This window comes from Rhea pennata, chromosome 1 (genome assembly GCF_028389875.1).
Source record: "Rhea pennata isolate bPtePen1 chromosome 1, bPtePen1.pri, whole genome shotgun sequence".
Lineage (NCBI taxonomy): Eukaryota > Metazoa > Chordata > Aves > Rheiformes > Rheidae > Rhea > Rhea pennata.
In genome coordinates, this window is record NC_084663.1 from 215,590,294 (window position 1) to 215,658,016 (window position 67,723).

Sequence of the window (67,723 nt, forward strand, 5' to 3'; positions counted from 1 at the left end):
CCTGCAGCTCCCGGCTCTTCCGCACGGGCTTTTTCCGCAGCTTGGAGGCTCTTAAAAAAAAAAACAAAACCTTTGCAAGCTGCTTAATTTGCAACGGCCTCAGCCCAAAAGGGAGCCGGGGCATCGCGGCCCCGTGCGCGCGGCCGCCCGGGCCGGCGCCTCCTCACTGCCGTTCTCCTGTTTGGAAAGACATGCAAAGCGGGGTCCGGAGCGGGGCGGGAAGCGGGGCGAGACGGGCACGGCATGCGCTGCGGGGCGGGCGGCCATGCGAGCGCCGGCGGGCGAGAGGCGGGTGACGCGTGCACGTTCCCATGCAGACCCCGGCCCGGCGGGGGGTTCTCTTACTTTGTGTCAAGTTCTATCAGATTTGTATCTATGGGAGCTTCGTTCTCTGGAACTGAACACAGGCAAGGGGGGCGCGGGGTTAGCCCCCGACGGGCGCGGAGCTGCCGTACCCGGGCACCGCTCCGCCGCCTCCCCGCCACCCGCGCCGGCGGCACTCACCGTCCCGGTGCGCCGGCTCCTCCTTGGGCTTGGGGTGCATGAGCGTGAAGGGGAGCTCCACCGCCACGTCGCTGCAAGGCGGAGCGGGGCAGCGCTCGGGGGCTGCAGCAGCTCGAGGCTCCCGCAGCGGGCGCCCCGAGCGGAGCCTTCGGAGACGGCACCGGCCCCGGCCCCGCGGCGCTGCCTGCCGACGACGGGTCGACCCGCGCTGCAAGCGCCGGAGCTGTTTCCGGCGGGACGCGGCCTTACCTGGAGGCGAGGTCTCCCAGCAGGCTGCCGGCGGGTGGAGGAGACCAGAAATTAGTCCTCGCTCCCGCCCTGGACATGGCCCCAACCCCGGCCCATCCGGCCCTGGCGACCGTGGCCACCCCATACGCGTGTCCGGAGCGGCCGGCGGAGGGATGCCGAGCCGCCCTGGTGCCGCGGCACTCACCCTCCTCGTGACACCACCAGCTTCACCTTCACTTTGTAGGAGACGATGATGCCCAGGATCTCCTTGTTGGCGCCGTCTCTTAACCTGGGGGAAGAGGTGGCCGGGGCGGGGGGAGGATGAGCATGGAGCCGGCCGCACGTGCCCATTGCAGCCTCTCCGGCCACCCTGGGATGCACCAGGTCTCCTCCTCCTCCTCCTCCCCAGGCATCACCCCGGGCACCAAGTGCAGCGCCGCAGGAAGCCGGTGGCTCGCTTGGACACCTCGGCTAGCGCAAAGTGCCTCGTTCTTGCCCCCAAAACCGCGTGGGGGCAAGTGGAGGACGGGGTCTCACAGCGTGCTGGAGGCCAGGTTGGTGTCCTCGTGCTTGAGCTTGCCGTCGAGCGCCAGCCCGCGCTTCTCCCGGTTGTTGGCGAGGAAGGGTGTCAGCGTGTAGACCTTGCAGAACGTTGAGCTCGGGGCCACCACGTCGCTGGGGATGGTGGCACCCATCAGCCAGCGCCCAAAACCACCTCCCCTGGGGCCACCACAACGCCCCTTCCTTCCCCCAGCTCCGGGGCCTGCGGGAGCCAGTGGGCACCTGGCCCCCAGGACACCAGGGCCACCAAAGCCCAACCAGCCTCTTCCCTCCGGAGCGTGGCTCTGGGCCACCCGCTGGCTGGAAAAGCAGGCAAACCTCGGCGCTTTGGGCTCAGGTGCCCTGAGGCCACCACTCACTCGGCGTCCTCCGCAGCCACGGGGCACTTGTACTGGGCCGTGTTGAAGAGGCAGATGTCGGCGTACTGGCGCACTGGGGTGGGAGAGGGGAGAAGCCAGGTGAGCGCCGGGTGGCAGCTCCCGTGGGCACTGGGACCGAGGGCAAAGCCCACCTGAGATTTTGATCTTCTTCACCATCTTGTTGGTGTTGTTGGTGACGTGGACGTTCACGCTGATGGGCTCCCCGTGGTAGTAGATCTGCGGCGGAGAGCCAAGCTAGTGAGATGTCCCTCCCCACCTTTGGCCGTACCGCACCAGGAGCCGCACGGGGCTGTGCTACCTCCTTGTCCAGGGACGCCTCGAGGTGCAGCGGCTTGTCCGACATGAGGAACTGCCGGGTGGTCTCGGCCATGGGCTGGGGGCCGGGCCGCTCCGGGGCGTACTGCACCTTGCGGATCACCAGGCGCACCGAGTTCCTGCAGGGCATTGCCACAAGAGAACCCAGGCGTCCGGGCGCCGAGGCCACCTCCGGCCACCCCTTTTCTCGGCCCGTCTCAACCCTCTTTCCGTATGGGTCATTGAGTCAGAAGAACGACCTTCCCCTGCCAAAGACACTCGCCCAGGGCTGGGAGGGAGGGCAGCCCTGTGGGACGTGCAGCAGACCTGGCTGCACACGCGTCGGGCTGCACGTCCCCACAAGATGCCAAGGTTGGTTTCCCCGCCTAGAGCCACAGTGAGCATCTCCATCCCAGCCACATCTCAGAGAACACCACCTTCCCAGCCCCAGCCCAGAGGACATCACCTTCCCAGCCCCATCCTCAAGGACACCACCTTCCCAGCCCCAGCCCAGAGGACATCACCTTCCCAGCCCCATCCTCGAGGACACCACCTTCCCAGCCCCAGCCCAGAGGACATCACCTTCCCAGCCCCATCCTCAAGGACACCACCTTCCCAGCCCCAGCCCGGAGGACATCACCTTCCCAGCCCCATCCTCGAGGACATCACCTTCCCAGCCCCAGCCTGGAGGACGTCACCTTCCCAGCCCCATCCTGGAGAACACCACTTTCCCAGCCCCAGCCCGGAGGTCATCACCTTCCCAGCTCCATCCTCGAGGACACCACCTTCCCAGCCCCATCCCGGAGAACACTACTTTCCCAGCCCCAGCCCGGAGGTCATCACCTTCCCAGCCCCAGCCTGGAGGACACCTCCATCCCAGCCCCATCCTGGAGGACACCTCCATCCCAGCCCCATCCTGGAGGATACCACCTTCCCAGCCCCAGCCTGGGGGACACCTCCATCCCAGCCTGCCTACTGGGGGGTACTAAATCCAGGCGCCCCTTCCCCACTGCAGGTCCCTGCGTCTGCCAGGCCCGCGTACCCGAAGGCTGCTGCTCCTGTGTGTCCCCCCCCTGCTCCAGCCGGGCATCACCCTCCCTGCTCACCTCTTGTGGATTTTCTCCTCCAGGTTCTCGGCGCAGAACGCTTTGACCTCATAGTCCACACCGCAGGCCTGGAAACCAGGAGGGGGCAGAAAACGAGGTGGATAAATCCCTTCGCACCTCAGCACGCGGCTAGAACGGAGCCGGCGTGTGCCAAGAGCCTCTCCGGAGGGAACCCCGCTGCCGCTGCGCGGCCGGGGGGCGCAGGCAGCCGTACGGCACGTGCCCCAGGCCCAGAGCACCCGTGCCCAGAGGACGCTGGCGAGCAGCCCCGTGGCCGAGATGGCCTCGGGGACGATTCCCTGCCCCGCGTGTCCCCGCTTTCCAGGAGCGCGATCTTCCCGGCTGATGCTTCGAGGCTCCAGGGCCATCCAAGAGTGCAATTCCTTAATTTTTTTTTGGAAGGGCAACACAGCAAAATGCCTTCTGCTAGTCTGGAGCGGGGTGAGGAGCAGCAGCGGGGAGACCACCACCCATCCTCCCGCCCCCGGGGCCACGGGACAGCGCAGGGGGCAGGTGGGGCCGCGGAGCGCCGTACCTTCCCCGTGTCCTCCGGGCCCGGCTGCAGCGTCACGGAGCAGGGCAGGTTGGGAGGGATCTGGAAGGGAAAGCGCCGGCTCAGCCCGGCGCGGCGGGGCTGGACCGCGATTCCCGCGGCGCCGTGAGCCCCGACGGCGCCCGGGAGGGAGCAGAGCAGCTCCGCACCCCTTTAGTTGCATTTTACCCTTGGTTATTTTTAATTTTTTTTTTTTTGGCCTGGTAGAAACCAAAGCCCAAATCGCCCAAGATCCCCGCTCAGTCTCCAAAGCCCCCCCCCGCCAAGCCCCGCGGGTTATAAACCCCGCTAATCCCGTCGGTAATCCGGCGGCTCGGGCAGCATCACGGCTCTCCGGCGCCCGCCGTGCCTCGGTTTCCCCGCGGCAAGAGCCCACCTCGAAGGTGAAGGGGTAGGCGTGCTCGCCCAGCTTCTTGATGAGCCGCTCCTGCAGCCGCGTCAGCGGCTTCTTCTCCTCGGGCGCCGGCGGGAAGGCCTGCGCGTTGGCCACGAAGAGGTCCTTGCGGAAGGTGAGCCCCAGCACGTCCAGGTCCTCGCGGCCGTAGCGGAAAGCGCAGGTCAGCGTCACGAAGACTGGCGAGGGCGGCAAGAGGGGAGAGGGGCTCGGGGGGGCCGCCGGCGGCGAGCCCCCCCCCCCCGCCGCCGCCCCCGCCAGCCCCCCGGCATCGCCGCTACCTTTCCTCTCCTTCAGGTACTCGGGGTCCACCAGCACGACGCCGTCTGCAAGGGAGCAGGGGCCGCGTCGGCGCCCGCCGGCCGAGCGACGACCGCGCTCCTCGCCAGCGCCTCGTCCCGACCCGTGCCGTCCCGTCCCGCCGGCGGCGGCTCCACTCACCCACGGGGTCCACCACGTCGATGTGGTCCACGAAGTCCCGCTTGCCCAGGTAGACGGTGAGCTGCGGCGAGAGGAGAGCCGGGGCGGGCGCTCGGCACCCTCCTCCCCTCCTTCCCTCCATCCCCTCCTCCCTCCCCAAACCCCTTCCCGTCTCCCCGGCCCGGCCCGGCTCACCTTCCCGTTGGGACTCGCTTTCTTAAACACCCTGCAAAAGAGGAGAGCGGCGGCGCTGAGCGGGCTGCTCGGGGCCGCGCGAGCCTCCGCCGGAGCCGCCTTTTCCCACTCAGCCGCCCCCGCCGGGAAGCTTTTCCTATAAATCTCCGCGTGCAATTGGTGTCGCCTTACAGCTGTCGGCCGGGGAAAGCGGCTGCATTCGGCTAATGGCCCCGCGCCTGCAGCCCCGCCGCGGCTCCGCGTCGGCACGCTCCCGCGGGAGCGGCGCTGCCGTTGCCAGCCCGGACGGCGGCCGCGGCACGGGGCTGCCGGAGCGCCCCGGGACGGACGCGGCGCCTCGCGCGCAGGGTTAGACGCCAGCCCAGAGCTCCAGAGTCCCTTCTGCACCGCCTGGGGTGCAGCCGTGGGGATGTCTCCCGGGGCGGGGGGGGGGCCTCCTGCACACGCCCCCCACGAGAACGACGGGATGCTCTGGGGCTGCCTGGCACCGCTGCTGTGCAAGGTGCCGTGCAAGGTGCCTGCAAAGGCCCTGCGGCTCTAGGTGCTGTGCACAGTGCTGTGCAAGGTGCCTGCAAAGGCCCTGCCGCTCTAGGTGCTGTGCAAGGTGCCGTGCAAGGTGTCTGCAAAGGCCCTGCGGCTCTAGGTGCTGTGCACGGTGCCGTGCAAGGTGCCTGCAAAGGCCCTGCGGCTCTAGGTGCTGTGCACAGTGCTGTGCAAGGTGCCTGCAAAGGCCCTGCCGCTCTAGGTGCTGTGCAAGGTGCCGTGCAAGGTGTCTGCAAAGGCCCTGCGGCTCTAGGTGCTGTGCACGGTGCCGTGCAAGGTGCCTGCAAAGGCCCTGCGGCTCTAGGTGCTGTGCACGGTGCCGTGCAAGGTGCCTGCAAAGGCCCTGCGGCTCTAGGTGCTGCTCTGGGTGCCGTGCAAGGGGTCTGCAAAGGCCCTGCGGCTCTAGGTGCTGTGCAAGGTGCCGTGCAAGGTGCCTGCAAAGGCCCTGCGGCTCTAGGTGCTGTGCACAGTGCCGTGCAAGGTGTCTGCAAAGGCCCTGCGGCTCTAGGTGCTGTGCAAGGTGCCGTGCAAGGTGTCTGCAAAGGCCCTGTGGCTCTAGGTGCTGTGCAAGGTGCCGTGCAAGGTGTCTGCAAAGGCCCTGTGGCTCTAGGTGCTGTGCAAGGTGCCGTGCAAGGTGTCTGCAAAGGCCCTGTGGCTCTAGGTGCTGTGCACAGTGCCGTGCAAGGTGCCTGCAAAGGCCCTGCGGCTCTAGGTGCTGTGCAAGGTGCCGTGCAAGGTGTCTGCAAAGGCCCTGCGGCTCTAGGTGCTGTGCAAGGTGCCGTGCAAGGTGCCTGCAAAGGCCCTGCGGCTCTAGGTGCTGTGCACGGTGCCGTGCAAGGTGTCTGCAAAGGCCCTGCGGCTCTAGGTGCTGCTCTGGGTGCCGTGCAAGGTGTCTGCAAAGGCCCTGCGGCTCTAGGTGCTGTGCAAGGTGCCTGCAAAGGCCCTGCGGCTCTAGGTGCTGTGCAAGGTGCCGTGCAAGGTGTCTGCAAAGGCCCTGCGGCTCTAGGTGCTGCTCTGGGTGCCGTGCAAGGTGCCTGCAAAGGCCCTGCGGCTCTAGGTGCTCCTCTGGGTGCCGTGCAAGGTGCCTGCAAAGGCCCTGCAGCTCTAGGTGCTGCTTTGGGTGCCATGCAGGGTGCCTGCAAAGGCCCTGCAGCTCTAGGTGCTCCTCTGGGTGCCATGCAAGGGGTCTGCAAAGGCCCTGCGGCACTAGGTGCTGTGCAAGGTGCCATGCAAGGTGCCTGCAAAGGCCCTGCGGCTCTAGGTGCTGCTTTGGGTGCCGTGCAAGGGGTCTGCAAAGGCCCTGCGGCTCTAGGTGCTGCTCTGGGTGCCATACAAGCTGTCTGCAAATGCCCTGCGGCTCTAGATGCCGTGCAAGGTGTCTGCAAAGGCCCTGCGGCTCTCGGTGCTGTGCAAGGTGCCGTGCAAGGTGTCTGCAAAGGCCCTGCGGCTCTAGGTGCTGCTCTGGGTGCCGTGCAAGGTGCCTGCAAAGGCCCTGCGGCTCTAGGTGCTGTGCACAGTGCCGTGCAAGGTGCCTGCAAAGGCCCTGCGGCTCTAGGTGCTGCTCTGGGTGCCGTGCAAGGTGCCTGCAAAGGCCCTGCGGCTCTAGGTGCGGCTCTAGATGCCGTGCAAGGTGTCTGCAAAGGCCCTGCGGCTCTCGGTGCTGTGCAAGGTGCCGTGCAAGGTGTCTGCAAAGGCCCTGCGGCTCTAGGTGCTGCTCTGGGTGCCGTGCAAGGTGCCTGCAAAGGCCCTGCGGCTCTAGATGCCGTGCAAGGTGTCTGCAAAGGCCCTGCGGCTCTAGGTGCTGCTCTGGGTGCCGTGCAAGGTGCCTGCAAAGGCCCTGCGGCTCTCGGTGCTGTGCAAGGTGCCGTGCAAGGTGCCTGCAAAGGCCCTGCTGCTCTGGGCAAGTTGCCCTGCAAGGTGCTGCCCAAAGACCCAGTATGGGGAGCTTTCTGCCTCTCAGGGCACACAGACATGGCCTGAGTCTCCCCAGACCATGCAGCGGGCCTTGACAGAGCTGGGGCAGCGCACGGACCCCCTGAGCGCCAGCGCAAAGCCTTCCGACCAAAGTGGGAGCCCTTCTGCGCGGTGCAGCAGGACCCCCCCCAGCCGGTGCCAGCAGCGATGCCTGGGGCCGGGAGCCCATGGGAACCGCCGCGGCGGCGGGTGACCTGTTCGTGGAGGCTCTATCGACCTTATTTGCTGCTTCCCGGGGAAAACAAAGCCCTGCTATTTCAGCTAAGCTCCACCGTTTAGCAACCAAATACCAGGCTAAGCTGTAATAAGGACATAACCATGGTAATGGGAGCCAGGGCCAGCCGGCAGCACCGTCGTGTGTGGCTCCCCTCCAGGAAATTTGTTTCTCCCTCTTTCCCCTCCTTGGGGACAGCCGAGTGGGGGGTGCGCTTGGAAAGGGTCGGCACGGAGGGGTTTCCCTCCGCGGGAAGCCGACGGCTGGGCAGAGGGGTGAAATGCAAACTTCAAAGTTTGTGCTTGGTGCAGGCACAGAAAGCGGGGTTTGGCGAGGAAACGCCACCTCCTTCCTCTGCTTCCTGCTCCCCTCGAAAGCCGGAAAGCGATAAAATTGGTTGAAACCAGAACAACCCCCTTGGCGCAGCCTGGAAGCGGCTCCTTCCTTAGGCAGCAAGGAGACGGGACCGAGGCGCAGCCCGTCCTGCGCCCCGCAGCTCCGCGAGCTCCCGGGAGAGGCGCCGAGAGCAGCCGGTTCCCGCGCTCCAGCCCAGTTCCTGCGGTCTGGCCCGGTCCCCCCGGCTCCATGCCCTCATTGCCCACACCAACCCTTTAATAAATCCCGGGAAAAGCGGGAGCCGCGGTACACGCCGCCCGAGCAGTGAGCAGGAAAATAAAATCCACTTGGAGCAGCAAGAAGCAACACAGAAGCAAATCGACAAGGGACCACGAGGGCAGGAACGTAACGCATGCCGGGAGCACCGGGTTTTATGGAAAACTGCTTTTTTTTGGGGGGGGGGGGGAAGAAGGAATTCCCCTTCCCTGCGGCGAGACGCTGCCGAAAACGCAGCTGTCGCTGTGAATGAGGAGCGAGCCGGGCGGGTATTTGCAGGGGGGTCGTTGACCTTCGAAGGCCGATGGGGGTTTTAGGGCCACAGGCGGCCGCGCTGGTGCACGGCAGCGATACCCCAGCGATGACATCAATTCCCTTCGGAGCCGGCGCGGAGGCGCGCGCTCCGCCGGCCCTCGGGGCTGCCGCTCGATCTAATTAGCTCCACAGGCCGACAAGGGACCCGGGGTGGGACGTGGGAGCGCCGCCAGGTCAGGCGCACGCCGGCATCGCCGCCCTCCCGTTTCCTCCCGCTCGGCATTTCCCGTGCCCTGCCGAGCCCGGAGGAAACCTGCGGGAAAAGCTGCCCCTTTGGCCCAGCCACCCCCGTCCGAAAACGCTTCCTCGCCGACGTCGCCCTGAAACAGCTCTCGCCGGCCCTGGGATTCCTTGGCAAGGAAGCGAGTCGGCTCTTGGATCCGGGATGTCTGGATCCTGCTGTTATCCCGAGAGTTTGTTCTGCAAACAAAGGCCAGGAAGCCCGAGTCTCCCATCCCGGGCCGGCTTCCAGCGCCCGGGCGCTCCGCAGGCGCGTCCCGGCGAGCTCGGCCCCGCGCCTCGAGCCCGCGGCACCGCTCCGCGTTCGGCCGAGGGGGATCGCGGGAACGCAGGGCTGGGAAAGGCAGCGGACGCTGGCGGGATGCTCCGGCCCCGCACAGTTCGGAGCTGCCGACGGTGGTGGGTGCCGCGGACCCGCAGCTCCCGTCTCGCCTCCGGGGCGAATCCTGACGCCCGCGGCCCCGGCACGCTCCGTTTTGCACGGAGCTGGTCGGCTGCGGATGCAAAACGCCAGGGCCCTGCTCCCCGGCCTGGCCCAAAAGCCACCGTTTCCCCATGAAAATCAAGGCGGCCCCATCCAGGGGCTGCTGCGGGGGGCTCGGGTCCCGCGACCCCGCGGGGAGACCGAAGGAAGCGGAAGAAACATGTTTTTTTCCGGGTGCTCCCGGAGCCCGGAGGTGTCAGGGGGGCTCTGCGGAGCCCCAAGTGAACCCGGGCCCGGGGGGCGCCGAGCCGGGCGGGCGAAGCGGAGCAGCACCTAGCCTGGCACGCCGTCCCCAGGGCCGCTCCGAATCGAACCACGAGCGTTTCAACGACCTGCAAAGCTCGGGGGGATGGAGGGGGGAACTGGACCAGCTCGGACCCCCACAGCCCGCCCGAGCAGCAGGGGGAGGCTCGGTCCCGCCCCCCTCCCCCCGCGCCCTCCGCTGCCTTAAGTGCCCGTAAATAATTAACGGCGTCGAGGCCACCCGGGAGCATCCGAGGGAAAAGGAGCCGCGGGAACCGTCCGGGCTGACTAATCACGGCCGAGCCGGGGGCAGCGGCCCCCGCGTCGCCGGAGCCCAGCAAGGGGGGGGGCGGCGGGAGCGGAGCCCCCCGGACCCCCGCCCCGGGCGCAGCGAGCCCCGCCGGGCTGCTGAGATCCCGCAGCCGGGCAGCGCCGACGGGGGGGGGGCGGAGGAGGGGGGGGTGCACCCGATCGTGCTCGGCGCAGGGCCCGGCCGAGCCGAGCCGAGCCGAGCCGAGCCGGGCGGGTCTCCCGCGCGCCGGGCCGCGAGCAGCGGGATGCTCGAGGCGCGGCAGCCGGCGCGGCGGCTCCTCCGCGGGGCCGAGCGCTCCCGCCCGCGCCCCGCCGGCCCGGGGGATGCCGCAGGCCCGGCGGCGGCGGCTGCACTCGCGCTCCCTCCCCGCCGCGCCTCAGTTTCCCCGGTGCGAGGCGGCGCCGCGCACTCACCGGGTGCCTCGGTCTCCCATGGCGCCGGCGGGCAGCGCCGGGCGAGCCCGCAAAATCCGCGGCGGCGGCGGGCGGGCTGCGGCGGCTCCGCTCTCGCCGCTGCAGAGCGCAGCGCAGCGCAGCGCAGCGCCGCCGCCTCCGCCCGCCCCCGAGCGCGCCGCGCCGCGCAGGGCGGGGGGCAGCGGGCGGGCGCGCGCACGCGGCGGGGGGGGGGGGAGGGAGGAGGGGAGCGCGCCCCCCCCCCCCGCCCCGCCGCCGTGAGAGCGAGCGCGCGCGCACTGCCCCCCCCCGCATGCACCCGCGTCTGTGCGCGTGCACGCCCCCCCCCGCCCCGTGTGCACCCCCCTGTGAGAGCACACGTGTGTGCGCGCGCCCCCCCTCGTTTGCACCGACACCTGTGTGCGTGCACCCCCCTGTGCGTGCACACGTGTGTGCGTGCACCCCCCATTTGCACTGACACCTGTGTGCAGGCACCCCCCTGTGCATGCACACCTGTGTGCATGCACCTCCCATGTGTGCACACACACACACATGCACATGCATACCTCATGTGCACAAACACCTGTGTGCGTGCACACCTCACGTGTACAAACACATCCTAACCCCCGTGCGCTCCCCCGTGTGCAAACACGCAGACCCCTGAGTATACACACACACTTCTGTGCACGCAACCCCCACTTGCACACACACACACATACACACACACACACTGACACCTGTGTACACGCACTCCCCCATACACACAAGCGTACCCAGGCCCATGTGCACACACACACACACGTGCGTGCACACACCCAGGCCTCTAGCATGCATGCACACACCTGTGTGCACACACATGTGTGCACACACAGCCCTGTGTGCACACATGCCCCACATGCACATACACCCTTGTGCACAAGCCCACATTCCTGTGTGCACACACATCCACGTGCACACGCGCTCCTGAGTGCATGCACACACACCCTGGTGCGCGCACACCTGTAAGCATGCCCCCCCCCAATGCGAGCACACAGCCCTGTGCACACGTGAACACGCACACGTGCACACACACACACAAAGCATTGTGTGCGTGCACACCCCCACATGCACGCACACTCTCGAGGCAGGACCCCAGCCCACCATGGATCCCAACACCACCGTGTCCCCAACGCCCCATGGGTCCCAGTGCCCCCGTGGGGCCTCATCCTCCATGGGTCCCAGCGCTCCCATGGGTGCCAACACCAGCACGATGCCCCCAGCCCATGGGTCTCAGTGCCCCCACGGGGTCCCGCACTCCATGGGACGCCGCCGGCGCAGACGGAGGACCCCGCGCCGGCGCGGGAGCCGGGCTGCGCGCCAGCCGCTCGCGCCGCCTCGGGTCGATGGGCTTGGCAGCCGGCTCGCCCGCCCCGGCGGATGCGGCTGCTCGTTTAGTTTTATGAGCAATTGATTCCTGTTTTTCTTTTAATCGGGCCGCGCGGCGCGAACGCGGCGCAGGAACAGCCGGCTGCCGTGGGCCGGGCGCAGCTCCAAGCACGGCGCTGGGCGGTGAGAGGGGGCCGAAGCCCGGAGACGGCCGAGGGCTCAAAGCCCACGGGCTTCCAGGCATCTCCAGTGGGATGCCGGCAGGAGAATGGGACGTGGGGATGCTCCGACGCGGGGCGTGGGGCGAGGGATGCTCCAGCATCCTTAGATGAGGGATGCTCCAGTACTGGACAGGGAATGCAGGGTACACGGCACCCAGTGCCGGACATGGGGACCTGGGACACCCCGATGCTGGACATGGGACGTGGGACCTGGAACACCCTAATGCTGGACCCGAGATGTGGGACACCCCAACAGGGGCGGTGGGACACCCCAGCAGGGGCGGTGGGACACCCGCGAGCCCCCGCGGTCCCCGCTGCAGCCCGGGAGCACGGCGGGGCTGCGGCGGCTGGGTGGAGCCGGCGGGGCGCTTCCCGCCCGCCGGGCTGGGGGTTTGCCACTGCAGCAGCGTCCTCCCCAGCCGGCAGGTGAGGGCGAGGTCGCCGAGCTGCCGCTGCAGCGGCCGGGCGAGCGGCACGGCAGGGAGCGGCTCCCTGCTTCCTCCCCAGCCCCGCACCACGCACTGCGTGCACCACGCTGCGCCCGGTGCCGTGGCCCGGCCCTGCCCAGCCCCGGCGGCACCCGGGGACGGCCCCGGCGTGGAGCTGCACTGGGGCGTGGGGTTGCACTGGGGCGAGGGGTTGCATGGGGGAGCAAGGCTGTGTGGGGTTGCACTGGGGCATAGGGTTGCATGGGGCCACAGCCTTTCACTGTGGCGTGGGGTTGCACTGGAGTGTGGGGGCGCAGAGTTGCATTGGGGCACTGGGCTGCATGGGGTGGGGCTGTGTTGGGGTGCGGGACTGTGTTGGGGCACAGGGTTGCATTGGAGTGTGGGGCTGCACTGGGGCACAGGGTTGCATGGGGCACAGGGGTGCATTGGGGTGGGAGGTGCATTGGGGTGGGGGGTTGCACTGCAATGTGGGGGTGCATTGGGGTGCAGGGCTGCCCTGGGGCGCAGGGTTGCATGGGGTGCACGGAGCGCAGAGTTGCATTGGGGCACGGGGTTGCCTGGGGTGCAGGGCTGCAGGGGGGCGCAGGGGGGGGGACCATTGGGGTGCGTGGGGGCGGGAAAGGCAAGGCGATGCCCTCACGGGGCCGGTGTGCCGCGGCGCGGCGCAGAGCGGGCGCCGGAGCCGCCGATGAGTCACGGCGAGCGCGGCGCGGCCCCGGGGCGCCGCAGCCGCCTGCGTGGGAGGCTGGCAGCTGCGCGGGGGGGGGGAGCTGCAGCTGGAGCGGGCGCCGTGGGGGCCGCCCCGGCCACCACCAGCCCCCCGCAGCCCGCCTGGCACAAGGCCCCCGGCACCCGGCCCCGCTGCACGGCGACGCAGCCCCCCCCCCCCCCCCCGGCTGAGCTGCTCCGCCGGTGCAGCCCGGCCGCGGGGCGCCAAGGGCCCGGCTGCAGGCACGTCGGATCCGCTCGCCCAGGCGCCCGAACAACGCGGCAGCCGGGCGCGGAGCAAGGCAGAACATCACCTACCGCTTTTGTTTCTTTTTTTTTTTTTTTTTTTTTCCCATATTTCTCTGGCTTATTCCCCTCCGCCAAAACTACCCGGGATCCCCTTCGTCCCCTCTCTCCTCCTTGCCAGGCCGCATCTCGCCTCCAAAGAAGGTGTTCAGGGGCCAGAGCCTGGCAGGGGCAGCGTCAAGGAAAATCCACCCATGTTTTGGAGCTTGAACTTGATGGATGCCCAGCACCTCGCTGCAAGGCAGCACCGATGGGCACCCAGCACCTCGCTGCAAGGCAGCACCGACGGGTACCCAGCACCTCGCTGCAAGGCAGCACCGACATGTTGGGCTCTTGCTACAGCCCCACTCTCCTACCCCGGTCGGCGGTGGCGATGAACCGGCCCAAGGGGCTCCAGGCCACGGTGCTGAGGGCGGTGCTGCGGCAGGGACCTGGCGATGGGGCTGCGCTCAGCCCCATGGCAGTGCAGGACCTGCGCAGAGCCTGGCAATGGGGGTGTTTCGGGGCTTGCCTGGATCCCCGACGCGGTGCCCGGGGGCGATCCGGGCATCCTGCCGCTGGCAATGCCCCTGTGCAGCCACTTCAGCCCCCCAGGATGCGTGCGCAAGCATGTCAAAAGCATGCACATGCAAGTGTGTAAGAGCATGCACGTGTGTGTTGAGAGCATGTACATGAAAGTGTGTAAGAGCATGTGTGTGTTGAGAGCATGCACGTGCAAGCATGCAAGAGCACACAAGTGCATGTCAAGAGCAAGCACGTGCACGTGTGGCGAGAGCATTTTGGCCAGGTGGTGGCCAAACCTGGCATGGTGCTGCGAGGCTCATCGCCACGCAGCATCCGCAGCCGAGCAAGAAACCCACAGTCCAGCCAGAACCGCTCCCACGCGACCCGGGCCGGCCCTGACCTGGTTCCCCTCTTGCTTTTAACATCCTCGCTCGGGCAAACGCGCAGCTCGGAGCCGGGCCCGCGGCGCCGCACGCTTGCTGGGCCGCCGGCCGGGGCGAGCGGCTCTGCCGGGCTGGAGCCGGCGCTAGGGGGGTGGGAGGGGGGCGGCTCCTTGCACGCCTTGCCTTGCACACCTCACCTTGCACATGTTGCACGCCTCCCACGGAGGCAAGGGCAGGCAGAGGTGACTTTCCCAGCGTTGACCCAGCCGCCCGCTCCTGGCAGTGGGACCCAGGCGTGGAGGCTCGCGGGGACCGTGGGGACCGTCACTGCCCATGCCTTGGCCCTCCCCTTGGGGCTCATTTTTTCACAAACGTTTCTCCTGCTAAAGCCTTGCTGTGGGAGGTTGCTTCAGCAGAGCAGCATTTCCTGAACGAGCCAATATATACGTATATATGTGGATAAATATTTACTGTGCTAGAAATGGAAGCAGCGCGGAGTAGTCATTTCTCAAGCACTGGGGCAGAGCTCCGGTCACGCGAGCCGATTGCGGCTGCTCGGAGGAACAACCAGCCGGGGAGCGTCTGATGGAGATGCCGTTAATAACGGCGAGGCATTTTGGGAGGCGGTAGCGGGGCCCGTGCGTCTCTGGGTGGCAGGAGGAACCGCGGGGGAAAGGCAGCAGAAGCAACGGGGCTGCCTGCGTTCCTACCTGCATCCCACATCCTGCATCCATCCTGCATCCCGCATCCCACATCCAGCCTGCATCCCACATCCAGCCTGCATCCCATATCCTGCATCCCACATCCTGCATCCATCCTGGATCCCACGTCCCGCATCCCGCATCCATCCCAAATCCTGCATGTCACATCCTGCATCCCACATCCATCCTTTGCATCCTGCATCCAGCCTGCATCCCGCATCCCATATCCTGCATCCCACATCCTGCATCCATCCTGCATCCCACATCCCGCATCTTGCAATCATCCCAAATCCCGCATGTCAGATCCTGCATCCCACATCCATCCTTTGCATCCTGCATCCAGCCTGCATCCCGCATCCCACATGCACCCTGCATCCCGCATCCCATATCCTGCATCCATCCCAAATCCTGCATCCCAAATACCACATCCCACATCCTGCATCCATCCTCCTCCTGCACACTGCATCCCACATCCCTCCCACATCCTGCATGCCACATGCCACACACTGCGTGCTGAATCCTGCACCCTGCATCCCATATCCTTCATCCTGCCCCCTGCATCCCAGATCCTGCATCCCACACACCCCTATGCCACATCCCACATGCTGCATTCCGCATGCCGCATCCTGCACCCTGCACGCCACATGCTACATCATGCATCCATCCTGCATCCCGCATGCCGTATGCTGCACGCGACACACGGAGCGAGCCGCCACGGGGAGCTCCACGTACGAAATTTATTAGGAAAACCCAAATCGAACAACAACAAAAAAAGAAAACCATCGTGTTCCCGCCAGGCTCCCCCTCCGCAGCGCCGGGGGGAAGGCAGGAAGCCAACAACCAGCGCCACGGGAAGCGGAGGCGGAAAAGCCGGGAAAGGCGGCGCCCGTCCGCACCGCCCGCCGGGCGCATCCGTCCCGGCGGCTCCAGGCGCTCTGCGGTGTCTCCAGGGGATATGTACAGGGGCACGGGAGAGGGAAGCAAAATGCACCTGCCCGCAAACCTGCCCGGGCGCCGAACGCCGGGAAGCGCCGCGGGAACGCTGCACCCATCCCTGCACGCTCCCGCGGCGTGCCGGGAAAGCCGGAGCCGCTCCGGAGCGTGGGGAGCGGGCGCGGGGGGGTAGTCCACCGGGTTGGTCTTCACTGGCTTTTTCCTATTGGGGTCGGGGGGGGTTCTGCCTTCCAGACCTGCCGTCCTTCTCCTCCTGGCTCCCGGGGCTTGGGGAACGCGGGGAGAAGCCGCCGCCGGGGCGCGCAGCGGGCAGCGACGCGGGGTCCGGCCGGGGGCTTGGGCGAAGCGTCTCTCTCTAAAGGCAACTCAGAGTAGGTAAGGCAAAATGCAAACAGTTTGGTTTGTTCCCCAGTTAGCATCTCGGCTTTGGAGCCTCCCGCTGCTTCCGCACGCGCACGGGCGGGCGCCAGGACACGCTGCGGGACACGCACAGCTTGTGGCTTAAAGAGGGAAAGGAGAGAGGGAGCGCCCCCCTCTCCGCAGCCCCAATCCGGGGTGGGGGGGACGACCCACCCCGGGAAGCAGCGCTTTGACACGTTTCTGCCGTGACGATCGCCTTGCCCGGCGCTTTCACGCTTCGCGGCCGGTTTCGGAGCGCCCCGGCGGCGACCTTGCTCCCGGCGCTGCCGTGGAGCTCAGCACCGGCCCTCTTCCTCGGCTCCGTTTCGGTAAACCCGGCTACACTGAGCTGCTTGCGGGGCCTTGTCCTGCGCAGGGCCCCACCACAACCCCACGGGGATCTCAGGTGGCTTTGGCCATCTCATCAAAGCCATCTCAGGCGGCTTTGGTCGTGCAGACCTATGATTTCAGATGGTGCCATGCATATGGCTCAAGGGGGCCCAAGGGCTGCTTGCTGTGATGCCCTCAGCAGAGCCCCAGGGCTGGCGGGACCGTGGGCAGCTGGTGGGGTCCATGCACGATAGTCATGGGGCTGGAGGGACCACAGGCAGCTATTGAGGTCCATGCGTGATGGTCAGTAGGGGCTGGAGGGACTCATGGCAGCCATCAGGGTCCATGTGTGATGGTCAGTGGGACTGCAGGGACTGTAGGCAGCTGTCAGGGTCCATGTGTGGTGGTCAGTGGGACTGCAGGAACCACGGGCAGCCATCACAGTTCATGTGTGGTGGTTAGAGGGGCTGGAGAGACTGTGGGCAGCTGCCAGGGTGCATGCATGGTGGTTGGTGGGGCTGGAGGGACCGCAGCTGGCTGTCAGGGTTCATGTGTGGTGATTGGTGGGACTGGAGGGACTGCACAGTGGTCATGGGGTTGGAGGGTCCATGGGCAGCCATCAGGGTCCATGTGTGATGGTCAGTAGGGGCTGGAGGGACTACTGGCAGCTGTCGGGGCCCATGCATGGCGGTCCGTGGGGCTGCAGGAACTGTTGGGCAGCTGTCAGGGTCCATATGTGGTGACTGGTGGGGCCGGAGAAACTGTTGGCAGCTCCCAGGGTCAATGTATGGTGGTTGATGGGGTCAGAAAGACTGCTGGTAGCCATCAGGGTCCATGTGTGGTGGTTGGTGGGACTGGAGGGACTGCTGGCAGCTGTCAGGTCCACGTGTGATGGTCGGTGGGAGTGGAGGGACAGGCGGCAGCCATCAGAGTCCATGCATGGTATTCGGTGGGGCTGGAGGGACTGGTGACAACCATCAGGGTCCATGCGTGGTGGTTGGTGGGACTAGAGGGACACAAGCAGCTGGCCAGGTCTTTGTGTGGTGATCAAGAGGGCCAGAGGGACAACAGGTGGCTGTGGGATCCTTGCACAGCAGTAAGTAGGGCTGGAGGGACTGCGGACAGCTGGCAGGGTCTGTGCATGGTAGTCAGTAGAGCTGGAGGGATGTGAGCGGCTGGTGGGACCCATGCATGACCATCAAGACGGTCAGAGGGACTGTGGGTGGCCAGTAGGATCAATGCCTGGTGGGTAGTGGGGATGGCTGAACCATGCATGGCCATCAGGGTCCATGTATGGCGGTCGGTGGGGCTGGTAGAACCACATGTGGCCATCAGGTCCATGTACGATGGTTGGTGGGGCTGGCAGCACCGCAGGTGGCTGGTGGGGTCCATGCCTGGTGGTCAGCGGGGCTGTTGGGACCGCGGGCAGCCAGTGGGGTCTCTGCACGGTGGTCAGTAGGGCCAGAGGGATACGAGAGGGTGGTGGCATCCATGCATGGCGGTCAGTGGGGCCAGCAGGACCGCGGGTGGCTGGCAAAGTCTGGGAGCTGGCGGGGACGGGACCCGCTGTGGACCCTAGTCCTGGGCGTCCCCCCAGAACAGTCCCCAGGGGGTGCAGAGCGGCAGCCCACTGCCCACGCAGCGTTGTGCCCCACGGCTTGGGGACGAGCCCAAGGGACAGACGTCTTGGGTGGCCCCAGGTGCCTTCTTGCATCCTCTGGCCAGACTCATCCTGCTTCTCCAGTCCCGGTCCTGCCCTTCCTCTGCCCCTTCACCCTCCTGGCTGCACCGAAGCCGTAACTTCGTCCCCGGGGCGGTCCGAGGGCACCGAGGGGTTGGGGGTCTCCACCTCGGCGCAGAGCGAGGGCACCCGGCTGCCTCGGGGCGGGCGACGCCTGCAGCTCTGCCGGCGGGGGACGAGCCGGCGGCTGCGCCCGGGGCGAGAAGCAGTCCGGAGAGAGCCGCTGCCGCCCGGATCGGGTTGCACCGCGCCGGAGCGGGAGGAAAAGAAATAAAAAAAAAGGGAGAAGGGGGCGGGGGGGGGGAGCGGCAGGGTCGGGGCTGGGGCTCCGCTTCGCCCCCCCGCCGCCGCCCTCACTCGGCCCCCGACTCGGGGAGCCCCTCGGCGTCCAGGCAGCCGTTCAGCTGGGCGCCCGCGCCGCCGGGGCCCTGCGGCTCGTACTCCTCGTCCAGGAAGTCCAGGGAGTTGTTGCTGGGCAAGCCGCGGATGGTGAACTTGTGGGACACCTTGGTCCACTGCTCCCGGTTGCTGGCCACCCTCTCGTAGAGCTCGGCGGCCTTGGGGAAGAGGTCCTGCAGCAGCCTGCGGGACGGGCACCCCTCAGCCCGCGGCCCGCGCCGTCCGGCTGCCCCGCTCCGGCCCCAGCCCCACGGCGGGAGACCCCCCCCCCCCCCAGTGCCTGGGGTCACCCAGCAGCGCCCAAGCCCACTCCGCTTCATCCAGGGATGCTCCAGCCTGCAACCCCACCAAGGGGGGCCCTGTGGGGCTGGCAGTGCCCGGGGGGCACAAATGCATGGGGTCGGCAGCGGGGAAGAGGGGCAGGGGGGCAAAGGAGTGCGCCGAGGGAGGGTGACACGGCCTCTGCGCGCTGTGGCAGCACCCCTTGCACCCGCGCTGCTGCAGCACCCCCGAAGACCCCGAACGAAGGGGCAGGAGGGAGCGGCACTGGGTGCCCGGGACTGCCCTGGGCAGCCCACGGCCGATGCGAGAGGACGGGGGACGCCCGGGGGAGCGCGGGAGCCCCCCGCCGGCACGGGCCCCCGCCAGGGCACTCACTTGTAGATGGGCATCGCGATGTGCTCCATGAAGCTGATCTGCAGCTCGGGGATGTAGGCTTTCTCCCGGTCCATCATCTCCAGCGGGCGGTTGCCCATGGCCTTCTCCTGCGGCGCCGGCGCAGCGGGGCTCAGCACCCGCCGAGCCTGGTCCACGTCCGCAGCCACCCGCCCCATCCGCGTCCCTCGGGGCGCACCGAGCTCCCCGAGGCTGCGGCCGCAGCCCCACGCTGGGACGGGGACACCGCGCTACGTACCAGATCTCCCTGGGAGAAGAACTCCTTGTAGATGAGCTCCTGCGGGGGAGAGGCTGTCAGCACCGGGGGCTGCCGCCGGTGGCCCCATCCCGCCGTGGGGGCATGCAGACCCCACAGCGTACTCACCGCGATCTTCCTGGTGGTCTTCCAGCCCTTGGTCTGGTCCGAGAGGTCGCAGGACGTCATGAGCAGGCACAGCAGCAGGCTGTGGTGCTGCTTGTTCTTGGGGTCGTAGCCGACTGCCGGGCAAGCAGAGGGCACGGTTCGGGTGGGCGAAGGGGCCCCGTAGCCTGCTCTGCCCCTCACCACCCGCATGAGGGCTTTGGGGACACCCGGGACCCGCAGTGTCACATCCCAGTCCCCAGGCCAGCACATCTTGCAGACCCGCTGCCCATGGGGCTGGAGGAGACCCAGTAGCGATGCCCGCTGCAGCCCTGGGCCCTCGCGGCCCAGCTTCACCTTCTGCCATCTTCTGGAGGTCCTTGAAGATCCGCAGGTGGTGGGCCAGGTCCGTGGCCAGGATGATGTCCCTCATGAGGTCCAGCATGCGCTGGTAGTCCTGCAGGGGCAGATGACATGGCCAGCGTGACCAGCTCGGTGCCTCCGTCAGCCCCGGGCACCCGAGGAGCCCGCTGCACCGTGCCCGGTGGGAAGCGGAGCCGGAGTGGGACAAAGGCCGGCGCGTCGCCCCCAGGGATCCGTCCGGGGACCTTGCCCCGACAGCAGCAACGTGCAGGCCTTGCAGCGTGGCACGGGGGGTCCCGGGGAAGCCGAGGTCCCGCCGGTGGCCCACTCACCTTGCGGGAGAAGTGGTCGAAGATGTTGCAGCCCTGGCTGTTGAGGATGGCGATGGCCTGGGCGAAGTGGTGCCTCTGCGGGAGAAGCGGGGCTGGGGGAGCCGGCGGCGGTGCGGGATGTGGCCGGAGCCACGGAGCCCGCCGGGAGCCCCCCCACACCAACGCAGGCAGCCACCTGCCACCCGCCCCACCGGGCCCCCTCCCACCCTCACCTCCATGACGGAGCCCTCTGAGCTGTACAGCGCTGCCAGGACGGATTTCTGCAAGACAGAGCAGTCGGGCTCAACGTGCAGCCCTGCCCCAGCGTTTCCCCCACCCAGCCAGACGCCCACCCCGACCAGGGGCTCGCGCCGTCCCCTCTCTTCTCGCAACCAGGGCTCACCGAAGCCACCTGGAAGGAGTTGTTGGTGCCTCTGTGGTCCAGGTCATGGCACATGCAGGAGATGAAGAGGGCAAAGATCTCGATGTCTCTGCAGGGTGGAGGGGGAGAGGTCGGAGCGGGGGCCACGGCAGGGGGCAAGGGGGCAGCCCGGCTGCAGGACCAGGCTGAGGATGAGGACGGGGGCACCTTACTCCAGGTAGTTGACCAGCTCGAGGTTCTTGTAGAGCAGGTAGCAGAAGTGGGAGACGGAGAAGGCGTGCATCCAGTTGTGGTATGGTGGGTCGCGGTAGCCCTTCTTCACCATCAGGCAGAACCTGGACGCGGCAGGGCTGGCGGTGAGGAGGGGACGCGGGGCCCACGGGCATGTCCCCTCCATGTCCTCCAAAGGTGCGTGGCCATCCCCAGCTGGCCATGGGTACGCGAGTGCAGCTGCAGCGTAGCGCCCCCGTGTACAACCCAGGTATTTGGGGAAACTGAGGCACGGGGCCATGGGACATGCCCAAGGCCACACAGCAAGTCAGTGGCAGAGCAAGGATGAGGACTTGGGCACCCTGATTCCTTCCTGTGCCATTAGCTAGTGCCTTGGGGACATATATCATGAGGAACATGAGATCCCCCTCCCAATGGCATCCCAATAAAGGCCACCCACCGGGTGAGCGTCTGGCGGTCCATCTTGTAGGTGTTGATGAAGTTCATGTCCTGCAGCATGCTCAGGATGGCCTGCAGAGGGGATGGCAGGCACAGGGTGATGGCTCGGGCGCCAAGGGGGCCTCTGCCCAGCAGGCAGGGAGGTGGCCTGGCCGCAGCAGCCGGCCCCACTGCTGCAGCTCCCCCAGCAGCCTGCTCCTCATGCCAGGATAGGTGAGGCGACCAAGGGCATGCAGGGTGCTGGTGGCTCCTCCTTGCCTAGCCCTGGAACACCAGCGCTCACCATGGAGGTGTCGTCCTCGGGGAGCGAGCGTGGCGTGTAGGTGAAGCTGTCGAAGTTGGGGTCAATGGCTGACACGGGCTGGATGCCCTCGCTGAGTAGTTTGGTGTATTCATCATCGGAGACCTACAAGACGGGACAAGAGCCTTCACCAGCAGCCCGCAGAGCTGTTCCTGGGCCATTTCAGCCTCAAAACCTCCCTTTGGGTTTTGGCTGGTTCGAGACTGGCCCAGAGCTCTGGTTGCTTGATGTCCACCTACATCCCCTGAGATGCACACATCCCTGAGGTGGAGCCCAAGCCAGCTCATCATCTTGTGTAGAAGCAGCTTGCCCACCCTGCCCCAGATCCTCGTCCTTGTCCCAGTGCCAGTCCTGGCCCATTGCGACGGCTCACCTTCATGTGATACATCATCATCTCATTGGCCAAGTGGCTGCGGTACTGCGCCTCATTCACCTTCTTGTAGAGGAGGGACTGCCGGGGTGGGAGTGAGGTGTGAGCATGACAGGGGGTGACAACGGCCCGCCAGAGCTCCATCCAGAGATGGGCCCTCTTCTTCCCATCGCCTGCCCGTGACGGAGACAGGCTCTCCTCTCCCATTGACCATGATGGAGATAGGTCGTCCTCTCCCCATCATCCGAGACAGAGATGGGCTCTCCTCTTCCCATTACCCATGATAGAGATGGGCTCTCCTCTCCCAATTGCCTACTCATGATGGAGATGGGCTCTCCTCCGCCCATCACCTGCCCATGGTGGAGACAGGCTCTGCTCTCCCCATTGCCCACCCAAGATGGAGACGGGCTCTCCTCTCCCCATCACCTGGGACAGAGACAGGCTCTTCTCTCTCCATTGCCCACTCAGGTGGGAGCACTGGGGAGCCAGAGGTGTCCCCAGCACTTACGTGGGCAATGCTGATACCACAGTAGATGGAGAAAGCAGTGGCCAGATCCTCATCAAACTTGCTGAACCAGGGTCCATTGATCTTGTTGACCAGCTCTGCAACGCCAATGACCTCTAGGACCAGAGTGGGACAGTCAGAGGGGTCACCTCAGCCCCCAAGTCCCCTGTGCACTGACCCAGCCAGGACCAAACACCACGCCCCGACTCACCCTGGTTCTCATCCTTGATGGGGAAGCAGAGGATATTCCTGGTGCGAAAGCCAGTGCTGTCGTCCACACCACGGTAGAAGAGCGGGTGGGAGTAGGCATCCTTGATGTTAAGGATCTTGCCGGTGGTGGCCACATGCCCGGCGATGCCCTGGTCTGCGGGGATGCGGATCTCATAGCTCTGCAGGCAAGGAGAGGCTCCAAGCTCAGGGTGGCCCCACGCAAGGCAAGAGCCCTCCCCAAATGCCCAGCCTCTGGCATCATGCTGCATCTCATCCCTGGAGCTGCCCACACCCAGCTCACCTCATCGTCCACCACACCACCATCAAACACCTTGGCCACGAGCTCATGGCTGAGCCGGTCCAGCAGGAACACAGAGCATCTGCAAGAGAGGTCACAGGTACTCACGGCATGCCCAAGGGCATCGAGGCCTCTCACTCAGCTGTGACACCCAGCCCTGACCCCTGGGGAGCCAGGAGCCACTCACATCTCAGCATTGCTGAGGTTTCGGGCTTCTGTGATGATCTCCTGGAGCAGAACGGACACATCGTCTGTGATGGGAAGAAAAGCCATCAGTGGTGGGGCCCGGGGCGTGTGCTGAGCAGCGCTGGGGCTCTGCAGTAGGGAGCAGCAGGCAGGGAAGCTCCTGCTGCTGGCACCGCCCGGCTCATGTGTGATGAAGTGGTGGGTTCCCAGAGCACGCACGTGTGTGTGTGTGTGCGCTTGTATTTGTGGCACAGCACGTGTGAGTGTGCAGCAAGGTACACAACGCAGCACTGTGCTTGTGCGTGCGGCCCAAGCTGCACCTGGGCATGCACATATGCAACAGTGTGCATGCGTGCACACGCATTTCTAAGTGCGTGCAAGGCTCTGTGTTCACGCAACGAGTGCGTGGGTGCGTGCAGGTGTACCCAAGTGCACTCAATGTTGTGTGTGCACGTGCACGAGTGTGCGTGTGGAAGTGCATGCATGCACGGCACGCATGCGCGCACATTCCCCCTCCCATCACCAGCCCCCAGGACCAGGTGTCCCCCAGCCTGGAGACAGGGGACGGGTGATGGCCCGAGAAGCAGCAGGCGACGGGGGGACCGAGCCACCTACCCAAGTGCGTGAACAGGTTCTTCGCCACCTGCAGCAGGGCCTGGTGGGGACAGAGAGGACACTGTTAGCAACCAGCATGGGCCCGAGGATGACCAGAGCAGGGTGGGTAGAGGTCCATGCTAGGGTGCCACAGGGCTTTGTGGGCAGTTGGCAGCCGGCCTGGAGACGCAGGTGTCTGGGCTCCCGTGCCGCATGCCAGCCCCTCTTGCTGCTGGAAGGAGGGGGACAACCCAGAGTGAAGCTGATGGGGCTGGACACTGGGGTGACATCTCAGCCACTGCCAGCAGCTCCTTTGTAAGGAGGGTGCCCGGGGGTGCGCAGCTCAGCTGGGAGGGTGCTGGGGCTGGGAGGGTGCCGGGGGCGCCCGCTGGGGTCTCACCTGGCACTCACACTTGAGCTTCTGCTCCTTCTGGAAGGCCAGCGTGCTGGTGAGCACCGTGGAGGTGTAGCAGAAGCAGTGCTGGATCTTGTGCTCGTCTGCCTCCGTGTAGCTGCAGGGCGAGAGCAGGGCTGGGACATGGGTGCCCGCACGGCACCCCACGGCCAGACCCCACGCGCCCCACGCTCACCTCTCGCCACCCAGCTTGTTGAAGGCGCAGGCCAGGGCCACCACCTGCGCAGTGGCCCGGCTGGTGACAGGGACGCAGAGCATGGAGGTGACCTCGAAGCCCAGCATGTTGTTCAGCTGCTTGTGCTCCTCCTGCAGGGAGGAAGAGTGAGCAGGGCCATGGGGTGCAGGGGCCGTGGGGCGCCGGGACTGTAGGGTGCTGGGGCTGTGGGGCACCAGGATCAGGGGTTACTAGGGCTGTTGGGTGCCAGGACTGTGGGGTGCTGGAGTTTGTGGGGTGCTGGGTCCATGAGATGCTGGGGCTGTGGGGTGCTGGAGCTGGGGGGGGGGGGCTGGGACCATGGGAGTGCCATGGCTGTGGTTTGCCATGGCTATGGGGTTTTCAGGCTATGGAGTGCCAGGACAGTGGGGTGCAAAGGCTGTGAGGTGATGAGGCCATGGGGGACCAAGGCTGTAGAGTGTCAGGGCTATAGGTTATTGGGGCTATGTGGTGCCATGGCAATGGGGTGCTAAGCTGCGGGGTCATGAGGCCATGGGGTGATGGGGCCACGGGATGATGGGGCCATGGGGTGCCAAGGCTGTGGGATGATGAGGCCATGGGGTGATGAGGCCATGGGATGATGGGGCCATGGGGTGCCAAGGCTGTGGGATGATGAGGCCATGGGGTGATGAGGCCATGGGATGACAGGGCCATGGGGTGCCAAGGCTGTGGGGTACCAGGGCTTAGGGTGTCAGGGCCATGGGCTGTGAGGGCATTGGGGCGTCGGGGCTGTGGGGTGTCGAGGCTGTGGGGTGCCAGGCACAGGGTGGCCTGTGCTGGTCAGGGAGCTGGGTGGCAGGGACACCACCAATACCCAGCTCTGCTCCGCGACCGGGGCGTGGACACCCACCACGCTGATGTCCTGCAGGGTGATGGGCTTCTTGTCCTCCACGACCTGCCCCAGGCGCCCGAAGGTGAGCTGTGGACACAGAGGAGCCGGCTGAGGGGACCCCAGAGCATCGCCCCGAGGAAGGCCAGGGCGGGGTGGGGAGGACACAGCTGCACAGGGCCACCCCGGAGCCAGCAGCACCCGCCAGAGCTGGTCCAGAAGCAGTTGAACCAGGATGGTGAGTCCGGATGCAGCTGAGCACCCACGTGCACATGGGTCCCCGTCCCCAGGGGTGCCCGGACGCCCCTCCACCCCCATGCACATGTGGGTCCCCGTCCCTGGAGGGTGCCCGGACACCCCTCCACCCCCATGCACATGCGGGTCCCCGTCCCTGGAGGGTGCCCTTGTGCCCATCTGTCCCCGCTGCGACAGCTTACGGAAAAGCTGATCTCCTCCTCGAGGACGCGGTCGCCCACCACCTGGGGAGAGGGGCGGTGAGCGGCGGGGCGGCGAGCGGGGCGCCCCAGCCCCCCGGCCCGGCCCGGCGCTCCCCACCTGGCAGAAGAGCTGGTGGTTGTCCTCGGAGACGAGCAGCAGGCAGCAGCACAGCGACTGGGTCTCCTGCTTCAGCTGGGGAGAGGCGCCGCGGTCAGCGCGAGCCGGGCAGCGGTTTGCCGGCACGCCGTCCCGAGAGGCCATCGCGGGGGCGGTGTCCTGCCAGGACACTTGGAGACTACTGATGGTTAGGGCAAGGCTGTTCACTCTGGACACTACTGAGGGTTGCATAAAGAATGCGTGAGAGCAAGAGGACAACCTGTGGGGTCAAGATAACTAGTTCTGCTTCTATTGTCTGAGTTTGCAAGGTCAGAGTGAGGCTGTTAACTCTGGAGACTACTGAGGGCTAAAACAAGGCTGTTCACTCTGGACACTACTGATGGCTGTGCAGTTGATGCTTGAGGGAGTTCTTTGCTTTCTTTTTTTTTCTGGTGGAGCAGGGTAAGGGCCAGCGCCGTGCTTGGGTGAAGCCCCCCGGGCTGAGCCCCACGAGCAGAGCCGGCGCGGGAGCCGGGTGGCTACTCACGTAGTTGATGACCTTGAGCTGGAGCGAGGCGGCATCCAGGTCGTACAGCTCACCTGCGGGAAGGTGGGACTGTGAGCGCGGGGTCCCTCCGGCACCCGCCAGCACGGCCCTGCCCGGCGCCCCGCTGCCCTCACCGCAGAGCTGCAGGATCTTGCGGTCCAGCTCGCTGTAGCCGCTGGTGGCCGCCGTCTCGGGCTTGGCCAGGGAGGTCTGGGAGGAGCTGGTGGAGAGGCTGACCCGGGGCCAGGGCTGCAGCTTCTGCAGGGCCTGCACCCGCCCGTACGCCACGAGGGTCTGCAAGGCGCCCCGCGTCAGCCCGCGGCCCCCGAGCTCGCCCGGCCGAGCGCCGCGCCGCGCCGGGCCCCGCGCGGCGTCCGGCTCCTGCCGCGGGCCGAGCGTCACTCACGTGTCTCTCCAGCGCGCGCAGGTTCTGCTCGTCCGCCTCGCTCAGGGGGCCGCAGTGCACCTGCCCGGGGGGTGCACGCAATGAGGGCCCAGGCGTCCGGGCGCTGCCGCCCGCCCGCAGCCCCCCCGGCCTCCCCAGGCGTTCCGGGTCCCCGAGGCGGACGGGCGAGCGCCTCCGGGGCCGGGGGGGCCCGCACTCACCAGGATGACGCACACCACGGCCCCGCTGTCCTTGTCCACCAGCGGCACGGCGAGCACTGCGAGCCGAGGGAGCGGGGCAGCCGTGAGCAGCACCACCCCCCGTCTGTCCGTCCGTCCGTCCGTGCATGCCCCCGCCCCTCTTCCTCATCCTCCCGTCTGCCCGCCCGCCCCAGCCACCCATAGATCCATCGGCCCTTGCATCCTTCAGCCCATCCCTCCGTCCGTCCGTTCATCTCTCCACCCCCTCATCCCGCAGCTCATTCTCCGCCCGTTAACCTGGCTGCCTCCCTGTCCCCCGACCCATCCGTCCCCCCACCCTCTGCCCAGCCGTCCCACATCTGTGCATCCACCTCTGCCCAGCCTGCCCACGCCCACCCACCTCCACACCTACTTGTCCCCCACGTGTCCATCAGTCCAGCTGCCCACACACCCTCACGCCCGCCCATCCCTCACCCCCCCATGCAGGCATCCACCCACCTGTATGAGCTGTCATCCCTCACCCACCAACCTTTATGCCCACCTGTCCCTCACCCCTCCATGCACACAACTGTCCACCCACCTGTATGCTTTCTTGTCCTCCACCAGCCACCCACCTGTATGTCCTCCAATATGCCCCCCATCCATCCATCCATCTACCCCCATCCACCCACCCACCCATCCATCCATCCATCCCCCATCCCCTATCCACCCACCCACCCACCCATCCATCCACCCACCCACCCACCCACCCAACCATCCATCCAGCCTTCTACCCACTAATCCATCCACTCACCTACCCAACCATCCATCCACCCACCCATCCATCCACCCACCCATCCACTTTTTCATCCATCCAGTACCCATCCATCCACATTCATCCATTCATCTTCTCATCCACCCACCAAGCTTGGAGCCCATCCATTCACCCATCCCCCACCCATCCACCCACCCACTAATCCATCCACCCATCCACCCACCCACCCACCCATCCATCCATCCACCCATCCATCCTCCCACCCATCCATCCACTGATCCACCCACCCATCCATCCACCACCCATCCGTCCACACATTCATTCATTCACCTACTCATCCATCCACCAACCTTGGAGCCCATCCATCCATTCACCCACCCATGCGTCCACCCACCCCTAAGTCGACCGATCTGTCCACCCACTCCCAAGCCCACCCATGCATGCAGGCTCATACCCAGCTGCCTCCATCCCTGTACCCACGCCCCCCTTGGCACGGTGGCACCCACCTTGCGTGCCGGGGGCCAGGGGCGCTGCCAGGGGCCCCAGCTGCTGCCCCGGCAGCTCGGCAGGCAGCAGCCCCCCGCATTCGAGCCGCTTCTGCCTCCGCACCGCATCTCTGCAGGGAGACGGGCCGGGCGCCCTTGAGCCCGCGCGCTGGCACCCGGCACCCCGCGCTTCCCGGGCGCTGCACCCTCGGGGAGCCACCGGCACGCAGAGCCCAGGGCAGGGCCGGGGCCAAGCCAGGGCCCTCCGAGCCCCATCCTGCCCTCGGCCACCCCGAGCGGCTGGACGCCATCCCCGCTGCCGCGCCGGGCCCCTGCGCCGGCGGCACCGTGGCGGCACCGCGCGCGGCTTTGGTACCGCGGCACAAGGTCGCCAGTGCCGACGGAGGGCCAGCGCCTGTGCACGTGGGGTGTGTGTGCATGCGTGCGTGTGCATGCACGCATGTGTGTGTGTGTGTGTGTTCAAAGGCAGGCCAGGTGTGCGTGAGCACCTGTGCATGAGTGTGTGTGTGTGTGTGCATGCATGAGTGTGTGTGTGTGTGTGCATGCATGGGCGGGCAGGGTGTGCATGAGCACCTGTGCATGCAGGGGGTGCGTGCATGCATGTGCATGCATCCGCAGGCAAGCAGGGTGTGCATGAGCACGTGTGCATGGGCGTGCGTGTGTGCAAGTACGTGCGTGCGTGTGCACCCCGCTCTGCAGCGCCCCGGCTGGGATAACCGGCTTTCCTCCACCTCTCAAACAGCTTCCAAATGCTCTTTTTGCACATTTTTTAAGCTCAATTCCCATTTCCATCCGCCTGCCAGCCCTGACCGAGAAAGGCAGATGCAGCACGAGCCGCTCGCCAGTCTGAGCAAAGCCGGGAAGCGAAAGGATTAAACCGGCGAACACACACGTGTCTCGGCCGGGGCAGCTGCTGCCGGCCCAGCGGACACCCAGCACATGCCAAAAGCGGCCGGCAAAAATCGATGCCGCTTGCAGCAAGCAACCGGCGCCAAGTGCAGATCCCGTCGGCAAGCCCGGCTTTGCCTGCGGCTCGCCCCAGCCCCGGGCTCAGGCCCCGGCGGGTGCCCACGGCCCCGTGTTTGCCAGGCCGGGCAGCGAGTCTCCCGTGCACGATGGGGAGGGAACACGCTCAGACACCGATGGGAGAAGTGAGGCAGGGGCAAGCAGGCTCCACAAGGCTCCGAGGAAGTCGCGTGGGAAATAAATCACAGCCTTTTCCCTTCGCCTTTCACCCCTTCTGCCTTGCCCGGATGGACCCCGAGACCCCATGGCGCAGCTGACGTGCAGTGTTTGGAGGGCAGAGGACAAGGTGCAGCACGCAATGTACAGCGTGCAAGGTGCAGCGTGCAGCGTGCCAGGTGCAACATGCAGCGTGCGGCACGCAAGGTGCAGCGTGCCAGGTGCAACGTGCAGGTTGCAGCGCGCCGGGCGCAGCGTGTGGGGCGACGGCACCGTCGGGACTTGCAGCGAAGGGGGGACCGGGCGCCTTCGGGAAGCACGGAGGCGCAGGGCCCGGCCCGGCTTACCTGAGCTTGCCCTCGGGCGGCAGCTCGTGGGGGGGGTCGTGGCACGTCAGCCGCGTTTCGCCCTCCAGCAGGTAGACGTAGACGTGCTCCTGGAGGGAGGCAGTGGCTCAGGCGCAGGAAGAGCCCGGCGGGGGCCCGCGGGCGCTCGCTCCCGTTGGACGGGTCGTGCTGCGCGGGGCAGCGGGGCGGGCGGGGCGTGAGGCGAGTGGGGGCAGCGGGGCGGGTGCCTGTCTCCCCCCCCCCCCGATCCCATGCAAGGGGCCCCAGAGAGCCCGGCTGGCACACGCTCGCACATGCAATCACTGCACACATGTGTGCTCCTGCACAACACACACATGCACACACACACACATGCATGCAGACATGCATGCACAAGCCTGCATGCACACACTTGCACCTGCACACACGCGTGCTCCTACAGAACAAATGCATGCACATACACACACATGCAGATGGGCATGCACACGCCTGCATGCACAGATTGCACAAGCATGCACCTGCACACTTGCAGGCACCTACACAACACACGCATGCACACCCACACATGCAGATGGGCATGCACACACCTGCGTGCGCACACTTGCACCAGCACACACGTGTGCTCCTACACAACACATGCACACACACATGCATGCACTCCGCATGCAGACACGCATACTCACACCGGCATGCGCATGCTGGTGCCAGCGTGCCCACAAAGCCAGCGATTCCCCCCAAACACAGCCGCCCCCAGCCCCGGCCCCACGTACCACTCGGGGCAGCACGGCGACGAGGGCATCGCGCAGGGCCTGGCGCAGGCTGGCACCGTCCAGCGCAGCGCCCAGGCTGAGCAGCGCGTCCTGCGGAGAGAGCGGGCGGCGGGTCAGCGGGGAAACTGAGGCAGGGGCAGCGCGGGCACACGGAGGGACGGGCACCGAGGCAGGGGCACCGTGGGGACAGCGGGGTGGGGGCATGACAGGGGACACTGGGGCAGGGCACCGCGGCGACAACAGGGCAGGGGCACCGTGGGGACACGGGGGACAGGGGCACGGGGAGATACTGGGGCAGAGGCACTGCAGGGACATGGGGGCAGGGGCACCATGGGGACACTGGGGTGGGGGCACTGGGGAACACCAGGGCAAGGGCACCGCGGGGACACTGGGGTGGGGGCACAGGGGGACACCAGGGCAGGGGCATGCGGAGACACTGGGGTGGGGGCACTGTGGGGACAAGGGGGCAGGGGCACAGGGGGACACGTGGGCAGGGGAACAGGGGGACACCAGGGCAGGGGCACTGCGGGGACACAGGGGCAGGGGTACCATGGGGACAGCGGGGCGGGGGCCACCCCAGCGCCTGCACCGGCCACCCCAGTGCCTGCACCAGCCACCGCAGCGCCTGCACCGGCCACCCCAGCGCCTGCACCGGCCACCCCAGTGCCTGCACCAACCACCGCAGCGCCTGCACCGGCCACCCCAGCACCTGCACCGGCCACCCCAGCGCCTGCCCCGGCCACCCCAGCACCTGCACCGGCCACCCCAGTGCCTGCACCAACCACCGCAGCACCTGCACCGGCCACCCCAGCGCCTGCACCGGCCACCCCAGTGCCTGCACCAACCACCGCAGCGCCTGCACCGGCCACCCCAGCACCTGCACCGGCCACCCCAGTGCCTGCACCAACCACCGCAGCACCTGCACCGGCCACCCCAGTGCCTGCACCAACCACCGCAGCGCCTGCACCGGCCACCCCAGCGCCTGCCCCGGCCACCCCAGTGCCTGCACCGGCCACCCCAGCGCCTGCACCAACCACCCCATCACCTGCACCAACCACCCCAGTGCCTGCACCAGCCACCCCAACGCCTGCACCAGTCACCCCATCACCTGCACCGGCCACCCCATCACCTGCACCAGCCACCCCATCACTTGCCCCGGCCACCCCAGCGCCTGCCCCGGCCACCCCAGTGCCTGCATAGCCACGGCGGTGCCGGTGCCCTGCTGACTTGCAGCCTGCACTGCCGCGGAGCCGGCCGCCCCGGCTTGATTCACTGTCGCGGGCCAGAGCGTTGGCCCGCGTGGGATTTTCGCGCCCCTTTAGTTCCCTGCCGATGCCTTTGCATTAATAAAAACGACCTTCGCCCACTGCTGCCGTCCGGACCGCCAGCATCGAGCACCAGCGGGGAACTGCAAACAGCATGGCGGGGGGGGGGGGTGCCAGAAACCGGTCTGGTGTAAATTAAGGGTTTTTAGAGCCACCCTCGGGCCCTCGGGCAGCGGCAGCCCCCACGAAGCGCCCCGGCGTCGGGCTCGGCTTGGAGGGGGGAGGCATCCGCAGGCAGTCGCATCCCCCCAAACCGGCAGACATCCCGGCTGTGGCTCCTCTGCTGGGCCCCTCGCCCCACGCCACGCCGAGGACCCCGGCGTCGGGGCCGCTTAGGTGTAGACCCACAGCACCTTCACCCAGGAAAAGCACTTAAAAGCGGGAGGGGGGGCCAAGATTGAGGGTGTCGGGCTGCTCCAGGCAGCCACAGAAGCACAGAGTCGGTGGGTTGGGAGACACCTTAAAGATCGTCTCACCCAACCCTCTGTGCAAGCAGGGTCACCAGGAGCAGGCTGCCCAGGACAGCTTTGGGGGGTTGGACTAGATGATCTCCAGGGGACCCTCCCAGCCCCAACCATTCTGCGATTCTGTGACCATGCCCAGTCGGGTTTCAGTACTTCCAAGGACGGCGACGCCACAACTTCTCTGGGCAGCCTGTCCCAGTGCTCCGCACAGTGAAGAAGTGATTTATACTTGTCACACAACCATCTCCTGTGTTTCAGTTTGCACCCATTGCCTCTTGTCCTATCACATGGGACAACTGAGAAGTCTGGCCCCATCCCCTTGACACCCTCCCTTCAGGTACTTGTACACATTGATCAGATCCCCCCTCAGTCTGCTCTTCCCCAGGCTGAACAGGCCCAGCTCTCGCAGCCGTTCCTCACAGGGCAGGTGCTCCAGCCCTCTCATCATCTTTGTAGCCCTACACTGGACTCTCTCCAGTAGCTCCATGTCTCTCTTGGACTGGGGAGCCCAGAACTGGACGCAGTACTCGAGATGAGGCCTCCCCAGGGCTGAGGAGAGGGGCAGCATCACCTCCCTCGACCTCATGGCAACAGTCTTCCCAATGCACCCCAGGAGACCATTGGCCTCTTGGCCACAAGGGCACATTGCTGGCTCATGGTCAACTTGTCATCCACCAGCACTCCCAGGTCCTTCTCTGCAGAGCTGCTCTCTAGCAGGTCAGCCCCCAGCTTGTACTGGTCCACAGGGTTATTTCTCCCCAGGTGCAGGACCCTGCACTTGCCCTTGTTGAACCTCAGGAGGTTCCTCTCCACCCAGCTCTCCAGCCTGTCCAGGTCCCTCTGAATGGCAGCACACCCCTCGGGTGTGTCAGCCACTCCTCCCCATTTTGTGTCACCTGTGAGGCTGCTGAGGATGCATCTGCCCCGTTTATGAACAAGCTGAATAGTTTTGGCCCCGGTATTGACCCCTGGGGGACACCACTAGCTACTGGCCTCCAACTAGGCTTTGTGCTGTTGATCACAACCCCCTGTCCGTCATCCTCCAGCCACTTCTCAGCCCACCTCACTGCCTGTCCACCCAGCCCCGCGCATCCTCAGCTTCCCCCGAGGACCTTACGGGAGACAGTGCCGAAAGCCTCGAGGAACCCAAGGTCCCCTGGGCATCTAGTGCAGTCCTGGCGCCTCCCGGGAGAGGCCGAGGGGCGGGAAATTCCCGCCACACTCTCGCCCGCGCCGCCGCAAATCATCTTGGGGGAAGACGAACTTCTGGGGCAGGACGGCGAGAGCTCGGAGAGGAACGTAACGACGCGGCCGCGGCTTGCTGGAACCATCCGAGAAGCCACCGGGGACGGGCAGCCCGGCGGGGCACCGCTCCTCCGCCGCGGCAGCCCGGGGCGATCCGCGCGGCCGGGGCGGCTCGGCGTCGGCGCCCCGGCGTGCCGGCGGAGCCCTTCCGGCCGACGACAGCGGCTCTGGCTGTTATTCCAACAGGGCTGCGTCTCCGGTCGCGTAGTCACACTGGAGACACATGCACTGTAGAATACAGCCAGGCCTCGGCGCGGCGTCCGTCCCTCGCGGCGCCCGGCTCCGTCCCGCCCGGACAGGTGCCGCGCGGCGGCACGGCAGCTGCCCGCCGCCTGCTCTCCGAAGCCCGGGAATGCGGTTCCCGGGGAGCGGCGCGGAGCAGGAGGCTGGAAAAGAAAAAAAGCAGTGAGGAGCTAAAAAAAGCCCCCGGGGCGGCGGCGAGGGTTAATGAACCGCGACGAGCTCCACGGCGCGGCCCTCGCCTCGGCTGGAGCGGAGCGAGAGCCCAGCGGCGGCACCCCGGCCCACCTCCGCCGCCCCGGGCACGGCGGCCACGGGTGCCCATCCAGACCCGGGTGCTGGGTGCACGCTGCGGCTCTGTGTGTCCATCCAGGCATGACCCGGGTGCTGGGTGCACGCTGCGGCCCCGCGTGTCCATCCAGACACCACCCAGGTGCTGAGTACACGCTGTGGCTCTGGGTGCCCGTCCAGACATGGGTGCTGGGTGTGTGCTGTAGTTTTGGGTGTCCATCCAGACATGGGTGCTGGGTGCATGCTGTGGCTCTGGGCGTCTATCCATACATGGGTGCTGGGTGTGTGCTGTGGTTCTGGGTGTCCATCCAGACATGGGTGCTGGGTGCACACTGCAGCTCTGGGTGCCTGTCCAGACACAGGTGCTGGGTGTATGCTGCAGCTCTGGGTGTCCAGCCGGACACGGGTGCCGGGTGCACGCTGCGGCTCTGGGTGTCCATCCAGACATGGGTGCTGGGTGCATGCTGTGGCTCTGGGCATCTATCCATACATGGGTGCTGGGTGTGTGCTGTGGTTCTGGGTGTCCATCCAGACATGGGTGCTGGGTGCACACTGCGGCTCTGGGTGTCCGTCCAGACATGGGTGCTGGGTGTGTGCTCGGGTTCTGGGTTTCCATCCAGACTTGGGTGCTGGGTGCATGCTGGGGTTCTGGGTGTCCGTCCAGACACGGGTGCTGGGTGCACGCTGCATCTCTGGGTGCCTGTCCAGACGCGGGTGCTGGGCGCCAGCCATGTCTCTGACTGCCACTGGCTGCTCTGCCCGGCTGCCCTCGGTGCACACTGAGGCTCTGGGCGTCCATCCAGACCAGGGTGCTGGGTGCACGCTGCGGCTCTGGGTGTCCATCCGGACATGGGTGCTGGGTGCACGCTGTGGCTCTGGGTGCCCGTCCAGACGCGGGTGCTGGGCGCCGGCCGTGTCTCCGACTGCCGCCGGCTGCTGCGCCCGGCCGCTCCGGGGCTGCAGTCCGCAGCTGGCCGCGGCCCTGCGGCTTTGCCGGTTCGGCAGAGCCGCCTCGGCCCAGCTGCGCTGCTGCAAACTCCCTCCTGCCCCCGCGCAAAACCCCCTGGATGCAGCTGGGGCCGAGCGCTGCCGCGTCCCGGCTGCTCCCGGCCCCGGCCGGCGCGGGGGACCGTGGGGCCGCGGCGGCGGCGGCTCCGGCTCCCCGTCCGCCCGAGCCCTCCCGGCGCGCCGAGCGAGGCGCGACGCCGGGGCCGAATCTGCCGCAATATATCACGGCGGAGCCAGCGCGTGATTAATGAGCCCATTCATCTCCGCGCAGCAAGCAAGCGTCGGCGCCCGGCGCCCGCCCGGCGCCCGCCCCGCGCCGCGGCACGCTCCCCCGTGCCGCCCTCGCCACCGCTTGCAGGGCGCCGAGCTCGCTGTGCGCCCCGGGGCCCGCTCCCGCGCTGCGCGGCCGGGACCCCTTCCCGGCCGCCCCGGCCCGGTGGCTCCCAGCTGCGCTCACCACCCCCCCCCCTTCCCGGCGCCTCCGGGCGCGCTCGTGTGTTTATGAAATGCAGGAATCTCATCCCGGGCCGCTTCCGCTCCGGAAAGCCTCCTCTCACGCCCGCCACGGGGCCGGAGGACGAGCACCTGGGTCCCCCGGCTGCCCGCGCCGGCGGCCGGGGACGCGGCGAGGTGGGAGCCCAGGCACCGCCGGGAAATGAATCATTCTCCAGCCGAGCGTTCAGCCCAGCTTTCCCGTGAAGGCCGAGAAAAGATCGCTTGACAAACGCAGCCCTTGGAGCTGCTCGCAGCCCGGATACGTTTCCCTTCGCCGCACGCTTTGCCCCGGGGTCGCGGAGCGGTGCGCGGGAGGGGGGTGTGCGGGACGGCCCCCGGCTCGCTCTGACGGCCCCTGGCTCGCTCCAACGTGGGCACGCGGGGAGCCGCGGGACAGGCCCCCAGTTTGCTCCAACGTGGGCACGCGTGGGGAGGTGCAGGATGGGCCCCAGCTCGATCCAACGGGCCCCAGCTCACTCTGACACAGGCACGCGGGGAGGCGCGGGACGGGCCCCAGCCTGCTCCAATGTGGGCACACGGGGAGGCGCGGGACGGGCTCCAGCCTGCTCCAACGTGGGCACACGGGGAGGTGCGGGACGGGCCCCAGCCCGCTCCAACGTGGGCACACGGGGAGGTGCGGGACGGGCCCCCAGCCCGCTCCGACGTGGGCACACGGGGAGGCGCGGGACGGGCCCCAGCCTGCTCCAACGTGGGCACACGGGGAGGTGCGGGACGGGCCCCAGCCCGCTCCAACGTGGGCACACGGGGAGGCGCGGGACGAGCCCCAGCCTGCTCCAATGTGGGCACACGGGGAGGCGCGGGACGGGCCCCAGCCCGCTCCAACGTGGGCACACGGGGAGGTGCGGGACGGGCCCCAGCCCGCTCCAACGTGGGCACACGGGGAGGCGCGGGACGGGCTCCAGCTCGCTCCGACGTGGGCACACGGGGAGGCGCGGGACGGGCCCCCAGCTCGCTCCAACGTGGGCACACGGGGAGGCGCGGGACGGGCCCCAGCCCGCTCCAACGTGGGCACACGGGGAGGTGCGGGACGGGCCCCAGCCTGCTCCAACATGGGCACACGGGGAGGCGCGGGACGGGCTCCAGCTCGCTCCGACGTGGGCACACGGGGAGGCGCGGGACGGGCCCCAGCCTGCTCCAACGTGGGCACACGGGGAGGCGCGGGACGGGCCCCAGCCCGCTCCAACGTGGGCACACGGGGAGGCGCGGGACGGGCCCCCAGCTCGCTCCAACGTGGGCACACGGGGAGGTGCGGGACGGGCCCCAGCCTGCTCCAATGTGGGCACACGGGGAGGCGCGGGACGGGCCCCCAGCTCGCTCCAACGTGGGCACACGGGGAGGCGCGGGACGGGCCCCAGCCTGCTCCAACGTGGGCACACGGGGAGGTGCGGGACGGGCCCCAGCCTGCTCCAACGTGGGCACACGGGGAGGCGCGGGACGGGCCCCAGCCCGCTCCAACGTGGGCACACGGGGAGGTGCGGGACGGGCCCCAGCCCGCTCCAACGTGGGCACACGGGGAGGCGCGGGACGGGCCCCAGCCTGCTCCAACGTGGGCACACGGGGAGGTGCGGGACGGGCCCCCAGCCTGCTCCAACGTGGGCACACGGGGAGGTGCGGGACGGGCCCCAGCCTGCTCCAACGTGGGCACACGGGGAGGCGCGGGACGGGCCCCAGCCCGCTCCAACGTGGGCACACGGGCAGGCGCGGGACGGGCCCCAGCCTGCTCCAACGTGGGCACACGGGGAGGCGCGGGACGGGCCCCAGCCTGCTCCAATGTGGGCACACGGGGAGGCGCGGGACGGGCCCCAGCCTGCTCCAATGTGGGCACACGGGGAGGCGCGGGACGGGCCCCAGCCCGCTCCAACGTGGGCACACGGGGAGGTGCGGGACGGGCCCCCAGCCCGCTCCAACCTGGGCACACGGGGAGGTGTGGGACGGGCCCCCAGCCCGCTCCAACGTGGGCACGCAGGGAGGCGCGGGACGGGCCCCAGCCCGCTCCGACGTGGGCACACGGGGAGGTGCGGGACGAGCCCCAGCCTGCTCCAATGTGGGCACACGGGGAGGCGCGGGACGGGCCCCAGCCCGCTCCAACGTGGGCACACGGGGAGGTGCGGGACGGGCCCCAGCCTGCTCCAACGTGGGCACACGGGGAGGCGCGGGACGGGCCCCAGCCCGCTCCAACGTGGGCACACGGGGAGGTGCGGGACGGGCCCCAGCCCGCTCCAACGTGGGCACACGGGGAGGCGCGGGACGGGCCCCAGCCCGCTCCAACGTGGGCACACGGGGAGGCGCGGGACGGGCCCCAGCCCGCTCCAATGTGGGCACACGGGGAGGCGCGGGACGGGCCCCAGCCCGCTCCAACGTGGGCACACGGGGAGGCGCGGGACGGGCCCCAGCCCGCTCCAACGTGGGCACACGGTGAGGTGCGGGACGGGCCCCAGCCTGCTCCAACGTGGGCACACGGTGAGGCGCGGGACGGGCCCCAGCCCGCTCCAACGTGGGCACACGGGGAGGCGCAGGACGGGCCCCAGCCCGCTCCAACGTGGGCACACGGGGAGGTGCGGGACGGGCCCCAGCCTGCTCCAACGTGGGCACACGGGGAGGTGCGGGACGGGCCCCCAGCTCGCTCCAACGTGGGCACACGGGGAGGTGCGGGACGGGCCCCAGCCTGCTCCAACGTGGGCACACGGGGAGGTGCGGGACGGGCCCCAGCCCGCTCCAACGTGGGCACACGGGGAGGTGTGGGACGGGCCCCAGCCCGCTCCAACGTGGGCACACGGGGAGGCGCAGGACGGCCCCCAGGCCGCTCCAATGTGGGCACACGGGGAGGCGCAGGACAGGCCCCCAGGCCGCTCCAACGTGGGCACACGGGGAGGTGCAGGACAGGCCCCAGCCCGCTCCAACGTGGGCACACGGGGAGGTGCAGGACAGGCCCCAGCTCGCTCCGACGTGGGCACACGGGGAGGTGTGGGACGGCCCCCAGCCCGCTCCAACGTGGGCACGCGGGGAGGCGCAGGACGGGCCCCAGCCCGCTCCAACGTGGGCACACGGGGAGGCGCGGGACGGGCCCCAGCCCGCTCCAACGTGGGCACACGGGGAGGCGCAGGACGGGCCCCAGCCTGCTCCAACGTGGGCACACGGGGAGGCGCGGGACGGGCCCCAGCCCGCTCCAACGTGGGCACACGGGGAGGCGCGGGACGGGCCCCCAGCCCGCTCCAACGTGGGCACACGGGGAGGCGCAGGACGGGCCCCCAGCCCGCTCCAACGTGGGCACACGGGGAGGCGCGGGACGGGCCCCAGCCCGCTCCGACGTGGGCACATGGGGAGGTGTGGGACGGGCCCCGCGCTATCTCCCTCAGCGCGTTAGCCAGGGTGCATCGGCCCCTGCGTGCGCAGTCTCGTCGCGGATGAGGACGGACACCAGCCGCTCCGGGCGGCTTCGCTCCCGGCGGCGAGCTGCCCAAATTGAGTGTCCCCCCCCACCCGCAGCCCGAGCTGGCTTAGCTTCAGCTTCCAGCCTCTGGATCGCGTTACGCTTTTGGCTGACAAGCAAAAGCAAATCGCATTTGTGTCCGCGCCGCCGCTGGCTGGCTGCAATCCGGGACGCAGCCGCCGCTGCGGAGCCGCCTGCCGGCCCCCGGCTGCCCGCTCCTCCCTGCCCCTCAGCCACGGGGCCGCCCGGCATCCCGCATCCGGCAGGGATTTGCAGCGTGGGGCTGCCCGGCACCTCCCTCGGGAAAAGGGCCCAGCCGGCGCGGCGCAAGAGGGGAAACTGAGGCACGGCGCAGGGCCGCGACTCCCGCCTGGGGCTAGCGGCGGGGCGGAGCAGGGCCCCACTGCCCCGCAGCCGGCGCTTCGCCTCCGCTCCCAGCCAGCTCTCCCCCAGCCCAAGCTACATTGCTGAAGCCTCTGCAGCCGCCCCGCCAGCGCCCGGCTTGGGCTCCCCGGTGACATTTAATCTAATCGGGCAGCAACAACCTGTAACCTGAGGTAGCCCCTTAATTACCTCATCTTTTATATCGGGATAATGACTGTAAACGGGAAGGAAACACTTCTGGGATATCTCTGCTCTCCTGATGTTATTTTGCCCTGGGTCCTGTTGCAGCAGATAAATGAGGCACTCGGCACCGCTGGCAGCTGCACGAGGGCAGCCGGCAGGCACGACGTGCAGCTTCGGGCATGGTGCGTGCCTCCAGGCACGGCGCACGGCTCCGGGCACGTCGCACGGCTCCGGGCACAGCGTGCAGCTCCGGGCATGGTGCGTGCCTACAGGCACAGCGCACGGCTCCGGGCACGGCGCACGGCTCCGGGCACGGCGTGTAACTCTGGGCATGGTGCGTGCCTCCAGGCACAGCGCGCGGCTCCAGGCACGGCACACGGCTCCGGGCACGGCGCACGGCTCCGGGCACAGCGTGCAGCTCCGGGCATGGTGCGTGCCTACAGGCATGGCGCACGGCTCCGGGCACGGCGCACAGCTCCGGGCACGGCGTGCAGCTCCGGGCATGGTGCGTGCCTCCAGGCACGGCGCACGGCTCCGGGCATGGCGCACGGCTCCGGGCACGACGTGCAGCTCCGGGCATGGTGCGTGCCTACAGGCACGGCACGCGGCTCTGGGCACGGCACACGGCTCTGGGCACAGCGCACAGCTCTAGGCACGACGTGCAGCTCCGGGCATGGTGCGTGCCTCCAGGCACGGAGCGCGGCTCCGGGCACAGCGTGCAGCTCTGGGCATGGTGCGTGCCTCCAGGCACGGCACACGGCTCCAGGCACGGCACACAGCTCCAGGCACAACGTGCAGCTCTGGGCATGGTGCGTGCCTCCAGGCACGGTGCACAGCTCCAGGCACAGCATGCAGCTCTGGGCACGGCGCATGGCTCCAGGCATGGTGTGTGCCTCCAGGCATGCCATATGCCTCCAGGCACAGTGCACAGCTCCGGGCACAGCATGCAGCTCCGGGCACGGCGCACGGCTCTGGGCACAGCGCACAGCTCTGGGCACAGCACACGGGTCAGGGTACGGCGCACAGCTCCAGGCACGGCGCACGGCTCCAGGCATAGTGTGTGGCTCTGGGTATTGCGCATGGCTCCAGGCATGGCGCACGGCTCCAGGCACGGTGCACAGATCTGGGCACGGTGCACGGCTCCAGGTATGGCGCACGGCTCCAGGTATGGTGCACGGCTCCAGGCATGGTGCACGGCTCCGGGCATGGCACACATGGCTCTGGGTATGGCGCATGGCTCTGGGTATGGTGCACACGGCTCCGGGCACGGCGCACGGCTCTGGGCATGGCTCATGGCTCCAGGCATGGCGCACGGCTCCAGGCACGGTGCACAGATCTGGGCACGGTGCATGGCTCCAGGTATGGCGCACGGCTCCAGGTATGGTGCACGGCTCCAGGTATGGTGCACGGCTCCAGGCATGGTGCATGGCTCCGGGCATGGCACACATGGCTCTGGGTATGGTGCATGGCTCTGGGTATGGTGCACACGGCTCCGGGCATGGCGCACGGCTCTGGGCATGGCTCATGGCTTCGGGCATGGCGCACAGCTCCAGGCACGGTGCACGGATCTGGGCATGGTGCACGGCTCCGGGTATGGCGCACGGCTCCGGGCATGGTGTATGGCTCTGGGTATGGTGCTCCCGTGGGATTTGGGAACTGTGGATACAAGTGCACAGCCCACAGGAGCAACCGCCAGGAGAGGCAAAGCCTCGACGCCAGCTGCACTGACCCCAGGCCCAGCCGAAGGCGAAAGGGGCCGCGGCGAGCCCGGCGCCCGCCTTGCAGCCCGGGGCCGCCCCGTTCCCCGAGAACTTGCTCCCGCCTGCTGCGCCGCGCCGCAGCGCTGCATGGAGCGGCACGGCGAGCTGCCGAGAGCAGGGCGGGCGGCCCCGCCGCCGGGGGAAAGGAGCCCGAGTCAAGGCCGCTTCCTGTTGATGTACTATCGCCGGGAGGACGAGCGGCGCTGGGGACCGCGGCCGGCCTCGTCAAGGATTTCCCGTCGCCCGGAACATCGCGGCCTTCTTGGAACAACGGCCCGGGGCTGGGCTGGCAAAAATACTCGCGGCTAATGAGCTGCTGATAAGGCAGGAGCTGCCCAGGGCTCGGGACTTCTCCTCCGGCGGGGAAGGGAAGGAAGTTGTTATTTCAGCAGTAAACAAATTGTGAGGGGCAGATAAATGGCTTGTCAGCGACCCTGCCCTCCCCGGCGGACCTCGCCGGTGGACGGCCGCGCCGCCGGCGCTGCCCGCGCCGTGGGCACTCCTCGTGCCGGCGGCACTGCCCGTGCCATTGGCATTGCCCACACTGCCGGCACTGCCCATGCCAGTGGCATGGTCCGTGGTGGTAGTGGCACTGCCCCGGCACCGGCACGTGCACCGCGGGCGCAGGCGGCGTGGGGCAGGCGGTGCCCCGTCCGGGTGCTGCGGCGCAGGAAAGCCCGGCGCGGGACAGGGCGGTCGCTCTGGCCGGCTGCAGGCCACCAGCAGCCCACGCAAGCAGCCGCCGGGGCACAGCTCCCACCAGCCATCGAGCTCCCACCAGCCTCCTCCGGGGACGGCGGCAGCAAAAACGCTCCGTTATTATTATTAGCCTCGCCGGCGCACGAATGCCTTCGCCCCGGGGACGGAGATATTTATAGGCATTGCTTCACCCGCGGTTACAAGCCCAGCTGCTGCGGGGGCTCGTGCAGCCGGGGTGGCCGGGGCTGGTGTCGCCCCCCGGGACATCATCGCTCCGGGAGGCTGATGGCTTTCCTAGACGTTTTCTGCCGGATTGGCAGTGCTTGCCCAAAGGTCAGTGGCTCAGAGGCTCCTGCCTGCTCCCTTCCCCGCGTCGGCGGCAATTCCAGAGCCCCGCGGAGCCCCGCTCTGCTCCCTGTGCCGGCAACAGGGACCCGGCTCTGGCCACGGCCACTGGGACGCCCGGGGGAGCCGCTGGTGTTACCGGTGCCGGGCCGCAGGTCCCAGCGCCGCTCCGGGAAGGGACCCGGTGTTCTCACATCTGCTCCCGGCGCGGGCAGCGCTAATGCAATCTGCACGGTGATTAGGGAGCTCGTTTATCAGCCTCTGATTGATCGGGGAAAATTTAATTCCCGGCCATGTGCAGCTGGGGAGGAATTCGATTTGGGGCAGCGCCGGGGAGCCGGGCCGGGCGGGCGGCGGGAGGCCACGCCACCCCGCTCACCGCGCCGCCCGCCCGGAGGGTTTGCTTCCCGGGCATGGGAAAACGGCTCCTTGCAGAAAGCCGGGCCGGGGCCCGTCCGCGCGTGCGGAAGCCCGAGGAAGGGCCCCAGGAGGGCGCCAGGGAGGAGGGAGGGCTGCGGCACCAGCGGCCGAAGGAAACCGGGGAGGGAAAAAGCAAAATGCGCCAGAGGGACACAGAGGGAGAGAGGGGGAGAAACAAATGAGCGGCAGCTCGTTGCGGCCTCTATTAAAAGCCGTCATTAGCAGCGCGTTGCTGTGACGGCCGGCTCCCTCGTTGCTAGGATCTCCATCTGCGCCGCGGCGCACGCCGGCAGGCGGCACCGAGCATTTCCAGGGCTCTCTTATGGGCTCACCGCTGGCCCGCTGCCCGCCCAGCCGGGCTCCTTGCAGGGTTGAAGCGCCCACGAGCAGCGGGGCCGCCTCCCGCAATGCCCCGTGCCGGCTCACGAGCGGGTCCGGCCCCGCCACACGGCTCTCGGGGCAAAGCTCGCGCTAGCAAACGAGCAGATGCAATTGGAGCGGCGAAGCTACTTGGCCTCCTCTGGGGAGCAAACCTTCCGCTCGGTCCCCACCACGTCCGGAGCAGCCCTGCAGGATCCTGGGGGAGCCCGGGAATGCCACAAACATTTGCAAATGATGGTTCAAACAGAGGGAGAGCCCCAAAGGGGCCGGTTCGCCCGCCCGCTGCACCCTGGTCAGGGGGTGATCCGGATCCCTGAGCCAGATGCATCCCCACTCTGTCCATCCCGGGGCCCGAGCTGCCACCTCCAGCTGTGACGTGTCCCGAGGGTTGCCGCTCCCAGCAGGGCTCTTCCAGGTGTGCAGGCTCCGGCCCCGTGTGGACACATGGGCACCAAGGGCCAGGGCAGCTGGCGACAGCAGCAGTTCCCCGGGGGCCCTGTGATTTCGGGGGTACCTGGAACGAGCGGCCCTGATGCTTCGCTGAGCGGGAGGGGATCGAAGGAGACAGATCCCTCTGCAGCGACCTGCCCAAGGCAAGAAGCAAGGAGAAAATCCCCCTGCGCCGGCACAGGAAATTCATGCTCGGAGGTCAGGCCCCCCCCCTGGCACCTGCTCCCTGTCTCCTGGTGCAAAACTGAGGCAGTGGCTGCCCGGGAAGCCCCCGGTGCCCAGGTCTCCCACTTTGGCCTGCCAGCCCCAGGGAGACTGAGGCAGGGACGCGGCTGCAAGGCAGGGAGGGCAGCAGGGAGCTGGGTTTTCCCGTTGGGAGCGCTCGGACCCCGTGGTGGCCCCCGCTCGGCCGTGGGCCTGGCTCGGCCGCCCCGTCCGACGGCTCCCTGCTTAGCCGGGCTGCGAACACGTATCAATTAGGCTCTGATTCATGGGCGAGTCAGCGGGTAATTGCATTGGGGCCGCCGGCTGCGAGAAACGCCGCGAGCAGAGGTGGGTGGGGGGGGGAGGAGGGCCGGCGCGGAGCCACAGCCGTCTCACTGGAGCATCCTCCAGCCGGGAGCAAGGGGTCGAAGCGCACGAAGCGGCGGCAAAGTTGCGAGCGCGCGGCTGGGCCGGGGGCGGGTGGGTCCCGGCGGCACGGAGCGAGAGGGCTCACCGGGAGCCCCGACGCCTCCCGTTACGGCAGCAAGGAGCCGTGCGTGCCGCACCTCCCCCCCATCACACCGGGCGACGGCTCCACGGCAAGTACGACCCAAGGAGCAGCCCCAGGACGCAGCGCCGGCCGCGGGCCCTCCCAAACGGCCCGGCTCGGTCCGGCCCCGGCTCCGTTCCTCTCTCTGTCAGCAGCTTTCGGTTATTTCCCGTGGAGCATTTCCTTCCCCTTTCTCCCTAATGCAAAGCCTGCAGATCGCTGCCCCACAGCAGAGCCCGCAGGCCCACGCTCTCCAGCCGGACCTCCGGGCACGCTCGGCGGGCAGGGGCGTGTTGAGCACTGCCGGCACCGCGGGGCATGCAGGTGGCCCCGGCCGAGCCGCCGTCGGCACGCGGATGGACGGATGGCAGGAGGGGGTCGGATTGCTCTAGGGAATAAGCTCCTCCACCTGGCATGTCCCCAGATACAGGCATGTCAGGGGGGCACAAGGGACCGAGCACCCCTCTCCTGGGGGTGCGTCCTGCCCCCTGTGCACCCAGACCCTGTGCAAGGTGGTGGTGGGGGGACGCACAGGGCATGGTGTTGTTGGAGGGCACCCAATCCTGCCACCCGCCCTGGTGCAAACCCACGGAGGAGCGGCCCCACCGCAGGGCACGGTGCCGGCTCCCACCTCGGCAAGGCGCCAGGCAGCCGGCAGCCACCCGCAGCAAAGACAAGCTGGGGAAGAAGAGCCACAAGCCGAGCGGAGCAGCTGGACGTGGGGAGTGGGGAGCCAGGGACCCCCCGCGCTGGCACCGCCAGATGTGTGGCACCCTCAGACCCCTGGATGCATGGACCCCCAAGCTCTTGGCACCCCAGATGCATGAGACCTCCAAACCCTCAGCAGCGCCGGACACGTGGGACCATCATGTCCCTTGGCACCCCCAAATCCTCAGCACTCCTGAGCACATGGGACCCCCAAGCCCTTGGCACCCCAGATGCACGGGACCCCCCAAACCTTCAGCATGCCCAGAGGCACAGCACTGCTAGACCCCCGGCGCCCCAGTCCCCCCAACTCCCCGGCGGTGGCGGCTTGGGGGGCTTACGGTGTCCTGCAGGGTGCCCATGGCGCGGCTCGGCGAGGCTCGGCGCTGCGCGCCCGCGGGGCCGGGGCCGGGCCGGGCCGGGCCGGGGCCAGCGGCGGGGCCAGCCCATTTCCTCCAGCGCTGCAGGATCCGCACCTCCCCGGGGCCGGACACGCGGAGCCGCGCCGGCTCCCCTGCCCCGCAAGGGCCCGGGCAAAGCGGGGAGCCCCCGCCGGGGCGAGCCCCGCTGCCGTCGGCAGCCGCGGGGATCTGCAGCATCACGCCCGGGCCCGCCGGGGCCTCATCCTGCCCGCCCCGGGGCTGCAGCGGGTGTCCCCGCCGCCGGGGCGTCCCCCGGGCGCGGCTCGTACAGCGCCGGGCACCCCGGCGGGCAGGGCGAGCCCCGAAAAGGCCGGAAGGGAGGGGGCGGCGAAAACCCCTCTGCCTCGCCGGGACGAGCCGTCCCGCTCTCCCGGAGCTCCGCAGCCCCGTTCCCGTCCCCCGGGGCCAGGCCCGGCCGCTCTGTGCCTCAGTTTCCCCCGGCGCAGCCGCGGCCGCCAGCCGCTGCCGAGGGGGCTCCCAGCCGAGCCGGGACGGGACAGGACGGGACGGGACGGGGCGGGGGGAGATGAGCCGCTGTTCCCAGCCGGGACCGGAAAAGCGCCCCCGACCCGGCCCCCAGCGCGTCGCCCCCCCCACCACCACCACCACCAAGCAGCGAACGAAGCCGGGTCCCTCCGCGGTCCCTCGGGGCCGGCTGGGAAGGGGAGTGGGCGCAGCACGACGGCTCCGGCCCCCGCTCCCCCATCCCACCCTCGGGGGCGGCCGTGGGCCGTGGGCAGGGGGCCCGCGGGAGACGCGGGGCAGGGGGTCCCGCCGTCCCTACCTGTAGCGCCTCGGAGCCGGGCACGGCGTCCTCCACCTTCAAGAAGACCTGCTGGCCCCGTCTGAAAAATTGAACGAGGGCGGTGAGGAGATGCTGCACCACCAGCACCATGCCGGCCCCCGGCCCGGCCCGGCGCGGTCCGGCCCAGCGCGGCGCGGCGCGGTCCGGCTCGGCGCGGCGCGGTCCGGCTCGGCGCGGCGCGGCGCGGTCCGGCGCAGCGCGGCGCGGCTCGGCTCGGCTCGGCTCGGCGCGGCGCGGCTGCCCGCCCGCCCCCGGGCAGGGGGGCCCGGGCCCCGCCGCTCCCCGCCCCGCTCCGCCCTGCGCTCCGCTCCGCACCTGCTGCGCGCCGGCACGGGCAGGGCTCCGCGGGGCAGCGGCTCCGCCGGGTCCTAAGGGCCCGGGCTCGGGGCCGGAGGGGGGGCGAGGGGGGGCAGCGCCCCCGCTATGGGGCAGGGGATGGGGCAGCGCCCCCAGTGTGGGGCAGGGGATGGAATAGTGCCCCCCAGTATGGGGCAGGGAATAGGGCAGTGCCCCTTGCTATGGGGCAGAGGATGGGGTAGTGTCCCTCAGTATGGGTCAGGGCAGTGTCCCCAGTATGGGGCAGGGGATGGGGCAGTGTCCTCAATATAGAGCAGGAGGTGGGGCAGTTGCCCCCTGGTATGAAGCAAGGGACAGTGTAGTGCCACCCAGTACAGGGCTGGGGACACGAAAGAGTCCCTCCGGTATGGGGCAGGGGATGACGGAACAGTGTCTCCAGTGTGGGTCAGGGGATGAGGCAGTGTCCCCAGTGTGGGTCAAGACATAGGGCAGTGTCCCCAGTATGGGTCAGGGGATGAGGCAGTGTCCCCAGTGTGGGTCAAGACATAGGGCAGTGGCCACCAGTATGGGTCAGGGAACAAGGCAGTGTCCCCTCTATGGGGCAGGGGTAGGACAGTGGCCCCAGTATGGATCAGGGGATGGGACAGTGGCCCCTGCTATGAGGTTGGGGTCAGGGCAGTGTCCACAGTATGGGGTGGGAAACGGGTCCATACCCCAAACTCTCCGTCCTCTGGAGAGGGGCCCTCAGTGCTTGGGGGGGGGGGGGGATCCCCCCAGGTCCTGTGTCACAACCCCCACCACCACCTTCCCCTTTGAGGTAGACCCTGCAGGGCTTATGGCAGGAGACACCTCCACATGCGCCCCGGTCCCATGCCAGAAGAAGTGTCCTGGCTTGCGCAGGGAGGTGTCCCCGCACCTCACCACCTCCAGCCAAAGAGACCCCCACACACAGTGGCCCTAGGGAAGGGATGTGCCCCAGGCTGGGGCTGGGCGATACCCCCCCCCCCCACCACATCCTCGCTGGACCTGCACCAGGAGCCTCGCCCCATTCCCGGGGTAGAGACGGCCACCCCTGGACCTTAGATAGCCTGGAGGTCTTGGTGCAGAGGTCTTCCCCTCCCCATGGTGGGCAGGGAGCTCCCTCCTTCCATGGCCCACCCACCACCCCGTCACGCTGGAAGCACACCCCACAGCAAGGTGCCCCCTTCTTCATGTAGCTCCAGCTGGAGAAGACCCCACTTGGCTCTTTGATAGGGCTGCCCACTGTGGGGCAGTGGCTGGGGGGTTCACCCCTCCTCCCAGCCCCCCATCTGGCCTTCAGGCCAAAGTTATCCCCATGGCTGGGGAGACATTTCCCACCTGCCCACCTAGGTCCCACTTTGGAAGACCTCCCACCCATTCTTGGCAGGGATGCTCCCTGTCCCTCGGTGCTGAGCAAGACCCCCATGGCCCTTGGTGGGGAGATACCTGCAGGGTGCAGCAGGACCTCCCCACCATGGGCTGGGGCAGCCTCCCCACAGCTTCAGGTTGCAGGTGGCTGGGAGGGAGTGGAACAAATCTCCCCATCCTTGCCTCCGTGTGGGGTCCTTCCTGCACCTCCTCCCCCAGAATGCTTTTCCATGTGCTTTGGCCAGATACAGGAGGAACTTTTCTGCACTTCACTTGGGGGGCTACTAGACTGGGAAGGGGCAGGGGAGAGGGTCACCAGGCTGCCTGCCCCCAGGCTCCCCAGAGGACCATGCAGGGGCAAGTCTGGTGTCCCCCAAGCCAGAGAGCAGGCATGAGGCATCCGACTAAAAAGACACAGTTCTGCCCTGCCAGCACCTGCTTTCCCACCGGGCTCCTGACCAGGGCTTTTCTCTAGGGAAAACAGCAGGAAAGGGGAAAGAGAACTGGGAAGGAAGAGGTTTCCTCTGCTCTGCAGAGGTTTGGAGCTCCAGGCTAGACAGTGGAGACAACTGCTGGAGATGACTTGGTGGCTGTGCTGGGGCAACCTCACCCCGGGAGGTCAGAGAGGAGTGGGAGTGCTGGGGAAAGGGCAAACTTCTCCTGGTGATCTGAAATCTGGTCCAGGTGTCAGCAAAGCTTGAGGTCCTTGGAGGCAAATGATGTTGTCCCTCACTTCGTCTCTGCTCATTCCCATCCCTGCTGGAGCAGCTGCCAGCGGAGAAGGACCTGGAGCACCTCAGAGGGCTCCCTGTCCCTGGAGAGGCATTTGGGGTTGGGGACCACCTCGCTGCGGGAGGCATGGAGGGGAGCACGGCCCTGGTAGGCTCTGCTGGGAGAGCAAGCAAGGGGGCAAGCAAGCCCCTTTCACCCGGGTAAAAGCGATGCTATTCAACAAGTTAATCGTGTCCTAAAAGGAGTGAATAAATAACAGTGCAACAAGGACATAACACGGCACGTGCAAGGATATGACATGGCCACCACGTGCTGCACCGCCACCAAAAGTGTGTGCCGAGCGACAAAATGAAAACAGAAATAAATGCAAAGTAGAAGAGGAAGGAGAGAGAGTCACTCTCAGAGCAAACACAGCGCGGCGAACGCAAGGGCACCTGCCTCCTCCGGGCTGGGACTAACCCGGCAGCAAGGCTCGGGCGCTGCAGCTGGGACCTGCGTGCGCGGCAGGGCTGGGTGGGAGGAAGGCCCGTAATCTTCCTCCAGAGCCTCTGCCCGTCAAAGCCCTGACATTCCCCAGTCACCCAGGTCAGCCAAATTGGAGCGAAGCCACCAGCAGCAGTTATTGAAGTTGGCTTAACTGCTGCCGTGCTCCCGTCCTGCCAGCGGCTGGGAAGGACTTTTCCCTTTCCCCAAGCGCTTCTGTTGCACGGGATCCGTCACGCTTCCCAGCAGAGCCAGCCTGGCCCCCGCCCCTGCGAAACGCCTCTTCTCCATCTCTGGGCCCCTGCCCTCCCGGGACGCTTCGGCAGCACAGCCAGGCTGCAGGCAGAGGTGCTGGGGAAGGTCACAGCGGCTCCCAGCTGACACGGGGGCAGCAGTGGGGTCCTGCTTGGCGCCAGGACCCTCCTGGATGCTGCCCCATGCACTGGCCCTGACGCCTGCAGGGATGCTGAGGAGGGTGCTGGCTCCTGGGCTTGGCACCCTGCAGCCCACACCTTGAGCCATGCACCCGTGCACCCCTGCACCCCACACCCTGCACCTTGCAATTCTGCACCCCATGCCCTGCAGCCCGCACTCCTGCACCCTGAACCTTTCACCTCGCACCTTGCAGCCCGCACCCCGCAGCCCACCTCCTGCACCTTACAGCCTACACCCTGCACCCACATCCTACCTGCTGCACTGCACAGTCCACCTGCTGCACCCCACAGCCCGCTGCACTGCACGTCCCACCCACTGCACCCTGCAGCCCACCCGCTGCACCCTGCAGCCGCACGCTGCACCTCGCAGCCCACCTGCTGCATCGCACGTCCCGCATGGTGCACACCGCAGCCCACATGCTGCATTGCATGTCCTGCCCGCTGCACCCCACAGCCCGCCCACTGCACCCCGCAGCCTGCCTGCTGCATCACATGTCCCGCCTGCTGCACCCCACAGCCCACCCGCTGCACTGCACGTCCCGCCCGCTGCACGCCACCGCCCACTGCACTGCACGTCCTGCCCGCTGCACCCCGCCGCCTGCCCGCCGCACGCCGCCGCACACTGCACTGCACGTCCCGCCCACTGCACGCTGCAGCCCGCTGCACTGCACGTCCTGCCCGCTGCACGCTGCAGTCCGCCTGCCGCCCACCGCCGCCCACTGCACTGCACGTCCCGCCCGCTGCACGCTGCAGCCCGCCTGCCGCCCGCTGCACTGCACGTCCCGCCCACCCGCCACCTGCCGCCGCCCGCTGCACTGCACGTCCTGCCCACTGCACGCCGCCCGCCACCGCCCGCTGCACTGCACGTCCCGCCCGCTGCACGCCGCTGCCCACCCGCCGCCCGCCGCCGCCCGCTGCACTGCACGTCCTGCCCGCTGCACCCCCGCCGCCCGCCCGCCGCACGCTGCTGCACGCTGCACTGCACGTCCCGCCCGCTGCATGCTGCAGCCCGCCTGCCGCCCGCCGCCGCCCACTGCACTGCACGTCCCGCCTGCTGCACGCCTGCCGCCCGCCCGCTGCCGCCCACTGCACTGCACGTCCCGCCCGCTGCACCCCGCAGCCCGCCCGCCACCCGCTGCACTGCACGTCCCGCCCGCTGCACGCTGCCGCCCGCCCGCCGCCGCCCGCTGCACTGCACGTCCTGCCCGCTGCACCCCGCAGCCCGCCCGCCACACACCGCCGCCCGCTGCACTGCACGTCCTGCCTGCTGCACCCCGCAGCCCACCCGCCGCCCGCTGCACTGTACGTCCCGCCCGCTGCACCCCGCCGCCCACCCGCCACACACCGCCGCCCGCTGCACTGCACGTCCCGCCCGCTGCACCCCGCAGCCCACCCGCCACACACCGCCGCCCGCTGCACTGCACATCCCGCCCGCTGCACCCCGCCGCCCACCCGCCACACACCGCCGCCCGCTGCACTGCACGTCCTGCCTGCTGCACCCCGCAGCCCACCCGCCGCCCGCTGCACTGCACGTCCCGCCCGCTGCACCCCGCCGCCCACCCGCCACACACCGCCGCCCGCTGCACTGCACGTCCTGCCCGCTGCACCCCGCAGCCCACCCGCCACACACCGCCGCCCGCTGCACTGCACGTCCCGCCCGCTGCACCCCGCCGCCCACCCGCCACACACCGCCGCCCGCTGCACTGCACGTCCTGCCCGCTGCACCCCGCAGCCCACCCGCCACACGCCGCCGCCCGCTGCACTGCACGTCCTGCCCGCTGCACCCCGCCGCCCACCCGCCACACACCGCCGCCCGCTGCACTGCACGTCCTGCCCGCTGCACCCCGCCGCCCACCCGCCACACGCCGCCGCCCGCTGCACTGCACGTCCCGCCCGCTGCACCCCGCAGCCCACTGCTGCCCGCTGCACTGCACATCCCGCCCGCTGCACGCCGCCGCCGCCCGCCACACGCCGCCGCCCGCTGCACTGCACGTCCCGCCCGCTGCACCCCGCCGCCCACCCGCCGCCCGCTGCACTGCACGTCCCGCCCGCTGCACCCCGCCGCCCACTGCTGCCCGCTGCACTGCACGTCCTGCCCGCTGCACCCCGCAGCCCACCCGCCACACACCGCCGCCCGCTGCACTGCACGTCCTGCCTGCTGCACCCCGCCGCCCACCCGCCACACGCCGCCGCCCGCTGCACTGCACGTCCCGCCCGCTGCACCCCGCCGCCCACTGCTGCCCGCTGCACTGCACGTCCCGCCCGCTGCACGCCGCCGCCGCCCGCCCGCCCCCGCGGTCCGGCGCTGCCCGCGGAGCGCCGAGGACACCTAGCGGCTGCAGCAGCCCGGGGACGGCCCGGGGGACCCGAGCTGGCCCGGCCCGGCGGCGCACGAGCCGCCTTGGCCGCCCCGGGGCCCCCAGAGCTGGAGAGGGCACCCCGGGGCCGCTGCGTGCCCTCGGGAAAGCAGCTTGCTCCGCCGCGGACCACGCTTGAACGCTGCCAGCGAGGCACCTGCGCACCGGCCGAGAGCCGCCGCGGCCGGGCGGAAGGAAAGCCCGACCCTTACGAGATGCTGGAGAGCCCACGCCGCGGGGCGCCGTCCCCGCTGCCCCGGCCTCGGCCCTGGGCGCACGGCGGCCGGGCTCCCGCCCCTCCGGAGGATTTGGCCTTCTCCTTCGCCCGGTGCGCTCCTGCGCTCTCCGCGTCGCAGCTCGTTATCTGCCTTTCTACCTGCTCTAACCGCTGGCAGCAGCCGGTGCTGCTCGTGGCACTCTGCACCCGCGGCCGGCAGACGGGAAGGGCAGAGAGCGCGAGGTCGGGCCAGGGAAACCCTTCGGAAAGGCGCTTTAATCCGCGCAGCAGCCGCGGCGGCCGGTTAATGCTAAAGCACCTCTGGCCGGCTCCGGGGACGCGCGGGGCCGAGCCCGGGCGGCGCCGAGCAACCAAGGACTTGCCGGCTGCTTTATCCATCCTCTTTCCGCTGTATTTTATTCCCCCCTCCCTTGGCCCAGCCAGTGTTCGATACATCGGCTCTGCCTCTCCTTAGAGCCTCTTGGCGCTGGAGACCTGCCAGGCTTCGGCAGGAGCGCTTCACATGGAGGGTACTTAATTGCATACGAGGGAGCAAAGTGCATTCGGGCTAGTAAACATTAACCCTTATTTAGCACAAAGGCACCACGCACACCCCGGAGAAAACCCCGCCGCGTTTTCACATGGAAAAGCCTCGGAGCACCGGAGCGGCGCTCGGAGCGGAGCCAGCCGCGGCCCCGGGGACACGGACACTAATCAGCCGTCGCCGCGGATAAATAGAGGTGTTACTTCTCCGGAGCTGCTAATCTGGGATATTCCGCCAGCTCAAAATTCAGGCGGAAATAAATCCATCTGCTCCGCCGCTCGCCCGCTAATCCCCTCGGACGGCCGGAGGAGCGCGCAGGGGGCCTTTCCCGCGCGGTGCCGGGGCCAGGCCAGCTCCCGTTGCTGCAAAGCTTCTCCCCTCCGCCGGGGTTTAATGCAGCGGCAAATCGATGCCTCATCGGCCGCTCGCGCAGAAGGGCAGCGAGGGCTTCGCCGCCCCGCTCGGGTCAGTAAAACCACCCCGTCCGGTGCCACCAACCCAGGCCCGGCAGGACGCTCCGGCCCTGGGGATGCCGCCCTGCGCGTGCGCGTGCGTGGGGAGGGGGCGCGTGCGTGCGTGCACGTGTGTGCACGCATAGGCACGCCCACGTGCATGCATAGTGTGTGCACCATGGTGTGTGCACCGTGCAGGGGACGCAGCGGCCTCGCGGCACGCGCCGAGACTGGCTGAGGGGCGCGGGCAGGGCGAGGGGACACAGTGCCCACCCCGCGCCGCGCCGCGCTGCGGTGAGACGCCCTGCGCCGACCTTCCCCGCCGGCCTGGCTGCACCCCGCGCCGCGTCCTTGCCCCACGGGAGACGGGCTGCGGCCGGGCGCCGCATCCTGCCGCGCCGCCGGCACGGAGCTGCGGGATGCACCGAGGGCAGCACGGCGGCGCGACCCTGAGCTGGCCGAGCCCGCGGATTTTTAGCTCTTGGGAAACTCTGAAGGCTCCTTCCCTCCACGCTCGCTGCGCATTGCTGCTAGCAGCGTTGCCAGCGAGCGGAAACCATGGAAATACAAGCGTGTCATTCCTGTACGGCAAACACTTCGCTTACTTCCAGACCTCTGACTTTGCAAAACAGAGAAAAAGCCTCTAAAATCAAATGAAGTTTTTAGAGAAACAGCCATTCCTCAGCAGAACATGGATTTTGGGGGGGTTATTAATGTCCACCAAAAACTTTCTGATTTTTTAGACTACAAACTGCAAGCGGTGGCTGCGGGGGAGAAGCAGGCGAATGGCGCTGTCGCCCGGACCATTGCACGCGGGATGCATCGCCCAGGCACCGCCGTCCCACCGGGCACTTTGGTGCCTGCGGCAGCGATCTCCTGGGTTCGGGGAGTTATCCAGAGAGTCATCCCGTGATGGAGACATAATGCTGATCGCTCGCCGAAATCTAAATCCGGCCCCGCACGGCGCAGCGCCGGCGCAAGAGGCCGGCGGGTGAACGCGGGACGGCTCCCGCTGCCGTGCTGGATGCCGGGAACGCATCTCGGCCGCGTCTGCCGATGCTCCCGCCCGTGCCGAAGGAGGAGGGCACGGCCAGCTCTGGTTTGCACGTGGGAACCCGGGCAAAAAAAAAAAAAAAAAAAAGAAAAAATGATGCAACTGAATTTACCCAGGTGCACCACCAACCAAGTGCGAGACAGGGGCCCAGGTGTCCTGGCACCCGGCCCGGCGCCCGAGCGGGCGGCAGCGGGCGCCCTTGCAGCAAGCCGTCGCTTGCGGGCGCTTCCCAGGCCCAAGCAAGGTTTCACCGCCGTTATCATCGTTACGATCGCCACGGCTGTATTTTTATCTCGGAGGCGGAGGGGCCCGGCTGAGCGAGCGCCGGTGCCGATGAATAAGTCATGAAGCCCTAAGGAGATCTCTATGGAGACAGCGCGGCGGGCGCTCGGAGCGGCTCCCGGCGGGGAGGGCGGGCGGCGGGCAGCCCCGGCAGCCCCAGGCCGCGCGGGTGCCCCCGTCTCCCCGGCGAGCCCCGGCCCAGGGCCGCGGTGGTGTTCCTGCTCCGGCCCCCAGGCAAGCCGGGTCCTGCACACAGCGGGCAGAGCTCGCCCGCCGCACGCTCGGTGGGGCGAGAGGTGGAATACAGCCATGGACACGGCACGCATCTGGAGGGACCGCATGTGTCTGGGGGACTGCGGGCACCAGGAGGGACAGCGTGTGTCCGGAAGGAGAGCACGCATCCGGGGGGACAGCGTGTGTCTGGAAGGAGAGCACGCATCCGGGGGGACAGCGTGTGTCCGGAAGGACAGCACGCATCCGGGGGGACAGCGTGTGTCTGGAAGGAGAGCACGCATCCAGGGGGACAGCGTGTGTCTGGAAGGAGAGCATGCATCCAGGGGGACAGCGTGTGTCCGGAAGGACAGCATGCATCCGGGGGGACAGCGTGTGTCTGGAAGGACAGCATGCATCCGGGGGGACAGCGTGTGTCTGGAAGGAGAGCATGCATCAGCACATGTCCTGAAGGACATCATGCATCTGGGGGATAATATGCATCTGGGGGGAGCACCTGGGTCCAGAAAGACTGCATGCATCCGGGGGGACTCCATGCATCGGGAGGGACAGCATATATCTGGAAGGACAGGACATATCCAGAGGGACAGCATGCGTCCAGAGGGACAGCGCAAGTCCACAGGGAGAGCATGCATCCAGGGAGAGAGCGTGCACCCGGAGGGACTGCGTGTGCCTGGAGAGCCAGCCTGAATCCGGGGGATTCAGCCCCACGTCCGAGGGCCAGCGTGGGTGCGGAGCACTGTGCGGGGCCGTGGGCCCCCAAGTGCAGCGTGGGGCCGAGCCCCCCGAGCCCCGTTACACCTGCGGCTCGCTCCAGCCCCACCAGCAGCGCCGTCCACCGCGTCCCTGCCTGCACCTCGCCAAAGCTCTTACAAATAACAAGGTAGATAAAGAGCTCCCGAAAGCTGACCTCTAGCTACGCGTTGCTCCAGGCTGCCGGTGTCCCTGCTCGCACCAGCCAGACACGCACTTTATTAACGGCGGCATTGGAGCGTGACTGCCCGGCAGCGCCAGGACCCGCTCTCGCCGCCGCGGCGATGCAAACCCCGCGGCCTGGCCTGGCTGCTGAGCCGGACCCCGATCCCCAGCGCCGAGGCTGCAAATTCCCCTGCTGATGCGTCATATGCAAAGGATAAATTAAGCATCCGAGCCGGGCCGGGCTATGTTCTTCCAGGGGTACTTTCGCAAGTCGTTAGCACGTTAATGACTGCGTCACACCAGCAATTCCAGGTGGCCGGCTGCAATCAGGAGGACCCTAGACCATCCCAGGCACATGGACAACTTTAATTTATTGCTGGATTAAATAAAAGAATAACGGGCAACACGTGTTAGCAATGGGACATGTTGCTCCTTGCTCAACACCTCCCTGGCCAGGCTCCAGCACAAGGCAAGGGGGATTTCTGGGCCTCACTCCCTGCTCCCCCAGGCCCCTCGCTCATCTCGACTCCTCATTCTACTGGGATTTTGCTTCCGAGGGACAGTTTACTCCATGTGCTGCTGCCAGCACTGAGGGCTCTGGTCAGGGACAAAAGAAGTCCTAGGCTGGCTCTGTTGACTTTTGAAACTCTCCTTCAAAATTTGGCACCAGCACTGCCACATCGCTGCCTCTGCGTGCACGTGCGTCCCTGTGCGTGTCCCCGTGCCGCCTCCGCCTCTGCGCACACGGCCACACTGCTCCAGGGCTCTGCCTGGCCATGGCCCTTGCTTGCAGCAGCCTCCTAAGACAGAGCCAGGGGCACCGGGCACCCCGTCCAGAGGACCACGAGGACCGGAGACATCAACACACGGGGAGGAAAGGTTTCGACAGAACCAGATGGAAGGAAACACGGCTCAGCACCAGTTACAAAACACCTTGCAGACAGCACAGCACACGGGCAAAGCAAAGGGAAGGGAGCGATCCAGGAGAAGGAGCCAGGGCCAGAGACCATGGAGAAGGAACAAGGGCTCAAACACACATTACAAAGCCGTGTAGGCCTCAAAACCAGACCCGACCAATAACACCGCTGAGCCCTGACCCCGGGGATGCTCTGAGCCCTAACCCTGGGGATGCTCTGAGCCCCTGACCCTGGGGATGCTCTGAGCCCCCCGACCCTGGGGATGCTCTGAGCCCGGACCCCGGGGATGCTCTGAGCCCCGACCCTGGGGATGCTGTGAGCCCCGACCCTGGGGATGCTCTGAGCCCCCCGACCCTGGGGATGCTGTGAGCCCCCTGACCCCAGGGATGCTGTGAGCCCCCTGACCCGAGGGATGCTCTGAGCCCCCCCGACCCCGGGGATGCTCTGAGCCCCAACCCTGGGGATGCTCTGAGCCCCCTGACCCTGGGGATGCTCTGAGTCCTGATCCCGGGGATGCTCTGAGCCCCCTGACCCCAGGGATGCTCTAAGCCCCCGACCCTGAGGATGCTCTGAGCCCCCTGACCCTGAGGATGCTCTGAGCCCTGACCCCGGGGATGCTGTGAGCCCCCCCGACCCCAGGGATTCTCTGAGCCCCCTGACCCTGGGGATGCTCTGAGCCCTGACCCCGGGGATGCTCTGAGCCCCCCCGACCCCAGGGATTCTCTGAGCCCCCTGACCCTGGGGATGCTCTGAGCCCCCCCGACCCCAGGGATTCTCTGAGCCCCCTGACCCTGGGGATGCTCTGAGCCCCTGACCCTGAGGATGCTCTGAGCCCTGACCCCGGGGATGCTCTGAGCCCCCTGACCCCGGGGATGCTCTGAGTGCAGCTCAAGCCAGCCTGGTCTTGCTGAACCTGCCTACTCAGCTCTCTTTGCCATGGTCGTTCCTGGACCTGCAGGTCAGCTCGTCCCATGGACAGGGCACTGGATTCAGGTGAATCTCAGACACCCCCTTCACCCTTTCAGTAAAACCTGCTCCCCTTGCTGGCTGGACTCCTGCACCCCTTTCTGCACCCTCCCTTCCTCCCCAGCCCCAGCTCCCTAGGTCTCCTCTGAGAAGGACCTTTCCAGCAGACACCTGGGGCAGGAATCGCACTGCTGCCAGGACACCTCACATCCCCATCCTTCACCAACGACCACCTTCACCGAGGACCAGCTCTCCCCCTCCAGCCACATGCCACCCCAGGGCACCCCAGCAACTCCCCAGCTCCCATAGGCACTTCCCACCCCACCTCTGGGTGAAATCCTCTCCTAAGAGGAGGCAATCCAGGCCAGGAGCATGCCCTGCTCCTCAGCAGAGGAGCAGCAGAGGGGCAAGGGAGCCTGCTAACGCGGTGCCCGATCCTTCCCGGCAGCTGAGCGCTGACAGCACGGCACCTGCCTGCTCCAATTCCCTCTCATTATCTCCCTTTTGTTAACGGCGCATTCAGTTGCCAATTTAACCTGGATTAAAACTGCCTCGCGCACTCGCTCTCTTTTTCTCCTCCAATTAATTTGTTCATCATTTCTATTTCCAAATTAATTAATCAGGCACTCTTGGCAGAGGGAAGCTGCAGTGCATGGGCTCGGTGTGTTCGGAGCGGCTCTAGGAAGGGATCGTGTTCAATTAGCCTGAAAGGAGCAGCTCTGCGGGAAAGCAAGCAAAGGAGGAATTACTACCTGGTGGTGCAGAAGACGTGGGGGGCTCACGGCCTGCGAAGCTGCTATGAGGAGAGGGGGGCGGTGGAGGAACCGTGTGCCAGCTGTCCCACCACATCCCCGTGCAGGGTCTGGCGGGGATCGAACCCCCCGAGCGCGAAGGAGCCGGCAGGCTCCCTGCGTCCTGCAGAGGAGGGAAGGACCTGGCTGCAGCTGAGGGACCGCAGGGAGGGGGGGGGAGGCCCAGCCTGTGGGATGCTCCCATGCCTGCAGGGTTTCTCCTTCCTTCTCGCTGCTCCCGGTACCTCTGCCTTTGCGCGGGTGTCTGACCTGGCCTGCGCTCAGGCTGGGACCTTGCTCGCCTCCACCCTGCCTTCAGCGAGCTGAAAGAGAAGCAACAAAACAAACATCTCATCGCTCGGGGACATCTCACCTGCTCTGCAGTGCCCAGCTGGCCCCGTGACAGCCAGGGGAGCTTGGGAACACCTGCACAGAGATGCCATATGGCAGCTATGGGGAGGGAAGGGAAGAATCATCCCAGCACAACGCTTGCGGCAGAGTGCTAGAGGGGCTGCAATGGGCTCGTGCTGGTGCTCCTGCAGGCAAGATGCTCTTGTCCGCTCAGAGCACCCCCGGGGTCAGGGGGCTCAGAGCATCCCTGAGGTCAGAGCATCCCCGGGGTCAGGGGGCTCAGAGCATCCCCAGGGTCGGGGCTCAGAGCATCCCCGGGGTCAGGGGGCTCAGAGCATCCCCGGGGTCGGAGTTCAGAGCATCCCCAGGGTCGGGGGGCTCAGAGCATCCCTGGGGTCGGGGGGCTCAGAGCATCCCCGGGGTCGGGGGGCTCACAGCATCCCTGAGGTCAGGTCTCAGAGCATCCCCAGGGTCAGGGCTCAGAGCATCCCCAGGGTCAGGGGGCTCACAGCATCCCTGGGGCCGGGGGGGCTCAGAGCATCCCCGGGGCCGGGGCTCAGAGCATCCCCGGGGCCGGGGCTCGGCAGGCACAGCCCTCTCCCAGGATAGGTGACCCGCTATGTGACCCTGAGCATCGCGTGTCTTCCGTGCTGCACAGCGGGATCACCAAGTTTGTTGAAGGGCCAAACTTGCAGAGTAAAACACGGCATCTTCAGGCCGCGCTGCCCAGGCAGGTCTGCTCTGCCTGCCGTCCGTGGCACCGGGCAGGGGGGGGGGAGGCAGGTTTCGCCCTGCCGCCGCTTGGCCCCCCAGAACGGTTAACACAGGGTACGGCACAGGGTGTACGAGCTAAAAATATGCTGTGACTTTTCTGCATTTGCTCTAATGAGTCATTCTTTTTAAGTAATTTATTGCTTGTTACATAATCACTTTCATTTTCAGCTCTACAAAATGGATTTTTTTTCTTTAATGAAAAGGGCAGTTAGCAAATCCTACAGTCACACAATAATTAAACATTTTCCCGACTTCTCAGCAGATAAAGTCGATACGGTTTCTTTCTTTCTTTTTTTTTTTTTTTTTTTTTTTAATTGCTTTACTTCTGACATGCAAACAGCTTAACGGGGCCAAGGTGCCCACACGGAGCCGGTGGCGGTGATGCTGCCTGGCAGCCGGGTCCGCAGCCCGCCAAGGGCCAGGGCTGCCCCTGCTCCGGCTCCGGCGGACACGTCGTCGCGGCCCGAGCTGCTCGCGGTCCCCGCTCGGCGCCTCCGCATCCCACCCGCCTGGGTGCAGCGGGCTCGGCCGCCGTCTCTGCAGGCACCCGGCGCTGCTAAATGAACCGTCCCCTACCTGGAAAGCAGAGCATCCGGCACGGCCGTAAATAAGGCAGCCGAGGAGGCACCGAGCCCATTGATTTCCAGCACACGCGTCCAGCGAAACCCTTTTCAGAGCAAACGGATAATAGGGCATAATAAGAAACCAGCCGGCACGGGAGCATCGGGACCCTGGAAGGAGGCTGCTTTTTCCTGGAGATAAATATCAGTCGAGCCAAGAGGGGAGACGGTGCCCTGGGGCTCCGGGGCAGCGGCCAGAGGCGGAGGAGGGCGGCGAGGACGGGGACACGGCGAAGGCTTCGGGCCGCGTTTCCATCCCAAATGCATCTCGCCCCACCGCGGTGACCCCCAAGTCTCTGCAGTCCCCGGCCAGGGGCGCCCGGAGCTCGGCGCTTGCTCCTCACCGGCTGCAGCGCAGCGCGTTGCGCCCCGTGCCGGGAGCCGCGCCGGCGCCGCGCCGGAGCTGCCGGTTAGGAGTTACTACGCCAAATGTCTTATTTGTGTAGAAATGCAATTACGCTAATTAAAGCACAGCCGTAATTACAGCACTTAGGGGCCTGCAAGCGTGCGGGCTCCAGCGCCTCGGGCGAACGCGGGAAGGCGGAGGGTCGCCCGCCGCCGCGCCGCCGCCACCTCCCTCGCTGCCGAGCCGGGACAGAAGCAGGCTCGACGACCCGGCAAGGCTTTTCAGAAGGGAAAAATAGCGCAGGGCACGGACGGGTGTAGACGGGAACGGCGCAGACAGCAGCGCAGGGCGGCGGAGGCGGCCCCGAGCGGCCAGGCCGAGGTGCCCCAGCGCTCCCAGCAGCTCTGCGAGCCAGGAAATTCCCTGTCCGAAACACATGGTTACCCTGAGCTCTCCTGGGAGCCGTCCTCGAACAGACGCGGCGTTACCGGCTTTGCCACCTCGTTGTTCAATTAGTAGGTTTAGCTGATAACCGAGAAAAGAAGGAGCCGGAGGTGGTGTCTCATCACGTGCTCTCCACCTTTCCAGCCGTCGTCCCCCTCCTCCCCCGTGCCGCGGCAGCGGGACGCAGCCCCTCCGCGGGCGTCCGTGCCGGGAGGGCAGGGACAGGACCCGGCTAAGGGCACCCGGGCGGCGCGAGCCAAGCCGGGCCGGAGGCCCCAGCACCCGGCTGGTTAAACCCCCCGGGCCAGCCAGGAACTCGCAAAGTCCCGTCGGTGCCCGGGAGGAGGCTGCTGCAGGGAGCCCGGCGGCCGGCCGGGCACCCGTGGGCGAGCGTGCGCGTGTGCGCACTACCTCTCCAGCTCCCTTGCAGTGTGTGCACACTACCTCTCGCCAGCTCCCTTGCAGCGTGCGTGTGCACACTACCTCTCCAGCTCCCTTGCAGTGTGTGCACACTACCTCTCGCCAGCTCCCTTGCAGCGTGCGTGTGCACACTACCTCTCCAGCTCCCTTGCAGTGTGTGCACACTACCTCTCGCCAGCTCCCTTGCAGCGTGCATGTGCACACTACCTCTGCAGCTCCCTTGCAGTGTGTGCACACTACCTCTGCAGCTCCCTTGCAGCGTGTGCACACTACCTCTCCAGCTCCCTTGCAGCGTGTGCACACTACCTCTCCAGCTCCCTTGCAGCGTGTGCACACTACCTCTCGCCAGCTCCCTTGCAGCGTGCGTGTGCACACTACCTCTCCAGCTCCCTTGCAGTGTGTGCACACTACCTCTCGCCAGCTCCCTTGCAGCATGCGTGTGCACACTACCTCTGCAGCTCCCTTGCAGTGTGTGCACACTACCTCTCCAGCTCCCTTGCAGCGTGCATGTGCACACTACCTCTCCAGCTCCCTTGCAGTGTGTGCACACTACCTCTCGCCAGCTCCCTTGCAGCGTGCGTGTGCACACTACCTCTCCAGCTCCCTTGCAGTGTGCGTGTGCACTACCTCTCGCCAGCTCCCTTGCAGTGTGTGTGCGTGCACTACCTCTCTCCAGCTCCCTTGCAGTGTGCACACTACCTCTCTCCAGCTCCCTTGCAGTGTCCGTGTGCACTACCTCTCGCCAGCTCCCTTGCAGCGTGCGCACACTACCTCTGCAGCTCCCTTGCAGCGTGCGCACACTACCTCTCCAGCTCCCTTGCAGCGTGTGCACACTACCTCTCGCCAGCTCCCTTGCAGCATGCGTGTGCACACTACCTCTCCAGCTCCCTTGCAGTGTGTGCACACTACCTCTCGCCAGCTCCCTTGCAGCATGCGTGTGCACACTACCTCTCCAGCTCCCTTGCAGCGTGTGCACACTACCTCTCCAGCTCCCTTGCAGCGTGTGCACACTACCTCTCGCCAGCTCCCTTGCAGCATGCGTGTGCACACTACCTCTGCAGCTCCCTTGCAGTGTGTGCACACTACCTCTCCAGCTCCCTTGCAGCGTGCGTGTGCACACTACCTCTCCAGCTCCCTTGCAGTGTGTGCACACTACCTCTCGCCAGCTCCCTTGCAGTGTGTGTGTGCACTACCTCTCGCCAGCTCCCTTGCAGTGTGTGTGCGTGCACTACCTCTCTCCAGCTCCCTTGCAGTGTGCACACTACCTCTCTCCAGCTCCCTTGCAGCGTCCGTGTGCACTACCTCTCGCCAGCTCCCTTGCAGTGTGCGCACACTACCTCTGCAGCTCCCTCCCAGTGTGTGTGCACACCACCTCTGCAGCTCCCTTGCAACATCTTCAAGCCTGTGTGTGCAAACACTACCACTGCACTGTGTGTGCGTGCGCGTATGCACACACCCCCTTCCCCTCCGCTCCCCTGCAAGGCTGCCAGCACGCGCAGCATGCCCAGGAGGCACAGCGGCCCCGGCGGCGACCGGAGCAGCGCGGCTCTCCCGGGGCCAGCCCCGCACTGGGCACCGCTGCTGCAACGCCCCGGAGGCTGCCGCTGCCTCCCGTTCCTTAATCCAGCCGGGAAGCGACGTGCCTTTCCCTGCGTGTCCCTCCGCTGCGCGTGGGGAGCGGGCCTCGTTACCCAGTGCCCACCCGGGAGCACCCGGCCGCCCGGGGACTGCGAGCCGCTTTCAGCACCTCGGGCTTACTTCGGGGGATGCTCGGCCCTGGGTTTGCATTTCCTTCGGAGAAGGACCTGGAAGCGTGGCTGATCCTGAGCTCAGCCCCCCGCGAAACCACCCGTTAATGCCCCGCAGCTGCTTCCACCGCACGCCGGGGCAATTGCACTCGCACGCAACCAGAGCGGAGCGCGCACCCGCTTTCCTGGGGCGGGCTGCGGCGGCTAATTAGCGCCACTTGGGGCGAAGCAGTACCTGTAATTTCCGCACACGGAGGGCCCGGGTGTGCCGAGCCGCGGAGGGGACCAGGGGGGTATCGAATGGCTGCAGCAGGCTTGGCTCGCGCAACGCCGCCGGCAATACCAGGCTCATAAGAAACCCTGTAATTAACACATTGTAGGAGCCCCAGCCTTGCAACTGGAGGGAAACCGGGGGAAATAACAGAGCAAAAATTTAATTAACCAAGGTCGTTAGTGCTTCTCATTCACTCTGAGCGCTGCTTGAGCTGTGGCATCGCGTTAGCTTTCCTGACCCTCTCCCTCTTAAGGGTCCCTCTCCGGGAAAAGCTGAAAAGCCGCCAGCGCTTGCAGCCGCGCGGCCCTGCAGCCCAGCGCCCCGGGGCAATTTCGCTGCTGATGTGCAGGCGGGTGTCAAATACTGTGGGTGCAATCACGGGCTGGCGCAGCTAGAGGCAACTGCAGCACGTCCAGTGCCCCTCACCCTGGCGTCTGACACTGGCAGGCCGGGGACGCTTCCCCAGCCCTGGAGCCAACCCGTGGTGTCACTGCGGCTCCTCAGGCTTTGCAATCTCCATTTCGTCCCCCCGCACAAGCCCCAGCAAGCCTTCCTCGCCCAGACCGTGCCCAGCAGCTCCTTTGCAGCTGGCCTTCACCCTCATCCTCACGCTGACCCTCGCACCGACTTTAACTTTGACCCTCAGAGTAAAATTTAGCTTGTAACAGCTCAAGGGAAGGGGGGGAAGCATTCTTAGCCTTTCAGACATTCATTATAAATAGCTCCTGGGTGTCTTCTGAGTCACCCAGCTGAAGCGCGCAAGCTAATAACCAGCTGGGAAGGGGCTGGCTGGCTCAGGGGGGGAGGACGGCGGGCCAGGGGAGGCCGCGCGCCCGGGCGGCAGGAGGAGCTGCTGCTTTCCTCATCCCTGCGCCGGGGGAACTGTCTTCTGGCTGCTTTAGGTGGGAAAAAAAAGAAAAAAAAAAAAAAAAAAACTCAAAACCCTCCCCAGATTTGGTGACTCTGAAAGCCGCCGCGAAGCCGCCCTCGCCGGACTGAAACGCGCGCGCCGAGCTGATCGCCCCCCAAACTAACCCAAACGGAGAAAAAAAGTAAGAAGCGGGACTTGGTATTTCCTGCAGAAAATCCATTCACCTGAAACAGCCTCTCACGTGAGAATTGTTTTTTCTGCTCAATCTGTAATTAAAAAGCCAAGCCGACAACGTTTTCAGCAGGCTCGAGGCCACCCAAAATGCTCCCTGCAAGCAAAACTTCCACGGCCTTTCGAGTCGCTTCAGCTTTGCCTCTTCAATTTCCCCGGATTGGCACCGAAAACAGAGTCACCAGCGAGGACGAGGCCTGGGAGACGGACAGGGTTATGGAAAGAGCTTCCTAGGGCCGGTGGCTGCCGCAGCTCCGTGGCGTTTCCAGCCCGGATCGCGGCGAGGGGAGCCCGGTTCCCGCGCCGCCTCGGCGTCCCCGGGCTCCCGGCAGCAGCAGCAGTTGCAGCAGCAGCAGTTGCAGCAGCAACGCGCCGCGCACCCTCGCCCCCCTCGAGACGGGCCCGGCTTTAAGGAGGACAGCTCGGCCCGCTGCAGGGGCAGAGCTCGCTGGCTGCGGACCAGCACAGCTCTCAGCCAGCCACGTGGGAGCCGGGAAGGAGACGAAAGCGAAATCGAGTAACAGGCTAAAGCGGGAGAGCAGGGGCCGCTCCGAGAAAGCGGGAAGGATTCCCGGAAAGGGCTGACGCACGCCTCGCTTCCCCAGGGGAAGCCCAGCGTGTCCCCCCCTCCCTCCCCAAGAGCTGCCGGAGAGGTGCAGAGCTGGATGCCCGCCCCGGATCGGAGTGCGGCCTCGGCCCCCGGAGCCGGCGGGGCAGCCCGGCGGCCACGCACGCGAGCGCGGGCCGAGGGCGCCGGGTCCGAGCCGCGGCACGGCCGGCAACGCCGCGGGGCTCCCCGGCTCCCCTCCTCCGCCTGCGCCGCGCAAAGCCGGTGCTGCGCCGAGAGCCTCCCTGATTTGCGACGCCCTCGGGCTCCCCCGGGCGAGGCTTGCAGCAGGGACGTGTCGGAAGCCCGCCCGGCCCGCGGGCCCCTCGCACCCTCTCCCGGCTGCCTCCCCGGCTCAGCGTGCTCAGAGCGCATCCGGCCTCCGGGGCCACGCGCCGGAGCGTACGGGCGGCGCTGAGCGGCCGGGCTCCTCCGGCGTAAATTCAGAATAAAGCCGCCGAGCCCGTGGGGGAGCCTGGAGCCCCTCCGGCTGCTCTCCCGAGCACCCCCAGACCGGGCCCTGAGCTGAGCGGCTCGCAGGTCTGTGCGCCGGCAAGGTAAAACGGGGACGGTGCGTTACGCGGCACCTTCGCACGAGTGCTAACGGGGACACCCAGTCGGGGTCCTGACATTTGCTCAGCCCCTCGAACAACAGGCACAAATATTAACGCGCTCCTGCAAAGATGCGTGAGAAAACATCTCAGTCCTCTCACAGGTCACCAGGAGGTGCCCAGGGCTCTCCAGTGCCCGGCCAGCTGCGTGTCCAGGGCACGACATGGCCAGTGTCCCTCGTCCCAGCTGCAGCTGAAGCCCGAGCCAAGGTCCCTCCTCCACCACGAGCCTGGCACGGATCGGTCACAGGACCGGCAGCGGCACTCTCACGCCCCGAGCAAGGCGACACTTGGCCTGTTCACAAGCCCCTGCTTCTGCATCTGCCCGCGAGCAGCCAGAAGCGGAGCGGGCCGCGGGGAGCGCCGGGCAGCCCGGCCCCTTCCCGGCTCTGCCTTCGCGCCCCCTCCCCGGGCTCCGCCGAGCTGCGACCGTCCCCGCGCGCACGCTCGATACCTCGGCCACGTCCGCAAGCGGCAGAGCTGGGCTGCTTTTCCTCCAGCCCTGCCGCTGTCAGCGATCGTCCTTGGCCTCGCTTGGACACGTCAGCTTTGCCTCCGGCTGGACTTTCTCTCCAGGCCGGTGCATGCACAGCCGGAGCCATTTGCCTCGCGTGTGCCAGTGCCTGCCTGCACTGCTCTCTGCTAGTGCGGCATGCAGCAGCGGAGGGCGGCACGAAGGAGCAGGGCACTGCTAACAAGGCCACTTTGTCTTCCCTTCTCCAATTAAATCCCAGCTCTCCCTCCCAGCATCCTCCTCCAAAAGCAGGGTTATCCATAAAGCTTCCAGCTGCCCCCCTGCTGCACTTCGCTTTAACATGCAAATGGGATCCTGGTGTAAGAGGGGCACTCACGGTTTGCAAGGACGCAGCAGGTTTATCTCCTGCTTTCCTCTGCCAACCGCGCTGGCAAGGCACGGCGGCAGCACCTACTCCGAGCACCCTCGCATCCAGCACGCTGCTAACCGGGTCAGGAGCAGAACGCCCGGGAACACGCATCCCACGAGGGGAAAGGAAGGAGGAAATGGGTTAACACATGGCCTGGATAACACAAAATGGCACTTGACTGGATGCCACATGACATTCCCATGAAATAAATCAGAACTTCACAACGGGCTGCACTGTGCATGTGGAAATTAAAGAACTGGCTAACTGATAGATCTCAGCTAGCAAGCACCCACGGAGAGTCCCCACCTCCTCGAGGAAGGGATGCAGGAGCTGTGCTAAGCCCATGAAATCCACCACGTCACGCAATGGTTGTGCTGCCTTCCCTCTCCCTTCCCCCAGCAATTTCAAGGCTTTACCCATCCCTGAAACCCAGCATGATGCTACACGGACAGCAAAGATCTGCGAGGGAAGGTAAGAGCACTGCTGTTAAAATCTGCTAGCAGAAGACACAGACAAGCGAGCAGCAAACAATGCCAGGGCTTGAGCCGTGGCACAGCACGACCCGGATCGCTTAGCAAAGGTGGCCCCCGCTGCCCAAATGCGCCTGGACGCGGTGGGGTACAAAGCGCGGCATGGAGGGACAGGGAGCACCAGCCCTGACCCTGGGAAGCCACGGCGCTGGCAGGCATCAGAGTGAACACACGCTTCGCAAAGTACTGAAGGGGAAGCTGACTGCATGAGCAAGGACACCATCCAAAAGGACTTGGAAAGCTTTTTCTCCTCTGTATACAGCCCCGAGGTGTACGGGAACCAGACAAACACCTCCTATGAACAACATGAGCAAGACCAGATCTAAGGGCAGAGATTATATCCTGGGTAAAAGAGGGAATCCTTTTGGTTCACCATCCATCATAGATCTAACTTGTCCTGCCCTGGGTGGCTCTTGAGGGCCCTGCCAGTCCAGCTGCTCTAAGTCTCTGTAATGTTTACCTTTCTTAAAGGCCTTTAAACAGCAGCTGCAAGTCACAAGAGGGATTCCAGCCAGAGAAAAGATGCAGACAGCATGGCATTTCAAGACCTTTGTGTGTTTTGCTCACAGAAAGAACATGAGCACGTGTTCTGAGGACAGCATAAAAGTATCTCTGCAGGGGACAAAGCACTCAGAGCAACAGAGAGCAAGCTGGGAGAGTCAGGAGAGGAGGACACTATCAGCACAGGAGACTGGACCCAACACCCAAGGCAGGTAGGTGGATCAACAGCTCTTGGTGCCTCAGGGTGAGACCCTGCTATGGACACTGGG

The 67,723-nt window shown here is 67.1% G+C and overlaps 2 protein-coding genes across 4 annotated transcripts in view; both read right to left on the reverse strand.

Annotated features, from left to right (window-relative positions):
- The window catches only part of ARRB1 (arrestin beta 1), a 10,825-nt gene extending 711 nt beyond the window's left edge, over positions 1–10,114 (reverse strand). Inside the window, exons 1-16 of one of the 2 annotated variants that reach the window (XM_062567491.1) lie at positions 9,987–10,114; positions 4,636–4,666; positions 4,462–4,522; positions 4,302–4,346; positions 4,003–4,199; positions 3,609–3,668; positions 3,074–3,141; positions 1,972–2,107; positions 1,805–1,889; positions 1,653–1,725; positions 1,270–1,407; positions 938–1,021; positions 754–777; positions 505–575; positions 346–397; positions 1–50 (exon numbers count right to left, since the gene is read on the reverse strand). The exon at positions 1–50 is cut by the window's left edge and continues 52 nt beyond it. In XM_062567491.1, the coding sequence (XP_062423475.1) occupies positions 1–50; positions 346–397; positions 505–575; positions 754–777; positions 938–1,021; positions 1,270–1,407; positions 1,653–1,725; positions 1,805–1,889; positions 1,972–2,107; positions 3,074–3,141; positions 3,609–3,668; positions 4,003–4,199; positions 4,302–4,346; positions 4,462–4,522; positions 4,636–4,666; positions 9,987–10,006 (1,195 nt within the window). In that variant the 5' untranslated portion in view covers positions 10,007–10,114. The remainder of the gene's footprint in view (positions 51–345; positions 398–504; positions 576–753; positions 778–937; positions 1,022–1,269; positions 1,408–1,652; positions 1,726–1,804; positions 1,890–1,971; positions 2,108–3,073; positions 3,142–3,608; positions 3,669–4,002; positions 4,200–4,301; positions 4,347–4,461; positions 4,523–4,635; positions 4,667–9,986) is intronic. The other variant, XM_062567490.1, reaches the window with a different exon arrangement.
- Positions 10,115–15,325: 5,211 nt separating this feature from the next.
- PDE2A (phosphodiesterase 2A) lies at positions 15,326–46,268 on the reverse strand. Of its 2 annotated transcripts, none has more exons than XM_062567492.1 (30): positions 46,158–46,268; positions 30,292–30,381; positions 29,543–29,631; positions 28,014–28,123; positions 26,775–26,830; positions 26,575–26,634; positions 26,303–26,462; positions 26,169–26,221; positions 25,643–25,717; positions 25,525–25,566; positions 25,109–25,177; positions 24,220–24,350; positions 24,030–24,141; positions 23,651–23,690; positions 23,037–23,100; positions 22,853–22,931; positions 22,553–22,730; positions 22,345–22,457; positions 21,840–21,917; positions 21,449–21,571; positions 21,167–21,237; positions 20,709–20,831; positions 20,518–20,605; positions 20,348–20,395; positions 20,136–20,210; positions 19,798–19,897; positions 19,465–19,577; positions 19,339–19,377; positions 19,083–19,189; positions 15,326–18,608 (listed from the first exon to the last, which is right to left on the reverse strand). In XM_062567492.1, the coding sequence occupies exons 1-30, from the start codon at positions 46,266–46,268 to the stop codon at positions 18,380–18,382; spliced, it is 2,826 nt and encodes a 941-aa protein (XP_062423476.1). In that variant the 3' UTR covers positions 15,326–18,379. The 2 variants fall into 2 exon arrangements, with proteins under 2 accessions (XP_062423476.1, XP_062423477.1); XM_062567493.1 differs by lacking the exon at positions 46,158–46,268 and adding an exon at positions 45,293–45,351.
- Positions 46,269–67,723: the final 21,455 nt, after the last annotated feature.

Excerpts from the sequence above, each read along its gene's own strand:
- PDE2A (XM_062567492.1), bottom strand. The coding sequence starts at position 46,268 with ATGGTGCTGGTGGTGCAGCATCTCCTCACCGCCCTCGTTCAATTTTTC. Across the intron at positions 25,718-26,168 it reads AGCTCAAGGTCATCAACTAC|CTGAAGCAGGAGACCCAGTC; the intron begins GTGAGTAGCCAC and ends GCCTCTCCCCAG. Across the intron at positions 25,567-25,642 it reads ACCACCAGCTCTTCTGCCAG|GTGGTGGGCGACCGCGTCCT; the intron begins GTGGGGAGCGCC and ends CCCTCTCCCCAG.